Source organism: Oncorhynchus gorbuscha, linkage group LG12 (genome assembly GCF_021184085.1).
Source record: "Oncorhynchus gorbuscha isolate QuinsamMale2020 ecotype Even-year linkage group LG12, OgorEven_v1.0, whole genome shotgun sequence".
In the NCBI taxonomy this organism is placed as follows: Eukaryota; Metazoa; Chordata; class Actinopteri; order Salmoniformes; family Salmonidae; genus Oncorhynchus; species Oncorhynchus gorbuscha.
This window is the reverse complement of record NC_060184.1, coordinates 36,106,848-36,178,936: the sequence shown is the minus strand read 5'-3', so window position 1 is coordinate 36,178,936 and position 72,089 is coordinate 36,106,848. Positions and strand designations below refer to the sequence as shown.

Below are 72,089 nucleotides of genomic sequence, written 5' to 3'. Positions count from 1 at the left end.
AAGGTCACAAGGTCAATGAAGACCCATTTGAAGGATTTGATGAAAATACAAACGCATTGAATAACAAATTCACTATATGGAACAACAGATTCTGAAGTGTTTGTCCTATATCTGAGAGAAATAAGAAAGATCAGGAAACTTTTTTTTAACCTGTATTAAACCCCTTATTTTTGTCTTATTTTTGTCAATAAACAGCCTCGATATACTGTGGTTCCATTCATTTTTTTCTACTGGTCCCGGGGGACCTTCAGACGAGACTTGTGAGGCATCCTAGAGCAAAACAACTTTCAAGTATGAGTTTGTGAGAGTCTCACCTTTCCACAGAGGGTCATATTATTGTGTAGCCCAAATGTTTTGGCCGCTACAGGCAGAAGTTGGTACATCGACTGTACCAACTTTAGATGGGAGTCATAGAGCAAAACAGAGAACACCATTGTGTTTGTGAGAGTCTCATCTTTCCAAAGAGGGGCCATGTCATTTTTTCATTTGTTGAATCTTCAACATAGAAATGCTACCGAAAATTAATTGAAAGAAACCCAAATTATATTTCGAAAGACAGAGCTAAATATTTTAAGCATATGTTTTCTTATCAGTCTCCCCCATTTACACTGAATGATGTTAACTGTAAGTGTTTTCCTGTAATAATATTAATAATGTAATACTAACAAATTTCAGGAAACGAATTTCAGGAAACTAGACATATGTCAAATTTCACTTTATTACTTCACAGGAGAGCCACTTGAACGTAAATAAAAAAATGTTTTAAATCAAAACATTTTTTTTTTGCGGAAACGCTTTCTGGAACATGTGAACTGTCATGTGCCATAATAACACGTGTATGCCATCTGTAAATACAAATAATATTGTTAAAATTAATCAAATGGCCACCAGGGCAATTTAGATTGCCCCCCCCCCCCTCCTTTGTTTTTAGACTGCTGCTACTCACTGTTTACTATCTATGCATAGTCACTGTACCCCTACCTCGACTAACCTGTACCCCTGCACATTGACCCTGTATATTGCCTCGTTATTGTTATTTTATTGTGTTGTGTTTTATTTAATTTTTTACTTAAATATTTGCTTTGCTATATTTCTTGAACCTCATTGTTGGTTTAGGGCTTGTCAGTAAGCGTTTCACGGTATTCGACGCATGTAGCATGGCATGCAGCATGCTTCAGGCTATAACATGTGCCGGTCACTATGTGTATATAATCCTTTCTAACGCAGCTGTTTTGAAAGACATCACATCGTATAACTGCAAAGGTTTTGCTTTACACTTTCTGCAGGACCCAGTTTTGATACCAGTGGAATTAGAGTATGATAGCTCAGGAGATGGAGAAAATTCTGGCATTTGTTTACAAATATGCAAACGGAGTCAAAAATCTTCAAAACTAAGGCAACCATGGCATCTGTGACAGAGAGGGAGAACTGACCATCCATGTATATTGGGTATGACAGTCTAGCTAGCTACATTGTCAGCTATGACATGTTTCTAATTTTGTCAGAAAATCATTTTAATTTGAAGTTAAAGCTTACTGTTAGCTAGCTGGCTCACTAGCTAAAGTTACGTGTATGATCTGTGTAGCTAGCTAACATTGAACATGGTTGGTCAGCTATCTGCAGATTCATGGGTAGTAATGTTATGAATTGGGATTATGGTTAAAAAAATTGCCAGCTAGTTACTAAGAACAGATATAGCCCTTGGTTCACTCCAGACCTGACTGCCCTCGACCAGCACAAATACATCCTGTGGCGGACTGCAATAGCATCGAGTAGTCCCCGTGATATGCAACTGTTCAGGGAAGTCAGGAACCAATACACGCAGTCAGTCAGGAAAGCAAAGGCCAGCTTTTTCAAGCAGAAATTTGCATCCTGTAGAGCTAACTCCAAAAAGTTCTGGGACACTGTAAAGTTCATGGAGAACAAGAGCACCTCCTCCCAGCTGCCCACTGCACTGAGGCTAGGTAACACGGTGACCACCGATAAATCCATGATTATCGAAAACTTCATCAAGCATTTCTCAATGGCTGGCCATGTCTTCCTCCTGGCTACTCCAACCTCGGCCAACATCTCCACCCCCCCCTCCCGCAGCTACTCGCCCAAGCTTCCCCAGCTTCTCCTTTACCCAAATCCAGATAGCAGATGTTCTGAAAGAGCTGCAAAACCTGGACATGTACAAATCAGCTGGGCTTGACAATCTGGACCCTCTATTTCTGAAACTATCTGCCGCCATTGTCGCAACCCCTGTTACCAGCCTGTTCAACCTCTTTCATATCGTCTGAGTTCCCTAAGGATTGGAAAGCTGCCGCGGTCATCCCCCTCTTCAAAGGGGGAGACACCCTGGACCCAAACTGTTACAGACCTATATCCATCCTGCTCTGCCTATCTAAGATCTTTGAAAGCCAAGTCAACAAACAGGTCACTGACCATCTCGAATCCTACCGTACCTTCTCCGCTGTGCAATCTGGTTTCCGAGCCTGTCACGGGTGCACCTCAGCCACGCTCAAGGTACTAAACGATATCATAACCGCCATCGATAAAAGACAGTACTGTGCAGCCGTCTTCATCGACCTGGCCAAGGCTTTCGACTCTGTCAATCAAAATATTATTATCGGCAGACTCAGTAGCCTTGGTTTTTCTAATGACTGCCTTGCCTGGTTCACTTACTACTTTGCAGACAGAGTTCAGTGTGTCAAATCGGAGGGCATGTTGTCCGGTCTTCTGGCAGTCTCTATGGGGGTGCCGCAGGGTTCAATTCTCGGGCCGACTCTTTTCTCTGTATATATCAATGATGTTGCTCTTGCTGCGGGCGATTCCCTGATCCACCACTACGCAGACGACGCCATTCTGTATACTTCTGGCCCTTCCTTGGACACTGTGCTATCTAACCTCCAAACAAGCTTCAATGCCATACAACACTCCTTCCGTGGCCTCCAACTACTCTTAAACGCTAGTAAAACCAAATGCATGCTTTTCAACCGCTCGCTGCCTGCATCCGCACGCCCGACTAGCATCACCACCCTGGATGGTTCAGACCTAGAATATCTGGACATCTATAAGTACCTAGGTGTCTGGCTAGACTGTAACTCTCCTTCCAGACTCATATCAAATCTCCAATCTAAAATAAAATCTAGAGTCGGCTTTCTATTTCACAACAAAGCCTCCTTCACTCACGCCGTCAAACTTACCCTAGTAAAACTGACTATCCTACCGATCCTCGACTTCGGCGATGTCATCTACAAAATAGCTTCCAATACTCTACTCAGCAAACTAGATGCAGTTTATCACAGTGCCATCCGTTTTGTTACTAAAGCACCTTATACCCCCCACCACTGCGACCTGTATGCCCTAGTCGGCTGGCCCTCGCTACATATTCGTCGCCAGACCCACTGGCTCCAAGTCATCTACAAGTCCATGCTAGGAAAAGCTCCGCCTTATCTCAGTTCACTGGTCACGATGGCAACACCCACCAGTAGCACGCGCTCCAGCTGGTGTATCTCACTGATCATCCCTAAAGCCAACACCTCATTTGGCCACCTTTCCTTCCAGTTCTCTGCTGACTGTGACTGGAACGAATTGCAAAAATCGCTGAAGTTAGACTTTTATCTCCCTCACCAACTTTAAACATCTGCTTTCTTAGCAGCTAACCGATCGCTGCAGCTGTACATAGTCCATCGGTAAATAGCCCACCCAATTTACCTACCTCATTCCCATACTATTCTTATTTATTTACTTTTCTGCTCTTTTGCACACCAGTATCTCTACCTGCACATGACCATCTGATCATTTTTCACTCCAGTGTTAATCTGCTAAATTGTAATTATTTGCCTACCTCCTCATGCCTTTTGCACACAATGTATATAGACTCTTTGTTTTTTTCTACTGTGTTATTGACTTGTTTATTGTTTACTCCATGTGTAACTCTGTGTTGTTGTCTGTTCACACTGCTATGCTTTATCTTGGCCAGGTCGCAGTTGTAAATGAGAACTTGTTCTCAACTAGCCTACCTGGTTAAATAAAGGTGAGAAAAAAACATGTCGAAACAAACGGCTCCGCTATGCAAGTAACCATTTCAATAGAATATTCATGATGTCACTGCGACAACTGTTGATAGATGTATCTGGTAAATTCACTATCTGTTCAGATTTCAGAGCACTCGTCTGAGTGTGCCATAGCGCAGAATAACTGAAAAATGTACGTACACTCAACACCCATTGAATATGGCCGTTGTCAGTAGACGTTGGCAAAAAAGCATAATTAAATTATTGCCAGCAGCACACTTGCAGTCACCAATGCTCTGGATAACATAAAATCAGCCTAACCAGCTCTGCAAGGGTGAGTAAAATAGTCAATGAGCTGTTCCCTCATTTGTGTCTGCAAGTTGCTTGAAAAATTAGCCAGTTTGCTTGGGTGCTTGACTGGTATTGTTAGAACAGAACGCTCGAATCAACCCTACTCCTCAGCCAGAGCGTCCATTGTGCTCTCTGAATTTATGAATGGACAATGTGACAACGCTCTGAGTTTACCAACACCCAGAGCGCACTCTGTGCACACTCTGGCACTCCAGATTGAATTCACGACCACACCCCCAGTATAAACCAGCCTTTAGTCTTCAAATCCGTGGTTGTTTAGTACATGGGCTCATATCTGAATCCTTAAAGAGCTGGGTGGGGCTAAAGCTTAAGAGGGTGTGAATGATCCTGAATGGGTGTAGACAAAGAAGAGCTCTCCAGTAGGTGTACCAAAACATTCAAGGGACATTTTCTCAAAAGTGTGGTTATCAACTTTCAAACCAGAATTACTTTCCCATTGTTTCTCAACTGTAGTGTATGATATGCCATTTTCTAGCTCTGAGTCTCTACTTTTATCCAATGTAAAAAAAAAAACACTTTCAAATTTTGCTACAAAAGAATCAAGCAGGCTGGTCACAAATGCACAGCAAGATCTTAATAAGCAAAATTATTAAGGCAATTAAATCTGGAAAACCCCCATGGCTTGATGGCATACCAGTGGAGGTATATCTAACCTTTTTTGATGTACACAAAGATCCATTATTAGCAGGTTTGAACGACTATAAAAAATGGTAGACAATCAAGAAGGTCTCAATTCACTATTACTGAAACAGGACACAGGTGGTAAGAATAAAGATAAAACTGGAGGCATTTTACATGTCAATGTTGTGAAGCAAAAATCCTGGCAAAATGCACAGAATGAAAAATATTTGAACAGATATTGTTCATTTTGATCAGACGGGTTTTTTTTACATGGATGATACATTGGAGATAATACACAACAATGTGAAACATCATAGCAGATTTCGAAAACGCTTTTGATAAAGTATGACTCAAATTTAAATATACATGCCTGGACTGTTTTAATTCCGGTGAATGTCTTATACAGTGGGTTAAAGTTAATTATTGTGGGCATCCTACAGCCAAACAACCGACATGTACATGTTTGTGAGAGTCTCACCTTTCAGTAGAGGGGTCATATCAGTGTGTAGCCAAACTGTTCAGACGCTACAGACGAAGTAGAAGTAGGCAGATTGGCGGTACCGACTTCAGACGAGTCCTGTGGCGCTTGTGGGGGTCATTGAGAAAAACGGAGAACACTATCATGAGAGTTTCATCTTTCTATAGAGTAGGCCAAACCGTCCGTACACAACAGACATTTCTGTGAGAAGACCAATTTTTGGAATGTCTCATAGTCTGACAAACACTGCTGTAGCTCGGCCAGCATCCAAGGCAGATGCTGAAGGCAGCCCATACAAAAAAAAAATAATATCTCTAGCTTTAGGATTTTGATGGGGATTTGTATTATTATGCTTATTACATTTCTCTAGCCTCTCTGGACTAAACCCCAATTATGGTAAGTTTATTCTATTATGTATTGGATCATTAAAATACACAACTTTTGCATTACCCTGTAGCTTACAAATAAAATGGGGTGATGGTGAAATAAACATACTTGCTATTTATATACCTGAAGATATAAATGAACATAACAGATGAAATTTCAATAGAAATTTAAAAAATAGACTAGATCCTGCAACCATTAACCTGTCTTGGACTGAACCCCTCCGCAACCGCCAGTGAAAGTGCACGGCGCCAAATTCAAAACAACTAAAATTCCTCAAGCATACAAGTTTTTTACACCATTTTAAAGATAACATTCGCGTTAATCCGGCCACAGTATCTGATTTCCAAAAGGATTTACAGTGAAAGCACCACAAACGATTGTTAGGTTACCACCAAGCCACAGAAAAACAGCCATTTTTCCAGCCAAAGAGAGGAGTCACAAAAAGCAGAAATAGAGATAAAATGAATCACTAACCTTTGATGATCTTCATCAGATGACACTTATATGATTTCACGTTACACAATACATGTATGTTTTGTTTGATAAAGTTCATATTTATATTACAAAAATCAGAGTTTACATTGGCGTGTTACGTTCAGTAGTTCTTAAACATGCGTTGATATTGCAGAGAGCCACATCAATTTACAGAAATACTCATAATAAGCATTGATTAAGATACAACTATTATACATGGAACTTTAGATAAACTTCTCCTTAATGCAACCGCTCTGTCAGATTTCAAAAAACCTTTATGGAGAAAGCAAACCATGCAATAATCTGAGTACAGCCTTTAGACAACAAAGCAGCCAAAAAGATACCCGCAATATTGAGTAGTCAACATTACTCAGAAATAGCACTTTAAATATTCACTTACCTTTGATGATCTTCATCAGAATGCACTACCAGGAATCCCAGTTCCACCATAAATGTTTGATTTGTTCGCTAATGTCCATCAGTTATGTCCAAAAATCTTTTTTTGTTAGGGCGTTTGGTAAACAACTCCAAAAGTGCGTTCAGGTCGCGCCGAACATTGGACAAAAAGTTATGTTTACAGCCCGTAGAAACACGCCAATCTTTATGATGTTTTTAACATAAAACCTCATTCATGTTCCAACCGGACAATTCCTTTGTCTGTACAAATGAAGTGGATCGTAGCTACCTTTCACATGAGCGTGCCAGCCCGAGGCTGTGGCACTCTGCCAGACCACTCACTCAAAGAACCCTTATGAGCCACTTATTTAGAGTAGAATCATCAAACCAGGTTCTAAATACTGTTGACATCTAGTGGAAGCCTTGGGAAGTGAAACATAACTAATATCACCCTGTATCTTCAATGTGGGCTGAGTTGAAAAACTACAAACCTTAGGTCTTTACCTGCCATATGAGTTCTGTTATACTCACAGACATCATTCAAGCCGTTTTAGAAACTTCAGAGTGTATTATATGCATATTATTATTTTTTTTACGGCTGACTAACAGGCAGCTTCATTTGACCACATTTTTCATCCAAGCTACCCAATACTGCCCCCTACCCCAAAGAAGTTAAATGCCTGTCTATTTATGGAAACATCACACTCATTAACTCTTTAGTTATATCACAATTTACTTCTTTAATTATGAGGCTGCCTATTCTAGATGACTCGTTTTTAACATCATTTGAGCAATGATTTTAGTATTTCACTTTATTTGGAATGCTAAACTAGACAAAATTAAACATATCTATTTATATAATGAATATAATTTGTAGGGGCTGAAATTATGAAATATGAAATCATTAAACCTCTCAATAAAAGCTTTACTCATACGTAAATTATACTTAAATTCGAAATGGTTCCCCAGGGATTATAATGAAAGCCTCATTCATTGTTAAACAATTGCCTTTTGCCTTTATACAGATTACAATCTCCCATTTTCGGGTTCATTGAAAATTAAACCTTCTTCAAAGTATCACCCCAAGCTATTCAAAGCTGTTTACAACTTAAACGTTATCCTTCAGAGAAGACAGAACAAATAATCACAACAAATATTAATGTTGAACTCAAATATACTAATAGATTAAAACAACCTTCTTCATGGAATAAAAAAGTAATATTTATTAACGATATGATGAATAGGAATGGTGGAGTTCTTTCACACATGCAGCTATCGAAAATATATGGAAATGTTTCCTCAATCCAAAGTTACAACAGACTGATTGCAGCATTACTGCAAAACATGTAGAAGGCAAGTCTAAGCAGGAGAGGGTGGGGAACTTGTTTGTCTGCCATATTTTACAGAACAAAATTGGCTGAAAAAGATAAGCATAAATATACCAGTTTAATTTGAGGGCAAATATGTTGACAGCTGCGCCATACAGGTTGCAAAATAGCTGGGAAGATATTTTTAATGTACCGATTCCATGGCACAAGGTGTATGAACTGATACACAAAACAATGCTTAATTCAACACAATTTAAAATATTATAGAACATTTTTGCCACCAACAGAATGTTATATATGGGGTATACAACCATCTCAGCTCTGACGATTTTGCTGCAAAGAGACAGAATCATTAGAACATTTATTCTGGTTTTACCATCTTGTATTTTGTTTCTGGTAATTTTTTAAAAAACATTTCAATTGGACCTTTATTTATTTATTTAATCTTTTATTTTATCTTTATTTCTGGTCATAGGTTCAGGAATGGCAGAAAAATCTCAATGTTAATTTAAAATGAACCCTACAAATAGCAGTGTTGTGTGATTCTGAAAGCAATAGTCAATCAACAATACAATAATACTTTTCCTTATAATAATATTTGTCTTTAATTTGCAATCTCCGTATACTATGCAATTAGAAAGGTTCAAAATTCATGTAAGACGTCACAGCACAGTTGAAAAATATATGGCACATGAAAATCAAAAAAGGGTGGTCTAAGGATATAGGTGGCTTGGACGGAGAGTTGCTGAGGGTTGGCATTATAAAGCTCATGATCGGTAATATGTATTGCTGAAAACACTATAATGTATAGTGAACATGTCTGAGTACTATTTATCCAACATGTAATGTGTGTATGTAATGTTTTCATGTTTATATACAGTATATATATATATATATATATATATATATATATATATATATATATATATATATGGGGCAAAAAAAGTATTTAGTCAGCCACCAATTGTGCAAGTTCTCCTACTTAAAAAGATGAGAGGCCTGTAATTTTCATCATAGGTACACTTCAACTATGACAGACAAAATGAGAAAAAAATTCCAGAAAATCACATTGTAGGATGTTTAATGAATTTATTTGCAAATTATGGTGGAAAATACTTATATTCCCACTCTGCGGTCCAACTCATCCCAAACCATCTCAATCAAGTTGAGGTTAGGTGATTGTGGAGGCCAGTTCAACTGATGCAGGACCCCATCACTCTCCTTCTTGGTCAAATAGCCCATACACAGCCTGGAAGTGGGTTGGGTCATTGTCCTGTTGAAAAACAAATGATAGTCCCACTAAGCACAAACCAGATGGAATGGTGTATCACTGCAGAATGCTGTGGAACGCATGCTGGTTAAGTGTGCCTTGAATTCTAAATGAATCCCTGACAGTGTCCCCAGCAAAGCACCCCCACACCATCACACCACCACCTACATGCTTGACGGTGGAAACCACACATGCGGAAATCATCCATTCACATACTCTGCATATCACAAAGACAAGATGGTAGTAACAAAAATCTCAAATTTGGACTCATCAGACCAAAGGAGAGATTTCCACTGGTCTAATGTCCATTGCTCGTGTTTTTTGGACCAAGCAAGTCTCTTATTCTTATTGGTGTCCTTTTGTAGTGGTTTCTTCTAAGCAATTTGAACAAAAAGGCCTGATTCACGCAGTCTCCTGTGAACAGTTGATGTTGATGTGTCTGTAACTCTGTGAAGCATTTATTTGTGCTGAAATTTCTGAGGATGGTAACTCTATAATGAACTTATCCTCTGCAGCAGAGATAACTATGGGTGTTCCTTTCCTGTGGCAGTCCTCATGAGAGCCAGTTTCTTCATAGCACGTGGTGTTTTTTGCGACTGCACCTGAAGAAGCTTTCAAAGTTCTTGACATTTTTCACGTTTTCCAGGTGACTAGCTCATGGCGCTGGTTGAGAGAATGTCAAGAGTGTGCAAAGCTGTCATCAAGGCAAAGGGTGGCTACTTTGAAGAATGATCAAATATAAAAATCATTTTGATTTGTTTAACACTTGTTTGTTTACTACATCTTATTTAATAGTTTGATGTGTTCACTATTATTCTACAATGTATAAAATAGTACAATAAAGAATCCTTGAATGAGTAGGTGTGTCCAAAGGTTTGTGGACTGTCTAGTGGGGTAAGTGTGTGTGTGTCAGAGCTGTGTGTAAGTTGACAATGCAAACGATCTGGAATTTTCAACAAATTAAGGTTTCTTATACAAATTAAGGTTTCTTATACAAATAAGTGATGCAGTCAGTCTCTGCTCAACACTTAGCCAAGAGAAACTGGCATGCATAGTATTTATATTAGCCCTCTGTTTACGATGAAGAGCAAGACGTGCCACTTTGTTCTGGGCCAGCTGCAGCTTAATGACTAGGTCTTTCTTTGCAGCCCTTGAGAGTAATCAAGACTAGACAAAACTAGAACCTCTGGACTTTCTTTTTGGAGTGTGTTGTCAAGAAATCAGAGCATCTCTTTATTATGGATATACCTCTCCCAATCTTTGCAACCATTTAATCAGTTTACAATCTAAGGTAACACCAAGTCATTTAGTCTCCTCAACTTGTTTAACAACTCATTTATTACTGGCCACCTATCCCAAAACTGACTCCAACTCCTTGTTAAGGTTTTCAGTGACATCATTAGCTGTGGTTGCTGACACGTATATGGTTGAGTCATTAGCATACATGGACAGACAGGCTTTGTTTAATACCTGTCATTGGTAAAAATAGAAAAGATTTGAGGGCCGAGAGAGCTGCCCTGCGGTACACCACACCCTACATGTTCAACATTACAGAGGCTTCCATTAAAGAAAACCCTCTGAATTCATGTTAGATAGATAGCTCTGAATCCACGATATGGCAGAGGTTAAAAAGCCATAAAACATACATTTTCTCAACAGGTCATGGTCAATAATATCAAAGGCTGCACTGAAATCTACAGTACAGCTCCCACAATCTTCATATTATCAATGTATTTCATCCAATAATCAGTCATTTGTGTTGAGTGCCCTTCTCTATAAGCATGCTGAAAGTCTGTTGTCAATTTGTTTACAGAGAAATAGCATTGTATTTGGTCAAACACTTTTTTCCAACAGTTTGCTAAGAACTGACAGTAAGCTGATTGGTCAGCTGTTAGAACCAGTAAAGGACACTTTACCTCTCTTGGATAGCGGAATGGCTTTGATTTCCCTCCAGGCCTGAGGACAAACAACTTCCTCCAGAATAAGATGAACCATTCTTTATGACACATAGGAGTGGCCACATCCTCAGTATCTTTCCATCTAAGTTGTCAATACCAGGAGGATTGTCATTATTTATCGACAACAATACTTGTTCCACCTCACACACTAACTACTAAATTCACAATTACAATGTTTTTCTTTCATTATAATTTGGAATTATAATGACAATTATGTCTCACTGTTCATTGTTGGCATTTCCTGCCTACGTTTGTCCACTTTGCCAATGAAGTAATCATTAAAATATTTGGCAACATCAAATGGGTTAGTGATGAATAAGCCATCTGATTTGATGAAAGATGGAGTTGAATTTGTCTTTCTGCCCATAATTTCATTTAAAGTACTCCAAAGTAATTGTTTCCATCATTCTTGAAATCATTGATCTTGGTTCATTATACAGGTTTTTCCTCTTTTTGTTGAGTTTAGTCACATCATTTCTCAATTTGCAGTAAGCCAGCCAGTCAGATGTGCAGCCAGATTTATTAGCCACTCCTTTTGTCCCATCTCTTTCAACCATAGAGTTTTTACATTTCTCATCAATCCATGGAGCCTTAACAGTTCTAACAGACCGTTTCTTAGGAGGTACATATTTATAAATAGTTAGAAGAAACAATTTCATAAATTCATCAAGTGCAGTGAATGGATGCTCCTTATTAATCACATTAGACCAAGAAATATTTATAGCACAATCTTTATACACTATTTTATGCCCAGTGAGTGAGGGATAATTCCATCACTCTCTCTGTTCTTCCCCAGGTCAACGGCTCTCTCTTCAAGAGCAGTGTAAGCTAACTAACACACTGCCCTTTCCCACCTGGACAAAAGGAACACCTATGTGAGAATGCTATTCATTGACTACAGCTCATCGTTCAACACCACAGTGCCCTCAAAGCTCATCAATAAGCTAAGGACCCTGGGACTAAACACCTCCCTCCGCAACTGGATCCTGGACTTCCTGACGTGCCGCCCCCAGGTGGTAAGGGTAGGTAACAACACATCCGCCGCGCTGACCCTCAACACAGGGGCCCATCAGGAGTGCGTGCTCAGCCTCCTCTTATACTCCCTGTTCATGACTGCATGGCCAGGCATGACTGCATGGCCAGGCACAAATCCAACACCATCATTACATTTGCAGATGACACAACAGTGGTAGGCCTGATCACCGACAACAACAAGACAGCCTATAGGGAGGAGGTCAGAGACCTGGCCATGTTGTGCCAGAACAGCAACCTCTCCCTCAATGTGATCAAGACAAAACTGATGATTGTGGAAGAAGAAGACCGAGCATGCCCCCATTCTGCAGTGGAGTAGTTTGAAAGCTTCAAGTTCCTTGGTGTCCACATCACCAACAAACGAACATGGTCCAAGCACACCATGTCAGCCGTGAAGTGGGCACAACAAAGCCTATTCACGCTCTGGAGACTGAAAATATTTGGCATGGGTCCTCAGATCCTCGAAAGGTTCTACAGCTGCACCATCGAGAACATCCTGACTGGTTGCATCGCTGCCTGGTACGGCAATTGCTCGGCCTCCGACCGCAATGCACTACAGAGGGTCCAAGCTTCCTGCCATCCAGGACCTCTGTACCAGGTGGTGTCAGATGAAGGCCCTGAAAATTGTCAAAGACTCCAACCACACTAGTCATAGACTGTTCTCTCTGCTACCACACAGCAAGTGGTACCGGAGCGCCAAGCATAGGTTCAAGAGGCTTTTAAACAGCTTCTACCCCCAAGCCATAAGACTCCTGAACATCAAGTCAAATGGCTACCCAGACTACTCGCGTTGCCCCCCTCACCTTCCCCTCTCCACACCACCACCACACTCTGTTGTCATCTATGCATAGTCACTTTAATTAACTCTACCTACATGTCCATACAACATCAACTAACCGGTGTCCCCACAAATTGACTCTGTACCGGCACCCCCCTGTATATATTGCTATTTTTTACTACTGCTCTTTAATTACTTGTTACTTTTATCTCTTATTCCTATCCATATTTTTTTAACTGCACTGTCGGTTAGGGGCTCGTAAATAAGCATTTAACTGTATTCGGCGCATTGGAATTGATTTGATTTGAAATAGATGTACTCTTCAATTGTGTATCACTGCGGAGGAAGAAGCCATGCAATAGAAACTGTTGTTTTAGCACAAGGACTCCCAGAGGGAATGTCCCTCAACAGTATACAATGAGAGGTTCACACTATAGCTCGCATTTACCTCTTCATTTAGTGAGGGATGAGTTCATCTCTCTCGCTCTCTCTCTCTCTCTCTATCTGCATAGGCTCCTTGCTTTGTTATAGGACAGCATAGTGCTATATAGATTTTTTAAAGCTCTGCTAAATAGCCTTCACAGTTTATAAAACAGGTCATTGACCTAGCATGAGCTGAGCTTCAGGTGATATTCCTGAATGACATGCATTCAATGCTACAGTTCATTCGGAAAGTATTCAGACCTTTCACTTTTCCACATGTTGTTACGTTACAGCCTTATTCTAAAATGAATTAAATACAAAACAATCCTCATCAGACTTCACAAAATACCCCAAAATGAAAAAGTGGAAACATGTTTTTCGATATTTTTGCAAATGTTCAATAATGAAAACAGAAATACCTTATTTACATAAGTAATCGGACCCTTTCCTATGAGACTCGAAATTGAGCTCAGGTGCATCCTGTTTCGTTTGTACAACTTGAATGGAGTCCGCCTGTAGTAAATTCAATTGATTGGACATGATTTGGAAAAGCACACACCTGTCTATATAAGGTCCTACATATGACAGTGCATGTCAGAACTAAAACTCCTGAGTCCTGAGGCCGACGGAATTGTCCATAGAGCTCCGAGACAGGATTGTGTCGAGGCACAGATCTGGGGAAGGGTACCAAAGCATTTCTGCAGCATTGGAGGTCCCCAAGGACACAGTGGCCTCCATCATTCTTAAATGGAAGAAGTTTGGAACTACTAAGACTCTTCCTAGAGCTCGCCTCCTGGCCAAATTGAGCAATTGGGGGAGAAGGGCCTTGTTCAGTGAGGTGACCAAGAACCTGATGGTCACTCTGACAGAGCTCCAGAGGTACTCTGTGGAGCTGGGAGAACCTTCCAGAAGGACAGCCATCTCTGCAGCACTCCACCAATCAGGCCTTTATGGTAGAGTGGTCAGATGGAAGCCACTCCTCAGTAAAAGGCACATGACAGCGAGCTTGGAGTTTGCCAAAAGGCACCTAAAGGGCTATCAGACCATTATAAACAAGATTATCTGGTCTGATGAAACCAAGATTGAACTCTTTGGCCTGAACGTCAAGCCTCACATCTGGAGGAAACCTGGCAGCATCCCTACAGTGAAGGATGGTGGTGGCAGCATCATGTTGAGGGGATGTGTTTCAGAGGCAGGGACTGTGAGACTTGTCAGTATCAAGGGAAAGATGAACAGAGCAAATTACATAGAGATCATCGAGGAAAACCTGCTCCCAAGCAGCACTGGGATGAAGGTTCGTTCACCTTCCAACAGGACAATGACCCTAAGTACACAGCCCAGACATCGGAGGAGTAGCTTTGGGACAAATCTCTAAATGTCGTTGAGTGGCCCAGCCAACACCCAGACTTGAACCTGATCAAACATCTCTGGAGGGACCGGAAAATAGCTGGGCAGCAACGCTCCCCATCCAACCTGGCAGGCTTCAGAGGATCTGCAGAGAAAAATGGGAGAAACTCCCCAAATACAGGTCTGCCAAGCTTGTAGCGTAATACCCAAGACTCAAGGATGTAATTGCTGGGCGAAAGTACTTCAACAAAGTACTGAGTAAAGGGTCTGAATACTTGTGATATCTGTTTTTTATTTTTAATACATTTGGAAACATTTCTACAGAACTGTTTTTGCTTTGTAATTAAGGGGTATTGTGTGTAGATTGATGAGAAGAAAAAACAATTTAATCTATTTTAGTATAAGGCTGTAATGTAACAAAATGTGGAAAAGGTCAAAGTGTCTGAATACTTTCAGAATGCACTGTAAATACTCACTTCCATAGGGTTTAGTCTAGATAAAACCAAAATGTATCTGTACCATTTGTTTGAAGAGAATCATATGTGATATTATTCTTTAAATGTGCATCGTTGGCTCACATATCCTATATCTTCTGTGGCTTATCTCCTATGGCTTACACTTAAGATGTACTCATGTCGCTGTTAAACTCTACTTTCATAGGAAGCATATTATGCATGTAAGATAAATTCTGCAGAATCTCTCTCTCTCTCTCTCTCTCTCTCTCTCTCCATTTGAGCCGAAAAATAGTAGAAAACGTCATGAGATTTCAATTGATTTTATACTGAAAACAAACAATTCATGGGAGGACTGACTGGGTCTTTTGTGTGTGATAGTCAATGTTCCCACTCTAAATTTATCCTGAATTTTTTTTTTATATCAGGGCGAATATTTCATAGAGTATATAGGTATGTTGGCATCTCACATATTTTAGCCTGTTAGTTATGTCAAACCTGAGAGCATTTTAGTTCTCCTATTCTTTCTGTCACATGGCTTGCGGTATTTGCATGGTTCACATTCTAGGAAAAGTGCATAACATTTTCGACAGGTGGCTGGCTCTACGTGGTGATATAATGGCATAAAATCCAGCCCGAATCAATATGTTTTTAGAAAAATGTGTGTACTACAGAGGAAAGTAATTGGTTCTATTTGAGAAAGCGCCCACACCTCTCTCGCTTGCTCGCTCTCTCTCTCTCTCTCTCTCGCTCATTCTCTGTCTCTCTGCATGCAATTTTGTCTCAGTGTGGCAGATCAGTGCTTTCTAAATTGTTTGTCCAAGTGAAAGAGCACAAATATTTTATATAATTTGAGAAGATACATGATAAGCCAATGAAGCATGACTCATTTTACAGTGTGCAGAAATTAAAACCAAGATTAAAGTGTGGAGAAAGCAAACCCAAGCTTGACAAAACCAAAATAAGCAGCTTTGGGATCACTAATGTACCCCGTCGATCAACAAAATGATAGATCATTACCTAGGATTCATTTTACATTTCTGTAACCCCCAAACTAATTATCTTGATTAAGATGCACATAGTTTAGGATAATGTTTTGAATTAATATTTCATCAAATGTTTATAGAACAACATTTATAGCTAATGTAGTCCTTGGTGATACACAAAAGCAGAGATGTGTGTGTGTGTGTGTGTGTGTGTGTGTGTGTGTGTGTGTGTGTGTGTGTGTGTGTGTGTGTGTGTGTGTGTGTGTGTGTGTGTGTGTGTGTGTGTGTGTGTGTGTGTGTGTGTGTGTGTGCGTGCGTGCGTGCGTGCGTGCGTGCGAGTGTAGGAATGTGCAGACAGGAAAACCTGCAGGGCAGTTCTAATGCTCCCCAGACTAGTGTTGCTATGACTGAGGCAGGCAGGGGAGAAGGGGTATAGACTTGTCATACCTGAAATAGACCTGATATATTTGTCTCCTTCCTTAAATCCCAAGCTAACATCAAGACAAAGTATAATATAAACTGAAATACATGTTCAAATAAAAAGTACCCCCCTCTCTTTGCTCTCTAAATCGGGCAGAAAGATTTCACATACTGCTGACAACTTGCACACCTGAGCGATATACTTAATCTACTCACCTGAAAATCAATGAAAGTGTATCAAATCATCCCGAACGCAACATGAACTCTCAACCTATTCCCTCGATGGATGCTCTCCAATCAAGCTGAATAGCATGTGGTTTTCCCTGCAAACACACATTACATGTTATAGTCGCAAATCCTAATAAATGTACATCTTTAATTTGCACAGTACTTCCACAGATATTCATATCTAAGAAATCCCAACCTTTGGGATGTTAAACGGCCTATCTGTTAATTACAGTAGAGATGTGTTCACAAAGCTGCCTTTGTTGTACTTCAGGAGTTTACACAATCACTGACATGTCTGACTGTAAGTCGCTTTGGATAAAAGCGTCTGCTAAATGGCATATATTATTATTATTTTGTTCAAGAGGTTGACAGCTTTAACTCTCACTGCTATTAAAATGGCCGCTTTTTCCTAACAGCGAAACACAGTCAGCAGGCCCCAGTATGAAACACGGTACAATAGCCAATAAAGTTATCACTTAACCTTTGGACCTTATAAACAAAAACACACATACAGTATGTCGGATCTTATTTTGATCACCCTGTTGCAGGAACTGTACTTAAGGTTTAAAAAGGCTTCTGAAGCTTGCAATTTCCACAAAGATATCCATTACATTACCAAAGGAGCGTAAGGGAATCCAAATAAATAAATGAATGAATGGAACATGTGTGGTCTGTCTTTTCACATGGCTATTTAGGGTGTTTAACCATATTTTCACTGCCTTTTTATATTCATATCTTCTTTAGATTTCAATCTTTGAGATCAATGGCCAAATGATATCAGCTGGGAAACAAACCCAACATGTACAGAATATATCCATAGTTCTAAACACCATGGAGAATAGCGAGGGATCTTTTTGGATACATTGATAATTGGGATCAATCCTCTATCACTGGGTAACCGGAGACCCTTTATAGCTTATTGTCCTTCATATCCTCGGCTAAGAGAACAATGGACAAATTACATTAAATGACTTCATAGAATAGCCAAACTGACACCATTGATTGGCTTATTATATGGCAACTCCCTCTAACATGGGGTTGGTGGCACATAGCTGTTGATGAGACCAAAACAGATTCCTGTTGCCATAGGGCAGGCATATTTGTGTAAACTGAAATGGAAGACCTGGTTTCAAATACTATTTGAAATGATTTCAAATGCCTTAGCTATGCTTGATTAAGCTTGCCTGTTTCAATGGCACCAATCGATGGCACCATTACAAATGCTTCCATCTGGCACTCCAGGCAGGTAAAAGCAAACACTCAAATGATTTGTAAAGATTTCAAATAGTATTTACACCCAGGTCTGGTAGTATGCAGCCATGGTCCCCCAGCTGCCCATGCAGTCATCCTTGCCTTGCCTTTCCTCTGGCCGCCATCACAGCAGCTGAGGATCCATTTTAAGAGTGATGCATTCAACAGCTGGTGCTGCCGAGCCCAGGTCTGGTAGAGGTGGATGAGGAGGAGAGGGGGAGGAGGAGAGGGGGAACTGTCTTTGGAAACACAGGACATGGCACATGTCTGACTGTAGGCAAGCAGCCAAATGGGAAAACAATGTTGAGGAAGGAACATGGACTCTCAATCTTCCTCTCCCTCTCCCTCTCCCTCTCCCTCTCCCTCTCCCTCTCCCTCTCTCTCTCTCTTTTCACATACGGTACATGAATAGATACCTGCCATCATTCACCCTTCGTGTAGAATAGGCTCATGGAAGCCCTGTGAATAGTTGCGTGCTATACCCATGTGCTTAATGTTTTGGAAAACTGAGAAAGAATTTGGCCGGCGTTCACAGCATACTGTCATTGCTGGCCAGGTGTGGACATGCTGAGACAATGCACCACTTGTGGTTTTGATACATGAACTGCTCTAAAAACAAGAAATGTGAAAACCAGTGAATGGTGGACGCAAATCCTTTTTTTGTTTTGTTCCGGGCCAATTTTCCCAAAAGTGATGGAACAAAGTCTTACGAGTGTTTTATAGACGCATCGTTCTAACAACGGCCGAAAGATGGAACAACACCACACAGATAGTCGGATCAGCTACAGTATATATATATATTCAATTCTTACCTTAGCATTAGAATTATTTCACAATACTGACAAAGGATCAGCTCCTAGAGAGACACAGTTGAAGTCGGAAGTTTACATACACCTTAGCCAAATACATTTAAACTCAGTTTTTCATCATTCCTAACATTTAATCCAAGTAAAACTGCCCTGTTTTAGGTCAGTTAGGATCATCACTTTATTTTAAGAAATGTCAGAATTGTTTCAGCTATTATTTCTTTCATCACATTCCCAGTGGGGTCAGAAGTTTACATACACATCCTGTCACGCCCTGACCATAGTTTGCTTTGTATAGTTTGTTCAAGTGTTCTCTGTTCATTAAATTCACAATGAGCATTTTGGTCCTCCGATCCCTCCAACGACGACGATCGGACAGAATCACCCACCAACCAAGGACCAAGCGGCGTGGTAACGGGCAGCAGCGGAAGCGTCCAGCATCACAAGACTCCTGGCCATGGGAGGAGATTTTGGACGGCAAAGGACCCTGGGAGCTGCCAGGGGAATATTGCCACCCCAAAGCAGAGCTGGAGGCAGCGAAAGCAGTGAGGCGGCATTACGAGGAGCTAGCACGGCAGCGCGGCTGGAAGCCCGGGAGAGGGGGTGGCACAGGGAGGTGTGGCAGAGTCAGGAGGGGAACCAGAGCCGGTCAGGGCGGTGTTGGAGGTGAGCGAAGCAGAGACAGTGAAGGAGTTAATGGGGAAATTGGATGAGAAAGTTATGAGGGAGGTGCAGTGTTGGCCTGTCGGGGAGTTGATGTCACCTGGGTCAGCACTCCATACTCGTCCTGAGGTGTGTGCTAGTCGTCTGGTGAAGACTGTGCAAGCCTCACGCACCAGGCCTCCTGTGCACTTCCCTAGCCCTGCACGTCCTGTGCCAGCTCAGCTCTACAGCACTCCTAGCCGTGCTAACCGTGGCGGGCGTTGTACTGGTCAGGCACTGTGTTAATGCGGTGGAACGCACGGTGTCCCCAGCACGCATGCTTAGCCCGGTGCGCTACATCCCAGCTTCCCACATCTGCCGGGCTCAGGTGAAGATCCTGCCAGCCCTGCTCTCAAGATCTCTAGTGCGCCTTCACGGTCTATCCAGTGCCACCTCCACGCACCAGCCCTCCGGTGGCAGCCTCCCACACCAGGCTGTCTCTTCGTCTTTTGCCTACAGATGCTCCTGCCTGTCCAGCGCTGCTAGAGCCTTCCTCCTCTCTAGCGCCGCCAGAGTCTCCCGTCTCTCCAGAGCTGCCTGAGCCTCCCCTCAGTCCGGAGCCAGTCCTCCGTCCGGAGCTGCCCCTCAGTCCTCAGGGTCGCCTCTCAAAGGACGCTACTAAGGTGGACTAAGACTATGGTGGAGTGGGGGCCACGTCCAGCGCCAGAGCCGCCACCGCGGACAGATCCCCATCCGGACCCTCCCCTAGGTTCAGGTTGGGGTTCTGTCATGCCCTGACCATAGTTTGCTTTGTATGTTTTGTTTGGTCAGGGTGATCTCAGTGGGCATTCTATGCTAGATGTCTAGTTTGTCTGTTTCTGTGTTTGGCCTGATATGGTTCTCAATCAAAGGCAGGTGTTAGTCGTTGTCCCTGATTGGAAACCATATTTAGGTAGCCTGTTTTGTCATTGTGGGTTGTGGGTGATTGTCTATGTTAGTTGCTTGTGTCAGCACAGTTCTTATTATAGCTTCACGGTCGTTATTCGTTTATTGTTTGGTATAGTTTGTTCAAGTGTTCTCTGTTCATTAAATTCATGATGAGCACATACCACGATGCATTTTGGTCCTCCGATCCTTCCAACTACTCCTCCTCAGACGATGAGGACGACGATCGTGACACATACTCAATTAGTATTTGGTAGCAATGCCTTTAAATTGTTTCAAATGTTTTGGGTAGCATTCCACAACATTCCCACAATAAGTTGGGTGAATATTGGCCCATTCCTCCCGACCGAGCTGATGTAATTGAGTCAGGTTTGTAGGCCACCCTGCTCGCACACACATTTTCAGTTGTGCCCATAAATCTTCCATGGGATTGAGGTCAAGGCTTTGTGATGGCCACTCCAATACCTTGACTTTGTTGTCCTTAACCTGTTAAGCCTACCCCTGTTTACTGCCCCTTCTGGAGGAATTGGGTACCCATATAAAACAGGATAAATTTTTGTCAAAAGTTGCTAATATATGCATATAAAAAATATTATCGAATAGAAAACACTCTAAAGCTTCTAAAACCGTTTAAATTGTGTCTCTATGTAAAGTAGAAGTCTCAGGGCATGCATTCTCCCAAAGTCTCTCTTGTCATGGAAAAAGTTGGCCCAACTTTGACGTCATCGTATACGCACTTCCCAAACAACTACCGCTCTGGGAACAGTTTGTACGTGTTAAGCGCGAAGCCTGCTTTCAATGGGGCTTCTCATTGTGAGAATCGCGCGCTCACGAGACGTTGAGCGTGCCGAAAGGTCGCCTCTCAAAGTTTATGATGTGTATTCCTTGTTAGCTGACGTTATCTGCCGGAGCTATTTCATTTCTCCTGACATTTTAGTAGCATTTTTTGAACGATGCGTCATTGTAAACAGAGATTTATGGATATATATATTGCAGATTATTGACAAAAAATGAATGTACTGTGTAACATGTTATATTACTGTCATCTGATGAAGATTTCAAAAGGTTAGTGAAATGATTCTTTTTTTAATCCTGCGTTTGTTGATTGCATATTTTTTCCTACTTGGCTATGCTAATGAGCTATGTCTGCGGTGGTGGTTTGACGTAAATATGTGCTATGTTTTCGCCGTAAAACATTTTAGAAATCTGACTTATTGCCTGGATTCACAACGAGTGTAGCTTTAATTCAATACCCTGCATGTGTATTTTAATGAACGTTTGAGTTTTAACTAATACTATTAGCATTTAGCGTAGCGCATTTGCATTTCCAGAGCTCTAGATGGGACGCCTGCGTGCCAGGTAGAAGCAAGAGGTTAAGCCATTTTGCTACAACTTTGGAAGTATGCTTGGGGTCATTGTACATTTGGAAGACTAATTTGCAATCAAGCTTTAACTTCCTGACTGACGTCTTGAGATGTTTCTTCAATACATCCACATAAAAAAGTTCCTCCCTTGAGACTCCATCTAGTTTGTGAAGTGCACCAATCCCTCCTGCAGCAAAGCACCCCCACAACATGATGCTGCCACTCCTGTGCTTCAGGGTTGGGATGGTGTTCTTCGGCTTGCAAGTATCCCCCTTTTTCCTCCAAATATAACAATGGTCATTATGGCCAAACAGTTATATTTTTGTTTCATCAGATCAGAGAACATTTCTCCAAAAAGTATGATATTTGGGCCCATGTGCAGTTGCAAACCATAGTCTTGCTTTTTATGGCAGTTTAAGAGCAGTGGCTTCTTCCTTGCTGAGCAGCCTTTCAGGTTATGTCGATATAGGACTCGTTTTGCTGTGGATGTGGATACATTTGTACCTGTTTCCTCCAGCATCTTCACAAGGTCCTTTGCTGTTGTTCTGTGATTGATTTGCACTTTTTGCACCAAAGTACGTTCAACTCTAGGAGACAGAACGCATCTCCTTCCTGAGCGGTATGACTGCTGCATGGTCCAATGGTGTTTTTACTTGGGTACTATTGTTTGTACAGATAAAAGTGGTACTTTCAGGCATTTGGAAATTGCTCCCAGGAATGATCCAGATTCTGGAGGTCTACAAGGTCTTGGCTGATTAGATTTTCCCATAATGTCAAGCAAAATGGCACTGGGTTTGAAAGTAGGTCTTGAAATACATCCACAGGTATACCTCCAATAGAATAAAATTATGTCAATTAGCCTATCAGAAGCTTCCAAAGCCATGGCATAGTTTTCTGGAATTTTCCAAGCTGTTTAGGGCTGAGATCCCGCTAACGGGATCGATATGACAACAGCCAGTGAAAGTGCAGGACGCCAAATTTAAAAACAACAGAAATCCCATAATTAAAATTCCTCAAACATAAAAGTATTTCACACCATTTTAAAGACACACTTCTTGTTAATCCCACCACAGTGTCCGATTTCAAATAGGCTTTACGGCGAAAGCACTACAAACGATTATGTTAGGTCAGAGCCAAGTCACAGAAAAACACAGCCATTTTTCCAGCCAAAGAGAGGAGTCACAAGAATCAGAAATAAAGATTAAATTAATCACCTTCATCAGAAGACACTTATAGGACTTCATGTTACACAATGTTACACAATACATATGTTTTGTTCAATAAAGTTCATATTTACATCAAAACATGTCAGTATACATTGGCGCGTTATGTTCAGTAGTTCCAAAAACTTGCAGTGATTTTGCAGAGAGCCACATCAATTTTATGGAAATACTCTATTATTATACATATTATAAACGTTGATGAAAATACAAGTGTTTTGCATGGAACTTTAGATACACTTCTCCTTAATGCAACCGCTGTGTCAGATTTCAAAAAAGCTTTACGGAAAAAGCAAACCATGCTATAATCTGAGTACGGCGCTCGGAGACCAAAAAAGCCATAAAGATATCCGCCATATTGTGCAGTTAACATTAGCCTGAAAGAGCATTATACATATTCACTTAACTTTGATGATCTTCATCAAAATGCACTCCCAGGAATCCCAGTTCCACAATAAATGTTTGTTTTGTTCGATAATGTCCATCATTTATGTACAAATAGCTACTTTTGTTAGCGCGTTTTGTAAACAAATCCGAAGTCACGAAGCGCGTTCACTAGGAGCAGACGAAATGGTAAACAGTTCCGTTACAGTCCGTAGAAACATGTCAAACGATGTATATAATCAATTTTTAGGATGGTTTTAACATAAATAATGTTCCAACCGAATTCCTTTTTCTGTTGAAAAGCAATGGAACGTGTGCTACCTCTCACGTGAACGAGCGTCACGAGCTCAAAGCATTCTGCCAGACCTCTGACTCATTCCCCTCTCATTCGCCCCCACTTTACAGTAGAAGCATCAAACTAGGTTATAAAGACTGTTGACATCTAGTGGAAGCCTTAGGAACATGACCAATATCCCACTCTATCTTCAATAGGGAATGAGTTGAAAAACAACCAACCTCAGGTTTTTGCCTGCCATTTTTGTTCTGTTATACTCAAAGACATCATTCAAACTGTTTTAGATCTAAATATGCTAATAATATGCATATATTAGCAACTGGACTGAGTATCAGGCAGTTTACTCTTGGCACCTAATTTAACAAAGCTATTTAATACTGCCCCCAGCCATAAGAAGTTAAAGGCACAGTTAATTTAGGGTATGTAAACTTCTGACCCACTGGAGTTATAAGTGAAATAATCTGTCTGTATGTCACGACTACCACCAAAGGTGGCTCCGCTCCCTGTTCGGCGGTGCTCGTCGTCGCCAGTCTACTAGCTGCCACTGATCCTTTTCTTTTGGTTTTGTCTGTTTTGTGTTTCACCTGGTTTATTAGGGGGTGTATTTGAATATCGCCATTTCCTCTGGGTTTTGTGCGGTTGCATTTTCTTGGGTTTTGTTTAACTTCTTGACACTACCCATCCCTGTCGCTGGATCATTTGTCAGCAACCGCTGAATAGCATAGCGCCACAATCAAATAATATTACTAAAAAATATTAATATTCATGAAATCACAAGTGTAATATTGCAAAACACAGTTTAGCCTTTTGTTAATCCACCTGTCGTCTCAGATTTTTTCACTCACGAGACTCCCAGTTACACAACAAATGTTCCTTTTGTTCCATAAAGATGATTTTTATATCCAAAATACCTCCGTTTGTTTGTTGCGTTATGTTCAGAAATCCACAGGAAAGAGCGGTCACGACAACGCAGATGGAAATTCCAAATATTCTCCATAATGTCCACAGAAACATGTCAAACGTTTTTTTATAGTCATTCCTCAGGTTGTTTTTAAAATATATATTCGATAATATATCAACCGAGTGTGTAGGTTTTTTAATAACACCTGCTGCTGTACTCTGTAGCGCAAAACTCACTCTGAGAGCCCCCACCGATCCCACTTACGCAATGTGATCTTTCACGCTAATTTTTCAAAATAAAAGCCTGAAACTATGTCTAAAGACTGTTGACACGTTAGCCATAGAAAAGGGAATCTGGTTGATATCCCTTGATTTCAATATGATTGAAATAGAAATGCCTAGACTGTTTTATTATTATTTAATGCAGTCATCTCGATTTGAAGCATCGTTTTTTATTGCCAACTTTGCATCGGTAGTCAACTTCGTTCTTAAGTTATCAGAGGTTACAGGGAGACAGATAAACATATTTTTTCTACGTTTAGCAGATATCTTCTGTGTATAAAGTGACATGCAGGGCAAACAAAAAAAGCATCTAACTTCTCACTCAGCTGTTCTGCGAGTGTGAGGCAGTCTGTAAATAACGAGTGTTTTCAAGTGCTACTTTACTAATGATGGTTTTGGGAAAAAGCTCAGAGATTTAACAATGTTCCTACAAAGGGTCTAACAGTGAGCTTAGCCTTCAGATGCTTTTGGAAAACAGAACCCAGTTGTGTTTACATAGGATTAGCCAGGGTGGTGTCAGGTAGCTGAAAAATATGCCTGTCTCTGTCTGTTTCTAGTGTTTATGGACACAGAATTAAGGAAATGGGTGAAAGAGAAAGAGCGATGCAGAGCGAGAGAGAGATGTGAGAATTAGAGGGAGCATGCTTAAGTTCACACAGGACATGAGGTCGATAACATTTTCGGCCTTAAAACAATCGCAAAACTTTAACTTCTCCATTGCAACTCAATCACCTCTCTAGCAATGCTCTTCGGCAGCTGCATGCAAGGTGCCCAATTTCAACAAGTGAGGTTGTAGATACTATGTAGGTTATAAAGTGGGTGCATGCCTCATGAAGGTGTGGCTACGGAAAATATTTGTCAAATGGAAGTAAATCACCCAGGGTGCTTCTGAACAGGAACAGGAACAGTGGGGACAACGTCTGTATCACTGCCAGCTAGAATTCAACTCAGTGTGTGAGAGAGAGAGAGAGAGAGAGAGAGAGAGAGAGAGAGAGAGAGAGAGAGAGAGAGAGAGAGAGTGAGAATGAGAGAGATACTAGGTGGAGGGAGGGCGAGGGGGAAATAGAAACAGATTGGTGTGAGGGAGAGAGAGAGATGGGGTGAAGAGGGGAAAACAGAAAGAGAGAGGAATAGAGATAGACAGAGGGAGACAGAAGTGATGGTTATTTATATCTCAGGCCTCCATCTTTTCATATTTCTATTTTTTCCTTCTCTCACTTCGTCTCTCTCTGGTCTGCAGACTTGAGACAATCTCAAAAGCTTATGTATTAAATCTATTCCAGCCACTCGCATATCATTTAAGATTTCCCATAGTAATGACGTGTAGAGTAGCCCTCAGATTAAATTGCAAATACACGTTTATTGAACTGGTTACTGTCAGGGCAGGGCTGTTGTATAATGTCTATTATCAGGACCTTCCTGTAAGCTCATCTCCGTAGTATGCTTTGTTATTGTTTCAACTGCTGATTGCCACTTTAAAAGGGACACATTCAGTCATATCCTCCATATATATATTAGACTCCCTGCTGATTGGAAGAAAAGGGTAAAAGATTGAGCTCAGGGAACGAGAGCCAAGTCAGCATTTACTCACTCACTCACTCAATCATGGAACTCATTTAATCAAAGTGTAAGATCGAATTCTGGAATGAGCACGACTGCAACTCCTTTTAGGTTATTTTCTGTTGCATCCCAAAACAAGAAATTAATATGTTCCACTTTAATAATACCTTGCATTGATTATGTACATGCTCCTCCAGTAAGTTTCTTTTTTCAAATAGATGGATTGTTTTTCTGTTAAATGTCTGTTTTTTCTAGAGGGTGGGGGGTAAAAGAGCAGCGCTGTCACATCCCTTTTGTGAGACACGCACGCACACGCACACGCACACGCACACACATGAACACACATGAATACACACACTCCCACCCTGCCACAGACACGCACACACACCCACACACATAACCTCCGGCTGCCCCGGGTGCATCTATGAATATTTTAGTGAGTCAAATGGATATCATATCTGACTGAGTGGACCGGGTACAGGCAGTAACACCACAGGTGGGGCATAAGCAAGAACCAGTACACAATGGCCAGGCCTTGCTTCAGGGTTCAAACAGTATTTGAGTCCTTAAATACTATTTGAACCCAGGAATGCTGTCCATATTAACATAACACAATGGCTATGTATCAGATTATTCTCTGCCTCGCTCACACGGAGGAACACATCTAGAACAGGATTGGCCCTAAAGCTTTTACAGTACAGGCAGTTTCACACTTTTTGCAATAGAGAAATGCACAAGGAGGGAATGTGATACTTTATTTGATAATAGTTTCCTTAATTTTAGGCAAACGGGAAAACTACACTTTGTAAACTGTAGCCCAGACCTTAAACTCGAGGTCGTACAAAAGCGCAGCGCCAATTATTTGGATATGAGAGGTCCATTATTCTTGGCGGAGGACGCTGAATCTCTTCATGGTTCTTAACTACAGTGACACAACAGAGTTGACAATGCAGCACTACTCGTGCTTCTAAGACATCCTCATCTCCCTTCTCATGAAAATAGCGTCTTTTCTCAGAGAATTCACCACGTTTTATCACACTGGCTCGCTCACACACACACAAAGACACTGCAACGCGAAAACTAATGTGAGTGACATTCCAGACGCATACAGTATATGCCTTGCGGTCCTGCTGAATTTCCAGGGAGCATGTACTGTCTGTCTGCCGTTAGTGTAATAACTCATAAAAAGCTCTCACCACTGCTGGTAAAGACATTTCTAAAGTAAATGTGGCTCTGGTTGACACCGCAATGTGTGTGTAGTAGGACCGTTGTCAACATGGCACCGCCTGTCAAAGTACAGTAGTCATCCTCAGTGTCGCCACGGCACCGCGGTGTATTCTAATCTCTTCTGCAGCTTCGACACAGCAATGAAAACGGTGTGACGCGTCAGTGTGCTACTGTTGAACATGATGAGGCCTGATGAGGAAACGTCTGGACCCAGTTTTAGAATGCTAGTTTGTGTGTGTATACTATGTGCATAGCCACAGGAAGTAGGGGTGCTGAGGGTGCTGCAGCAACTCTTTAAAAAAAATCATAAAGTAGTACACTGGGCCTTTACAACTCCTGCTGCAGACCGACATAGCCTGGAAAACCATTTTCTATCACAAAAGTAGCACACTGTGCCTTTCCTACCCCTGTATTCAGGGCTGGTCCGGGCCATTCTGAGACAGACAATAACTAGAATAAAACTAGAATAGTGCCAGTAAGTAAACTTATGTTGAAAACATGTCTAAAATATGTATTTCCTAGACGTGTAAGTTGGGTTCAATTTAGGTTCTGTGTAAAAGACCAGGCCAAAAACCAACATCCGTGGGCATGGAAATGGAAATCGAGGCTGGTCTGGACAGCACCAAGAAAAGACGTCCAAAAGACATGCAGCGTCGGTCCTTGCATGTTTACTTGGGTGTAGCCTATAATGGAATTTTATCAATGCACATCTGTGTTAGGCCTACCGTTTGTTAAACAGGCTGTTGCTTTGGCTTTATTAACCCTAATTCCTGTAATCAATTTGGCTATTTAAGATTTAAATACCAGCTGACCAACTTTATCAGGAGTTATCCAGAGCCTATTTGAAATGTGTTTACACACTGGGAAATGCATGATCATTTTTTTGTTGTTTTTTTGGTATGATCAGCTCATCAAAAATATACAGATACAAACTTGAAACCACTGATCAGGACTGCAGTTGTGAGTAGCCTGATTTTGCTTTCCATATTGTCCATTTTTACATTGGCCTGTCCTGTTTTTAGAATATATTGTTTGTTAACAGGTCCGCACATTTTGCACTTGATTGTGCGGCATTTCTATTCGGCTTTTTGACCAGAGAAACCTGCGTGATGAAAAAGTGTCTGACCGTCTCATTGCATTGTCATCCATTTCTCCAGGCTGTAGGCTACAGAAAAAGAGACGTGCTCTTTCTTCCATATACTATATCTGCAACATGATTTATGATAGATCATTTTTTTGACGGAAGGCTGGTGGGGTGTGGCAGCGATTGCGTCTCTCCCACAGCTTGTCCGCTGGGGATGGACAAGCAAAAATATTTTGCGCCCTTGCCTTTTACAACGAGGGCACTGCTTATCACAGGGCGGCATCAGAGAAATTGTCATCGTTTTTCAGCAGAATTCTGGGAGATGGAAAATCTGTGGTTGGAGATGCTTCTTGATCAGTTTAGCTCCGAAAAATGGCACCATGATCAATCTACCACCGTAGGCGGTCGCCTAATCCTGCCTAACGAGTGATGCCTGTGTTAGCAGACCAATATATGCCTCTGCAGCACGGGAAATATTTATCTGCTTCACAAAAGTAGTTCACTGGGCCTTTACTACTCCTGTATTAGGGGACCGATACAGACGTCTGCAGTGCGGGAAGAAATCCCCACCCCCCCATTCCCATTACCCCCAACCCCAAAGATCTTCCCGCGGCTATGCATGTGTGTTGCGTGTGTGTATTCAGACTAAGGTGGGGGGTAGTGTTAAATTATTGAGGGATAGGGCTTAGGCATGGGTGTTGCGTGCTGACTAGAGAATCAGGAGGGTTTTCTTTTTCAGTAGCGTGCCACAAACAAGTTTATGACATATCCATTCCATATGGTTCGTCCAGGAAACAGCCTTTATTAATACGGTTAAGAGCACGTCAGAGAGTGACTTATGGGCCAATGGGAGCGAATGTGAAGGTACATTGTCCAGGCAGATCGCTCAAGGATTGCTTCGAAATTGGACGTCTGCCTATCTTCTGAGCCGCTAGGGGCAACAGTCGGCGCTATTACCATCAAGTAGCCTTGGGTTTTGCTGGGGATTTGTGGAGGGGTGTGGCGGATGAGCATAATTCCTTGAATTCACGCTTACCTTAAACATTCGGAAAGAGTGCCTAAACGTCATGTTTTAAACCCTTTACCCTTAACCTTCAAATTTGACATGTGGTCGTCTAATTCTGCAGTGAGACTGTGAGAGGTTGTTGACATTGTTGGTGACGTTTAACAAATAAAAGAGGGAGTAAAAAAAAGATAGAAAGAAAAACATTCTCAGGGGGCCCCGTTGGCTTTCGTACGAAGACCATATGCCTCCTCGGCCTGTCAGGAGAGAATCGAGATGGCGGTGGGCCCCTTTGGGGTTCGTACGAAGACCAAATGCCTCCTCAGCATAGCAGGGAGACGGTGGCCATGTTAGCGGCCATGTGTCCAGGTGTTGTCTTTTAATTGGCATTTCCGCAAGTAATAAAGATTTTAATTTGCTCTTGCTTTTAAAGTGCTTTCATGCTGTCTCCAAAATGATGTAATTTGCCAGGCGTCCCGGGAAGGGTAGCAGCGGCCTCAACCCTGCTTGCATTGGTGGAGAGGTGCGCACACACACGCATGCACATGCGCACACACACACTCTCTCTTCACTTAAAGGTTGTGAGCTCCCGGCGAGAGGCCACTGTCGGGGATTTCCAGGAATATGTTTTCACTTAAGACTCAAAACACCATAAAGAGAGGTAGTAGTTTGCACAATAAACGTACACTTTCATTTCATTTTGAGCCCTTCCACTGCGGTTTCAGCTGGTGGCTTATGTTTGTAATGTATAAGAGAGCTGGGGGGCAGTGTATAAAACAAACGTTTGATAATTTGAGGTTATGGAATTTCCTTTCATGTGTGCAGTGGGGTTTGTTTCTAGTTGTTGGACAGAGATAGGGAATGTGTTTGTTTACCCAACATCAAACCTTTGCTGCTTCCTATAAACCAAGACAAAACACTTTTATTTTCATCCCATTTTAATAATTATAATTTGAAACACCTTTAGTGTAAGCAATTTAAACGAGAATCAGGCCCACAACATGTTTACGACTTCTCACCATAGCAACCTGCCATGTCTAATCTTAGTTAGTTTGAAAGCTCCCTCTCTCTCACCCTTCTAATCAAGATTCAGGAAGGAGATAGGTCTCCAATTACTTATATGATAATGACCTGAGAGTAAATATACAGGGATGTTATTATTTAGGGGGGGGGGCATTTTAAAAGTTATTTTCCTGTTTATGTAGTGCGGATGCCTAGGGGACATGACCAGAGCCAAGTGTTAGTAAGCTGGGCGTGTCGGGACGTGTAACAGTGACCTGACTCATTTGGCTGAGACAGATCAGGTGATTCACCAGAGGATTAAACTCAACCTCAAGTTCAACCTGTCAGGCTGTGACAAGGAATTAACATACAAACTACATTAGATCAACACATAGCTAGGTACTGAAAACGGACTCAAGACTAAGTTGACACTCAAACAAAGGTTTTTAGCATCAAAACTATATTCTGAGAAACATACAGTTCAAATATGGCAGCAATTAGACAAAACATGGCTTGAAAAGTAAGAAGAAACTTTAAGTGAAAAAAATAAAAAGATTTTTATAACTTGTTTTAATCTTTTTTTTATGCCTGGCACTGTTTTTAAATGTTAGACCTCCCCTGTGCCTATCGGAATTCCAGGAGCAGCAGCATCGCCAAAGAACACAAAAACAAGCTGTTCGCTATCACCGCATTCCCATGGGATTGGACCCACCAGGGTGTGCCCATCCCGCACAAACATACACATACACACTGCACGCCACACACACACACACACACTTCCATCCCGTAATGAGGTGGGAGTTTACAGTCCCAAAAGGCCTCAGAAAGGAGGCTATCTGTGCGAGCGATTAGCCAGTCCCGCTCTTGAATCAGCCACAAGAGAAAAAGGGATCAAGATTCCTGAGATGTGGGATGTGGGGCCTGCAGTGTTCATTCACACACTTCCTGTGAAGTTCCCAGAGGCTCTGAAGCAACGCTGATCTGGCAGTTCGAAGCTGAAACAGCAACAGCAGGCAGGGAGAGTAAACAAAGCCCTGAAAAAGAAACAAATAAATGCTCCAACCCCCTGTTACCAGCCCAGTAAGTTATGATTGTTCATTTAAGTTTTATCAGAAACCAGTTTGTTCCTTTCCTAATTGGCAAGTTTTGTATGGATTTAGCCTGAAGAACATATGACTAACACCGACAATCTCACACCTCTGTCCTCTCTCCTCAGGTGGAACGGAGGAACATAAAAGAACCATAGAAATCATCTAGTTAGACAGGAGAGGCCCCAGTTCCAACAAGGCCGGCGCCTGTCATTTCCCCCCTCGAGCATTAGACAGTAAAACACACACCTCGGCCACTGTCTCTGTTCAAACGACAGAGCCTGTGCAGTTTCTGAGCGAGGGGTAAATCGACAGTGGGTTTGAGTGCTAAATGTGCTTGCTAAATGCGCTCTGTCCTCATGTTCATAGCCTACAGCTCTCAATCCACCTGGGCGCTCCTCGAGCCCTGCGGCATGTCTGACTCCTGACCCTTCTAAGAAACTGTACGTTATGGATGGATATTTTTACCCAACCCTCCCTGCACACGCACAAAAAAGCCAATAACATGTCTACCATTTACACTCTCTTCTTGTACAGACCAGAGCCTTAGGTATGCACTTTCAGAAGCTGTTCTTCTTCATGTCAGCATTACATGGCAACGTAGCCATTTTGATTGTGCACATGGCTGTGGGCTAGTAGGTTGTGGGTTTCGACGACCGCCTCAGACAAGAGCAGAGGGGAGAGATCTTCTTTGTAGGAGATAAAATATACGATTCATGTAATTTTACATGAGCAGGTTGACGACTATTGGGATGAATCTTGTCCCGGAGGCAGAACTGAGCGATTTCTGCATTGTAAAAATTATCTGAGCATGCACTTTGTATAGTATGACTATAGGCATTCTTTCATTTTATTGAGGCACAGGCACAGGGTGCACCTGATTTTTCACAGCCAGCAGAGAATCAGGGATGAGGGGCAGAATTGGGCAATTTAGAAATGTAATCGATTACAAATTACATGACCCTCTACTAGACTAGATCAAAAAAATACTAAACCCTTCCCCTGACTGAAATTGGAAAAACATGGCCCTCCCCCATTTGTCTCCAGGTCCCAGTTCCAGAAATGTCAAACAGTCCCTAACTCCTCTTTTTTTTCTCAGTGAATCTCTTGGAACTCCCCCCCATCATTCCCCTGATAACTCCCCCAGGTGCCCTCTGGTGCCCTCTGACCTCTCCATCGCCTCTGCCTCTCTGTGAGCCTGCTCTCACATTCCTTCAAGACACCCCAGCCCTGAAACACGAGACCACGGTGAGCTCATCGCCACTCTCAGGAGTTAAACAACATAACAAAAAAAGACAACCATTGTTGGACGGGTTCGAACTGGTTGCGTGTGTGAAGGTTCAAGCTGCTCAGGGGTTAAGTTACATACACTCCTCACACAAGAGGAGGAAGCGAAACGACTGCCGGCGTCCTGCTCTGTCTCTCTCTCTTTCAGCTCTTTCTCTCCTCTCTGACTGGTGCCCGTAGTTTCCTCCAGACACACGCCTGCCGCTTGCTACATGCTGCCCGACAGCCACTGCGCTCTTTTAAGATAACGAGCCCTCACTACCCTGCCGTCCGGGAGCTGTCCTGGGATGCGTGTGTAACTCCGGGAGGTCGCCGCTCTCTCTCTGACCCTGATTTGACCACCAGCTGCCTCCAAAACGGTAAGAGCCCCTCTTCTAATGAGTGTCTGACAACATGTGAGAGAAAGTGAGAGAGAGAGAGAGAGAGAGAGAGAGAGAGAGAGAGAGAGAGAGAGAGAGAGAGAGAGAGAGCGTGAGAGACTAACAACACCCCACAGCACTTAAAGCAAAGCTCCAAACTCAAACTCCCTGGATCTTTGTGATTCAGGCTGAGATAGCTGGGAGAGCAGAGAAGAAACACTTAATCGGTGCAATCATAATTAAACCAATCAGTGCGTCTGCATAAAGAGGGAGAGTTTGAGCGAAGGAAGAAAGTACTCCCGAAAGGGAGCCACTGGATCTGAATACAAGGAAGCTATTTCTAAAAATGTAAATGGTGCTATTAGATACAGTAGTCTATGCATTTTTAAAGCATTGGAGAGAAAAAAAATCCAGTTCATTGACTGTTGTACAATTTGAGCTATGTATTTTTGGCCAGTGACACTTGTTTGTGTAGTGTTTACTACGATCATTCCCTTGTGAAACGTTTCAGAAAGATTGTAATGCGTTCAGACAGAGCAAACCTAGAATGACTTATGGTATTTTTATAGCCTGATAAAGTAGGATATTATTCTGGGAAGCTGAGAAAGACAGGCTCTTAGGAGTAGCCTGGAAATTGTGAAGATAATGGTACATCGTAAAAGCTGGTACACACTTTTGATATCTTGTTTAAATATTTTTGAATCACTTTCCAAATTAATATTATAAAATATTTGGTGAGGCGTAGCAATAATTCGCTGCTACTTATCAGTGAGAGGGGTTGTTCATTTAATGGGCTTTTATCAGACGGCTGTATACTCTTACGTTAAAATCAAAATGTTCAAGAAAAACATTTAGACGCATTAGCCCAACCGTGGAAGAGTTCTGGTTGTGAATGAATTAAAAAAGGATAAAAAAGAGGATATGATTTGATTGTTGATACCTTCTTTTCACACTTTGTTTGCACTGGGGGTTCTCATACAGTTTTAATTTCAGTGAAAAAGCAGGAACTCATAAGGCCCTTGCCAAAACTGCAGTTTGATTATTGAACAATTTTTGATCAAACCCCACAATATTTTTGTAATACTACCATGTAAAATTGTATTATCCCTCCATTCAAATAACACATTTCTTCAGAAACCAGAACTCTATTCACATACTATTTAATCATGATGTAACTATGACATCAGAACAACATATTGCTACTTGCTACGTGATAGGAGCATCAGGTTTGGTAGCAGGTTTGCTACCACTACAAAGAACAGTTACAGGTCTCCACATAGAATACGTCATACCAACCCTCGCTTTAGGTGCCTCGGTAGTGCATGACCTAAATCTCCATCAGTGTCTTGAGTCATATGACTGTCGGGAAACTCAGTCATGAATCAAGCATTGTCTAGAGCAGCAACTTGGACTCAGGGCACAGCCCAGAAATGTGGGTAGGGAGGCCAGGGAGAGCAGAGCATACATGGCAAACTGAGAGCCTGGCATAAGGAACCGTACTGAGTTATAACCTACTGCCTTCAACACTCACCTTCTTCTGACCATCAGAAAAGGGGGAGAGAGAAATGGCCTCACGCAGACGGTAGACAAATAGAACCAATTACCAGTGGGTAATGTCATTAGTGCTAAAGGAATGGATCATGTGTAATTGACCTAAAAAGTCTATATGTGGAAAAATATACTGTACTAGAATTTGTGAGCTAACTTTTCCTTGGAACTTGATGACAGATTAATGTAAATAAAATACAAATGTTGTGTTTCTGAATAATTGAAAAAGTATTATCCTAAAATAGTGCATAAGCATAGTACGATATATCAAATAGATTGATTATTTACATTTTCACCACCACATTTAATTAGTTCCCACTGGGCACAGACATCAATTCAATAGCTAGTTTTGATTTACATTTGGTTGAGTTGTCAATTAATGTGAATTCAACGTGAAATAAACAAAAAATGTCACGTGTCATTGGATTTAGGTTCAAAGTTGGGTGAAAAAAAGACAACACCCATATGTTGATGACTTTGTTCAAATCCAATCAGTTATCCACATTGATTTAATATTATTACATTGCATTTTTTGTTTGGAATGACATAGACGCATTAGCATCTTTGATTCCACCAGTTTTTGCCCACTGGGTTGTTTCAAAATTGAGCCCAATACCAGATAAATAAAATATGAATTTTGTATATTTATACGTCAATTATTTTTTTTATTGATAGGATTATAAAAAAAATAAAGATAAATCTATAACACAAAAACATTATTTTATCTGATTCTAACCCACTTTCAGATTAATCACTTAAAATGATTTAGTCTTCACTTGATAACTGCGCTGTGCGCGTCCTCTCTTGGCTGGAGCATGGATATCCAGAGAGCAAAATAGTTTGTGACTGACTGAATTCTGAGAGTCATTTTATTGGCTGTGAGCAGCAAGTCTGGAAGGGCCATTGTTGTTTGTTTTGGAACGTTCAGAAGGCGGCCAAGAGAGCACTCCGGAGCTCCGAGCTGCCAGCAGCCAAGGGTTCCCGCGCAGTCTCTCTCGCTCTCGCTCGCTCTCTCTCTCTGTCTCTCGCTCTCGCTCGCTCTCTCTCTCTGTCTCTCTCTCTGTCGCTCGCTCTCTCTCTCGCGCTCGCGCTCTCTCTCTCTGTCTCTCTCTGCTTCTCGCTCGCTCTCTCTCTCTTTCGCTCGCTCGCTCTCTCTCTCTTTCGCTCGCTCGCTCTCGCTCTCTCTCTAACGCTCACTCTCTCTCTCTGTCTCTCGCTCACAGTCTCTCGATTTTCTCCTCTGTCCAGCCACCGTCACAGTGGACTCATTTAACAGGCATCACGTCTCTGACCACTGCCCACCGACTCCCCCTTCATGCCTTAGTGCCTCTTCCACTCTCAATCAGACACTAAACCATCAGTCATTATTCATGTTGCTGTTGCAACATCTATTCCATTCCATATCATTCATCGCGGATATAGTCTGAATTCATTGAGGTTTAGTCAACAAATACATTAGCACATATCCAAGATAAACTTTGTGGACCTTGTGCAAGCCTGGCAGACGGATCTCTTATCCATGTGGCCCGTGATGTGTGTGTGTGTGTGTGTGTGTGTGTGTGTGTGTGTGTGTGTGTGTGTGTGTGTGTGTGTGTGTGTGTGTGTGTGTGTGTGTGTGTGTGTGTGTGTGTGTGTGTGTGTGTGTGTGTGTGTGTGTGTGTGTGTGTGTGTGTGTGTGTGTGTGTTGCTTTGGCAGTAGCCCAACAGAGGGCTGTAGGCCTGGGTAGAAGTGTGATCACCTCTCAGCCTTTTATCAGTCAGAGGGAGAAAGTACTCTCCCCTCTCCCTGCCTATCTTCCAGCAGCCAGTAATACCAGCCAAGCCACTCACATTTTCACATGACCCACAGACCTGGCCTGGAGCAAAGCAAGGCTAAACTATCATATCCCACGACACACCTTATTTTTGATTGTCAAAAAAATTGACAGTCCTCCAGCTAAACATCTGAGAGAAAGCTTTTGACAAGCCAACTTATCTCAGGCTTAAAAATCAGGTCCACAAAACTGGTTGACTGGCTGGCCTCATTCATATTCTGTCAGAGCTGTTCAAACTTAATGAGTCAGATGTGTTTTTGCTCCGAGAACGGAGAGAAAGTGCATGTGTTTCAATAATCCACATCAAACGAGGCGCTATGTCAGGGGAGAGTTACGCATATATTTTCCTAGTTATTCCCATCCAACACCAGTAAGCAGGACAGGAGCAGCGATGACAGGAAGAGGTATTGTTTTGATCAGGCAGTAGGAGAGGCAGCCAGGACCAGGATGTTGTTTTCCTGCATGGGGCAGCTAGGACATATGGAGGATATTAGGCTCTGTTATTTTTCTCTCTCAGCCTGACACTGCAGCCCTAGTGAAACACGACTCAGGATGAATGGGTCTTTTAGACCAGTGTCTGTCTTCCCACACATTGTACTGGGATTTTTTTTGTTTAAGAAACACACGCATGAACGCACTCAGAAACGCACGCTCACACGCACACAGAGAGCTATCAGATACCTCACGCTGACCCAGCTCTGCCTCTCTCCCCTCCCCAATCCTTTTTTTGGTGGTTTCTATTCCCATAATGTTATCCCTGATAGAAGAGAAGAAGAAATAACCTCCTTCTGTCTGAATACAGATAAACAAGACATTGACTGACTGTGGTTGTCTATATTCCTAAAGTAGGCTACCATCCCGAATCGGCTAGTTGGACTCAATGAAACAAAAATCTCTGGTGCATCAGCAGTTTTCCATTTGTTATGTCAGCAGTGCTCTGCTATATGCAGAGGGGGTCCAGATTTAGAGGGAGGGGCCAATACGCAGAGGGGGCCTACACGCAGAAGGGGCCTATTCGCAGAAGGTGCTCCCAATCCAAATCGCTCTTAGGGCCCCACACTGGTTTAGGCCCAGAAGGGCCCAATTGACCCTTAGGGCCCATATTCAGAGCCCCTTTGTTTTGATTCTGTCTGAATCGCTGTGGACCTCCTTATTAGATTCTGTCTGTGTTTCCACTTGCGGTGCAGACAAGCCTCTGACAGCCTTTATCCAGTTACATCTGAGCCCAACATCGCTGGGGCTCACTTTTATTCTGCCATTATGAGGGCAGAGGGCTCCTAATGCATATCGCTAATGCCACCTGGAGTTAGAGCAAACAGGGCTGACTGCCACACAGCGGGGGCTCCAACGCCACGGCAACAACCCACCGTTTAAACTCAAACAAACTGCAGCCAACCAATCAGAGGGAGTGTCTCAGCCTTGGGCTGACCAGGGTGATTTTAGCCAGTGAGAGTTATAAAGACATATTTAATGGGCTTACTCGCATCTCTCTTGGAGGGTAGAGCAGATCAGGGCTGTCATTTGCTGGAATGTTCTTGTTCCTGGGAGTTGTTTTTTGCTGCATCGCGTGATGAAGTAGTTAGACTACACATGTCAAGGTTCATCTATCCCTGTATGTGTGTGTGTCTCTGTGTGTGTGTGTGTGTGTGTGTGTGTGTGTGTGTGTGTGTGTGTGTGTGTGTGTGTGTGTGTGTGTGTGTGTGTGTGTGTGTGTGTGTGTGTGTGTGTGTGTGTGTGTGTGTGCGTGCGTGCGTGCGTGCGTGCGTGCGTGTGTGTGTGTGTATGTTTGTCTACGTCTGTGTGTATGTTCAGATAGACAGTACAGAGACCTGTAGTTCTGAAATCTGTATCGTGTCCATTAATTCAGCTCATTCGAGGTGGGATCGGATGGCCTTCCCAGAATCCCCCAGGGACCCCGGCGTTTCTCTCTGAGGGTGCCTCGTCGTCCCCACATGATACAGGATTCAATTTCAAACCCCTCAGCATATCGCCCAGCAATTGCCTTCTACTGCAATTTATTATGGCACATTATTAAAAGATTCCAAGAAGTGAGTGAGTTTGTGTTGGCACTAAAACAATGGGCGGTCAGTTACATCTCCTTCACACTCAGCGTAGCTAGAAGAGTCACCCTTTTTTGTTTCTGCTGAGCTCTAGCTGTTGCAACATCAAGCCCCTACAAAAATGTGTCTGTTGCCACTTTTCCATAACAATATCAAAGAAGAGGAGATGGCTGTGGGCCCATTGGTTGACCTGGTCTCCTGGGGCATATAGGCTTACCGGCTCAGAATATGCACTGAGCAGCATCAAAGCCCAAAGCGCTAAGGCTGATAGCTTGTGGTGACATTGCACTGTGGGACTGAGGCAGTCGCGGCCACCATTACACGTATGCCCTGGATCAGCCAGTTAGAATCAATTTTCCACCCAAGATGTCTCCCTGCCTCCCACATGTTGTTGAAGCATATGGCCCATTGAAGCGAGAGGAAAGACAGACAGAGGGAAAAATAAGTCCAGTGGCACTGCTGAAAAAATACAGACCGACACTAGCCTACAGGAAAAGTGCACTAAACTGAAGAAAAAAAAACTATACAAAAAGGTAAGAAACAGAAGCTGTTTTTACTAAGAACATTTCGAGCAAAACCAGTGAATTCCTACTGGATTAAAACTTAAAGTTGTCCTCTTACTGTGTAAAGCCACATCATGATCTACTAAACCCTTCTCTCATCTCCATACAACCACATAGGCTGTGAATTTCAACACTACTTCTGCTGTAGCTATTTTCAGAACATAGGACTGTATCAATTCAAGATTTCTCACCGGTAGGTCTTTGCAAGTCGACATGACATTCCTGGGCGAGTCTGTTTTGTGCCGCGCTATTTCAAATGCACTCATGAGTGGAATTTGTTTTGCTTCACTTGAATGTTGCAAGTCAAATGCCATGGAAAAGACTGCCTTTAAAACACGCTCATCCTGGGTGTGGTACGTCAATGAAAATAAATGTGACTGTGTGTGTGTGTGTGTGTGTGTGTGTGTGTGTGTGTGTGTGTGTGTGTGTGTGTGTGTGTGTGTGTGTGTGTGTGTGTGTGTGTGTGTGTGTGTGTGTGTGTGTGTGTGTGTGTGTGTGTGTGTGTGTGTGTGTGTGTGTGTGTGTGTGTGCGCATCTCTGTAAAATGGCTTGGATTTGTGGATGCACTCCCGCGTATGTGCATGCTGATGTGCCTACGTGTGTGTGTGTGTGTGCAGGCATGCCAGTGTGTGTGTGTCTTGACATCTATATGTGAAAGCCCATTACGCAGGGGAATATGTCTATACATGGAGACAATAGGGGTCAAGTGTTCTCCTTTTACACAGAGCAAACGCTCACTCAGGGAGAGGAGACGAAGTGTTGGCCCTGAGAAAATAGTCCCCCAGTGTCTACTGTCTATATAGGCTACAATACCAAACCTGTCACTGGAACCAGATTAGAAAATGATGAAGCTTGAAACGCCCGTTGAATAAATGTATCAGGCATTTTTAGTCGATATTCCTCAAGAATCAATGGGTATATATCATTAAATTATCAAAACATTTGCCTTTGACCATCCCCCTTTGTCATTTATTAAATTCCCTTATTATTATTATTATATTATAAAAAAAAACAGTATCTCTAGAGTTGTAAAAGTATTAGGACGATTGGAACATTTTACTGTAGATATACAGTAGCTGCCTGTACATTGATGTACTTGATTAATAAACAATAAAAGGAGTTAAGCAAAATCTAGTAGACCCACTACACAGAGAGACGTCTGAATCCAAATTAGACCTAAACGCCACGTACTATATAAAACAAATATAGCTGACATTTCCCTTACAACTAAGGAAATACAACAACAAAAAAAGCCTTTACAAAACTGTCTCGCCCTTAACGAAGGACAAAGGTGTTATTTTTTAAATCCTTGAACGAGAAACATATTATGAGCTTTGGACGTTAATTCAACAAACACACCGCTAATTACTCCATCGATTCAAATCATTAGCGTTTTTTGACACTACACATTTAAGTGCTCATTACTCGTGCTTTAGGTTAGCGTGAAAAAATGTACCAGTACACTGGAGTATGCATGGGAGTGTGTTTTTCTTCTCCGATGCATCCAACACCACCACAGTTTTTCTCTGCAGATGTTCACGGCCAAAAAAGAAGAAGAAGCCATATCAACAACCTGAACATTCTCCTGCTGTCACAACAGAAATCTCCATAATGAGATATAATAAGCTTTAGGGTTTTGGCCGAGTACGCCACGTATTGTTCTGTTACAGACTCGCATTAACTCTCTCCATCTGCTAACACTCGTAGAGTACAGCGAGCAGCTCGGTTTGCCTTCCATTCTCCGGCATTCTACTATGGCCTGGTGGAGAGTAGGAAGAGTTATGTGGCTGTTGATGAGTTGTGCTGAGTTAGAGCTCCGGAGTGAGCGGCCTTAGACCGTGTTCTGTTGGAAGACTATCAGAGTGCACAGTCATTAGAAATACCTCATTTTCACTCCACAGTGTAAAAGCCAGTGTGGCATCCGCCTCAATAAGCCCAGCAAAAAGAATCGCCCCCATTGGAGGAAATTGGCTGTGGGTAAAGAGGGAGAGTTTGAGGGTGAAGTTATTCTTTGGTATTTATCAGCTCTGTCTGGCTCGGTAAACAACGCTAGGGAAGAATCAAGTCAGGCTTTTTTCCCCAGTAAGTACTGTGAGTATTAAGGAGGTGACAAGTAGCTTTTATAAAATCCTTTAATGACCACAGAAAGGATCCCTGTTGAAGCCATACTTTACTATGCAATTTACTGTAAACGGCTGAATGACAGCTATATCAAACTAATTGTTGTGTTGTTTTAAAAGCTGATTGTCTTGTGACAGGAAATGCTTTTATTAATCTAGGCTTTATAGTTTTTTTTTTACAACTTCTTTATCTGGTAAGAAAGCAGGTGTTGTTTGCATTCAGAATGTATCTTCTCTGAAACCAGAGAAAACACTGCTGATTGATCTCAGTTAAATTAATTCCCGTTCACCTGATACTAATCCAGTAGATGATTTCATGGTCTTCCCGAGGGCGTTTTTCGCAAAAGAGCGTATTCTCAATCAACATGCCTTGAGACACTGATCAGCTCGTGACACAGAAGGTCAATTATGTGCTTTAAACCTTAATAGACCAATGAACTACTTGTGAAAGGGAACCTGATCCTAGATCTATCAACTTCTCAGTGTAGAATTACTGTATTATGTTAGCTTCAACAGAGCCAATACTATAGGCTCTCATTGTTGAGTTAAACTGAACAAGTGAGTAATGGAGCAGTTGGCCTTTGTTCTACTTGGGGGGGGGGGGGGGTGACAGAGGAGGGAGGGAGGGTAGGGGTAGATGTTTGGCTACGCAGAGCAGGAAAAGAAAACGCTGCTGAATTGACAAGAGCGAAAGGGTGTAATTGCTGCCTGGGAAGGGGAAGTGTGAGAGAGGGAGAGCAAGGAATTACCTGACACTCGGTGTGTGTGTGCCTGGCACTAGGCTGTTTGTAATTAAATGCTGTCAGTGAGCCGGATAGGTCGGAGTGCGTTGTGAGATTAGTAGGCTCAACTGGGCACGCTCAGTGGCGGTTCTGTTTGCTCTACCTCACCCTGTCTTGTATCCAGTGTAGAAGCCAAGAAAAACTCCAGCAAGAGAAGTGACAGGTCTCTCCTCCTCCCTATCACCATTGTGATCTCTCTCTCTCCCCCCCACCTCTCCCTATTCTTGGCATAGTTCAGCTTGGAATCCTCTCTGTAAAGGTAATAACAATGACTTTCTGACTGTGTTACTGAAGTGCTCTGATGAATGCTGGGAAGTTGAAAGCACTACTTTCTCTGACACCTGTAGGCAGTGGTGTGTGTGTGTGTGTGTGTGTGTGTGTGTGTGTGTGTGTGTGTGTGTGTGTGTGTGTGTGTGTGTGTGTGTGTGTGTGTGTGTGTGTGTGTGTGTGTGTGTGTGTGTGTGTGTGTGTGTGTGTGTGTGTGTGTGTGTGTGTGTGTGTGTGTGTGTGTGTGTGTGTGTGTGTCTTAGCACTCATCTGTGTGTCTGTACACGTGCATGTGAATGAGTGATTACCTGTGTGCATGCATGCGTGCCTGCATTTGTGAGCTTATGACCCATACCCAAACTGACACAATTCAGTTGGCCATACTTCCTTTTCACGTAATCTCGTTCCTCTACTGGTCGGATGAGCATAGGGTTTCATAACGCAAGATGGAAGAGAGCCTGTCTCTTGTCAGAGAGAGCACTCACCTGAAACATTGTTTCAGGTGATAATAAAACAGGTTTAATTGAGTTACTTTTCCCTCAACTTCTTTCTCTTAGTTTCTAGCAAGTCAAGCTAGTTCACACAGAGCAGCTAATGATAGCTAACTAATGAAAAGGTAGGCTAGGTTGAAAATGGTGTAGCCACACCTCATAAACAAATGTCATGACCATCACAAGAAACTTTTCAGAATTAAAACGTGAGGCTACAGTCATATAATATAATTGGCTTAACATCCCAATGTTGTACGCAAACGGACTGAAAATTTGGGATGTGAATGGGGCGTTACATTCTTGCATGCATGTATATGTGAAGACAGCATAAAGGGCTCCATTTATAAGCTATTCTTGTTAGCCAATCAGTTGAACTGGACCGAAGCCAACGCTCAAGTCCTGAGGTGGGTTTTCTAACACAACCCCTGTGCCACACGACAGTTACCGTTCCCCCAACAAAGTCCAGACATGCACAGATAGCTAGAGAGGAATGTGCTAAGACTCTCCTTCCAAAAGATACATTTAAGAGGACTTGTTTGATCCTACATCTCTCTGGCAAACTGCCTCCCCCACAAAATATCTCTAAAACACTTCCATGTGCACATCTAGAGCATTCCCCTGTTCTGACTACCAATCCCAGGCTTTTCACCTCAAAGTCACTGGACGCCCAGGAGAAAACAGATACTCATGAGAAATACCTGCTCACTCTAATTGGGGAACGGGGGATATATTCAACTGACATGTGTCTTCAGTGGGTTAACTGCCTCGCTCAGGGCAGAACGACAGATTTGTACCTTGTCAACTCAGGGATTGATTCGATCCAGCAACCTTTCGGTTCCTGGCCCAACACTCCTACCTGCCATAACAGTTTCGAATAACGCCGGGGGAATTTTTGACATGCCTCACACGTCTTGACTATTGTTTTCGATTTCTCAGGGAAACAGAGCCAAGGTTGTTTTATTACAGTCATAATCTCACACTGCAGACATATCCGTGTGTTAAGGGGACTTTAGATGCTTTAACAACAGTTGTTGGGCAGGACAAACCTCGATGTCAAATAAAAGTGTCGGATCTAAGGTCGTGGGGAGAACAAAGGGGTCCACTGTTTGAGGGAATACCACTTTACCGTTTCGCGGATGCAAACCTACCGACCTGCGGTTTGTCTTTGCCCTTTTTTTCAGTTTGTTTTCCTCGTGCCTGCTGTTAACGTGAATGTGGTTCAGCAAAACTGCGGCATGCACAGTGGAATTACACACACTGCTTTGACGGCGCAGTGATCACGCTAAAGCCACCCTAAACCACCACATTAATCACAACAACAGTCTCAACAAGTAGTTCGGCATGACAAATGTGTGTGTGGGCAGTGTGTGCACACGCACAGCAGGGAGGACATGGCGCTTAGTATATGCACTACACACATCAAGATTGTGTTTAATCAGAACCAGGCTTGCTTGCTGTATGTGGCGAAAGATTGCATAGAACACGTGGGCAGAATGGCACGTCCATACAACAAAATCTGATTCTGTTCTCAGGGTTCTAAGAACGTTTTGTTTCTTTCTGACAGATCACAATAGTACACAGTACTAGCAGTAAATACACCACGCAGAACAAGGATGCTGCTGCATCTAAATATAACACAACATAGTCTCCGCTCCTTTTGGTGTACAAGAACATGGAATTGATGCATGAATTAGATATAGGATTCAATAGGGAAAGCATTTCAAGGCACAAACTAGAAACATCGGTTTAGAAAGTAAAAAATTCCTTGACAAATGTCAATATGCAGAAATTGCTCCACAATTTCCTGTTTGCTAAAATTCGAATAGTTCGCCTAATTTCAGTTTGTGACAAAACAAGGAGATGTGTAGAGAATCATTGTATAATCTAAAACACTTGGAAATATCAAAAATATTGTATTTCCAGCTGTTTGAAGCTGGTGTACAAAACGGAAGAACGGGAAGCATAGAAATAGCGAAAACATAGAACAAATCTCTAGAAAACATAGAACAAATCTTGCTTTCAATGAGAAGGACCGATATAGAACTCAAAGTTCTATGTGAATTTGGTCTGGTTGTCCAAAAAGTTACAAATTGCAGCTTTAAGTTCGCAAAGAAAATGAAATGTGACAAAGCTAAAGAGTTCTGTCTTGCTTCAGACAAATGGAAAATCTAACTAATGGAACTGCCCCCATGGGCAAAACCACATAACATTCATATCAAAGCCAATACATCTACCACATGAATTTCTAACCATGCAATCAGGGCCTTTGGCAAGTCAATGAATACTGTTGATCAGCCAGACGATAAGGGGAACCAACAGTGCACTGGAACTTTGTATGAAAGCAATGTTCTTATGAGTTATAAGACTGTTGATATCAGACCTTAGTTATAGGAATATTGTCCTATCGCAAATCTCTGCAATTTAATCTAGGAGCAACAAATCAAACCCATGACTGGAAGAAAAAAAGGGAGAGAGTTTAAACCTCCAAAGAGTTGACAGTCTGTATCATTGACAAGATTACATTGAGTATCTGAGAGGAAAATCAGTACATTGTTGCTTTGTGTTTACCTTAACCCTACACAACTGTAACAACATACTAATGGTATTATCATTGCTGCCACTGCATTGCAACGATCCTTGTGTTGCTTAGTCTTCGATCATCTCTTATTGCACTTTCATGAACATATTTCACTTTCCATTAACCCTTAATGATGACCAGTTGTCCAGCCGTCTTCCACTTCCTCAGTAAAGTGTTGTTTTGGGCAGTGGCCCTTAAAAATAAATCATGAAACTAAAACTATGATCACTCAATTTATCTTAATGCAATCGGACAGGTTTCCCCACTGTTTTTTACTTACCTGGAACAAGGAAATTAATCTGGAGCTTTGCATTATGAACGGCGAGAGAGAGAATGGACCGGAGGTCCCGAGTAATACAAAATGAAGTCCTGAATTATATAGCGGGACTCCAGCTACTGAACTTTGCTACAATACCATTTTTTATTTATTTTGTCATTTTTTTGGAGTGGCCTGAGAGTCACCGCTGACTGACTCCCGGACGAATAGAGCGAGGTGATTCTGGCCCGCTCCCTGCAAAGCTGAGAGGAGAGATATTAGCCATATGTGATTAATTTACAGCGCTATGCTTCAATTAATCTGCGCAGGGTGGCAGGCGCCAGGGTTGGGCTCTGTTCCACCTGCGAGAGAGGGATGAGAGAAAGAGAGTGAGAGATGAGAAATGGGAGATGAGAGAAAGAGAGAGGTGGGTGTAGAGAGAAAGAGAGTGAAAAGAGTTATCTTTTGGGGCACGGCAGCCCTGTGAAGGATGAGGGACGAAAGGGGATCCTTTTAATCGATAGATCTTACATAATCACTCACACAAACCTCATTCCCTCCTTCTCTCCCTACCCCTCTTCAGTTACTCTCCATCTCTCACTCTGCCCTCTTCCTCTCCCTCTTTCCCTCTGGAAAGAGTACACTAATACAGAAATATAATAACAGAGGGTCACACTTTATTTGGATAGTCCGGATTCACACTCTCTGCTGATAAGCAGCTGAGGTTATGTTTAGAATACGTTTTAGGGAATGGGTTCATTTTAGGGTTAGGGTAAAGGGTTAGGGCTAGTGCTAAGGTTAGTAGATAGTTAGTTGAAATGTTACTGATTGTCTGTAGCTAGTCTGTAGGATATCGACTATCCCAAAATCTACTATCCCCCAAAAAAGTGTTACCTAATATAAACCTGGAAGAGGGCAGAACATGTTCTGAAGGCGCTGTGTGATTCACCAGCCTCGTCCCAACAGCAACTGGGTAGTGTAGTGCTTCTAATCTTCTGATGTTAGAGATCCATAGGAGATCGCCTGAGGATGTTTGCGAGACTATTTTCAAATGGGAAGACTCTCACTGTGGCAGTAAGTGAAAGCTAAGGGGTAGAAAATGGTAAATGTGAAAACCACAGTGACCAGATGGTACAGATTGGTATGTGAGGGCTATTGCCTTAGCGAAAGCTATATGGGGTAAATATTTTATTTGCACATCTCGGTAATCTTGTTCAGTAGGGAGTTGGGAGAAGGCGGTAAAGGTCTCGCGAACAAAGAATTAGATATTACATATCATTAACTCATCTAGGAAATACCAGCTACTAAACGAGTTCTAGGGAGGTAAACGTATAGAATATAACTATCATAATTTCACCGATACTAGTGATTACGTTTGTGTTGTATCAAAATCCCGCACTATGAGATTTAAAAAATATATTCTCATCCAATGCCCCACATTTTTAGCAAAAAATAATAAATAAATAAACAATAAATAAATGTTGTGGAGGCTTGCCTGTTTTACTTGTTATGTTGTTATGTCACGTGTTAAATATCAATTTGCAAACAATGTAAAAAAAAAATAATATGTATCATTGAGTTAATAAAGCCGCATACAAACATGATCTCTTTTATGTTTTCTCGAGTAAGCCAGCTCAGTGCTTTCTGTGGTGGTGCAGCAAGCCAGCAGAAAATACAGAGCGTTGGCCGTGAATGGCTCAGTGTTCTGTCACTCATGGGGAAACTACGTCACTGCGAAGTCTAAGGGGAGACTTCAAAAAATTCAAGCTCTTTGGGTGCTGACATAGCGATTCATTAGGAGTGCCCATCCAAGAAGGCTCAAGGTCATTGGCCACAGATAAAATGATGTCAAATCACGTTATATATACAGTAGCTTTGATTGGACTGATCATGTCAACATCATACTTTCAAAATCTTAGCTAGCACTCATCATTGTGAATCAAGTCACTAGCAAATCCTTGTCATATGAAGAGAAATTATTGATAAATTGTATTGGTGCTCATCGGCCATTAGACATAAACATTACACAACAATTTGAAAATTGCAAATTCAACAATGAGTGGTTTGGAAGGAAGTGAGCACAGCACAAGGTGAGTTCAAAAATGTATTGAATGCTGCTGCATAAATGATGTAATATGCCAAGGAGATATGTGTACTGCAGCTAAGAAAGTAATACGAAGTGTATGTTGGGTAGTAAGATGTTAGTAGACCACATGCCTCACACTAATAATTTGGTCCATCTTACCGCTCTTAATTTTTTCTTCTCTTCTGACTTGGTGGTGCACATGCACATGTAGCCTATAGCCTGTTTTAGAGACATGTAATCATCGAATATTGTAAGAGCTTTCATTGTCTGCTCATATGACCCTGTTATTTATCCTACGGTTCTGACTTGGTGTACAGGGAGAATACTGTCACTGTACATTTCAAAACTGCTGAACAAATAGTTATATTGACAACGTCCATCCTAGCTCGCTCATTAATGTCTTAATCAAAATTACGGATTGCCTCTTATCCGCTCGTCGTCCCCTTATGTCAATTGTCAGTAGAAATCACATTTGTTTCAACAAGTCAGCCATATCAGCTATATTATTTTTTAAAAGGTAGTAAATGAGGCGGAATGAACTGTTTCGCTGCCAGACAAGACTCTGCTGATAGCCAGGTGTAGCAGTGGTAAAGTGTTGGGACAGCTTTATGTAGGCCCTAACAGTTTGTGGTCACCATTTGTCACCGTTACAGTGCAATTAATGTATTGATAAGTGTTGTGTAGTGGCTTTGCTGGAATGCATACTTTTTAAAATTATTATTATTATACATTATTTTCACCACGAAAATGTAAATACTGAAATCACCACTGTTCTAATCAAAAGAAAATATGTAATCTGCAAAAAAGAATTTGCATCCCAATATTACACTTTATATACATAACGAAACACTGGACTTTCAGCGTCTTTATTTAAATTGTTAATTCATTATGAAATTATGACAAATATTAATAATATTCCACCCATGAGGGCAATAGGTCATTTGACTGCAGGAGAGGGCGAAGTCCTGTATTGGAGGGAAGATTTAGATTGCGAAGAACAATAAGAAGCCCCACAATGCAGCCCCCATACTGTATCCTGAGAAATGTACTTTATCTTTTCAATCAGTCTTAGAACATTTACAACCCTACACAAGCGAATTAGCACATTAAAAAATCGGGCAACTAATCCACTGTTACTGGGTCATGCTGAGTAGAAAACCCAAGACACAGAAGACGAGAACTATAATTAGGATGTGCACACAGACACACGTGCACACGCATGCACACACACGCACACACTCCATGCTAGAGACATCCTCTGGGGATACTCTCGGGAGATAAGCAAGCAGTGATTTTGGCCATACAAATTAAATCACTAGTTTAATTGATGTCACGGGGTCTTTCTCCACCCTCCCCTAATTAGGAGTCGATGCAATAATGAATCGACTCATCACGAGAATGCAAACACATTGAAATCTAAATATGGAGAACAGACCTGGGTTCAAATACATGAGTATTTAAGTATTTGTCTATTCAATATTTTCAAATGATGTGGTGCCGAATCAATAATTTTTATTTTAAGTATTTGAATGCATTTCCAAATAATTTCCCATAAATAGCCTACTTTTTGACTTGTACTTGTTTCTAAATGCATGGGAGTGTTTAAATATTTGAATATTTGGACATTAAAATATACCTGTCTGCATATTTTCAAATACCTTTAAATACTTTCATAGGGTATTTTCAAATACTTTACAATATTGAAGTCATGTCATTTCTTTTCTATATATCCAAATACTTACTTTGAAATCTATGTGAAGTGAAAGTAAATAAAATCATTGAAATAGTTTGAACACAGGTCTGATGGGGAAATGTATTAATATAGAGCTAAACTCTGGGTTGGGAATTAGTGAATACATCTTTGGACAGGTAAGGCAATCCAAAAATAAACACTATTTGTCAAAGATGCGTTCTATTTCCAGACTATAGCCTATCTTATTTGACCATGCCAGGGCAACTGGCATTTTGGGTCCAGAGTTTTTTTTTTATGGTCAGATCACAAAGCAGGGAGATTGTTCAAGGTTGATGTCGAAATTATACTAGGGGAAACAGTGAGTGCGATTCCTATCAAGTAGGCTTGGGTTTTGTTAGGGGATGCAGGATAGTTGGAATCCCATGGCTGAGGATCAGAAGGTTGCGTGTTCAATCCCAGTCGTGGACACATTTCATTTAACCCTATCCCAAACCGTAACCCTTACCTTAACCATTCGGAAGGAGTGGCTAAACTTAACCTTTATCTTACAAAGTTGACCTTTGTAGAAATGGAATGATTCAAAGCAGCAGAAGTCAACTCAGGGTGTCAAAAACACTTCAAAATTTGACATTTGGAGAATGTGACTGAACGTCGAATTCTGCAGTGAGACTGAGAGAGCTTGTTGCACAAAGACAGGAACAACTCCTGGCCCTATGAGAGCTGAGCCATATGATGTCAGCAGATCTTTCAGGCAGTAGTAGCCAGCCATGTGTCCATCATGCAGACATACTGAGAGGTGAGGTCTGGACAACAGCAGGCAGGCAGAGACTCAGAGAGAGAGCTATAGCCTGGGAGGTAGGCGCTAGCTTAAATCCACATCCAGGCTATGAACAGCTAGACTAAGACTTCCTCTCCATTCAGCTCAGGAGGGGAAATTCACCCCAGATGTGACTTCAAACAGAAAGAAATCCGGAGGGATTGGAGGTGGGATAAGGCCCATCCTTTGCGTGACCCAAAGACCTGTTCCTGGCATCGCTCTTTCTCTCTCTCCATCTTTCTTTCTATGTCATTCTCTCTGTCAATCTGTTTATTCTCTATCTCTAGAGAATATATATTTCTCTCCCTGTCGTTCCGTTTCACTCACTCTCTCTCTCTTTCTCTCTCTCCCTCTGTCTGTCTGTCTGTCTACCCCCCACTCTCCCTCCCTTTCTGCCCTCTCTCTTTCCCCTCTCTCTGCAGTAGGCTCCTACAGGGACCAGCTTGTTATCAGTCAGTCTGTTTCTCCGGTGTGACATTATCACAGGGAAGCCTTCAATAAGGGTCTACGGCTACCATTTATACTCCCCCATAATTCACATCATGTCCATGTGAGAGCTGAGCTCCTGATGAATTGACTACCAGGTTGTTTGAGCCCTGCCTCCTCCTTCCTCCCGCCCAACAGTTTGACAAGCAGCTTTATTCTCTTAAAAGGAACTGTAAGCTTTACAGGTTTCTCTTTATTTCATTTAATGGAGCGCCTATATATCACCTGCAGTACATCGACGAAAACACAGTCAACAACTGATATGGCGGTTGACTGTTGAAAATGGGGCTTTTTCTTTGGTGGGAGTTGTGCCGTAAAAATGTAACAATGGTAGATTTATAATTGACATGCATAAAAATGATTCCGAATTGTTTTTTTATTCATCAACTGTAAGCTTAGAAACAGTGTTCGGCGTTTCTCCCAGTGTTGAGATTGTAACGTGTGGTCAACATGACCCACAACCCAGTTAGGCTCTATGCTATTCTGTCACTGAGAGATGCACAGTGGTATTGACGACAATTCCAGAGAGGAGTGTGTAAAGATGAAGGAGGAGACCTGAGGGGGATGAAGTTTTGTCACAAAGTTAGTTTTTCTGCCTATTATGGTAAATATTCTCCATCTGCTGCATTGTTTTGTCTTAAATCGTCTGCATTTCAAATGGAACAGAAACCTTCAGTCGAATATCAGGAAGTTTGCTGTTAGGTTCTGTGGACGCGCAACTTGATATTAGTACCTGTGTAAGGGAACCAGTCTGGTACACAGAGTGACGGGAATTGAAAGTATCAAAGTTAAACAGAGGTTAAACACAATATCAGCAGGTTAAGCAGGTTCAGGTAGTCAATGATGATTATCCTATAAAGAACAATAAAAGGATGTGTGGGGGGTCACTGGACCTCCTCCATCTGTCTTCAAGAACTAAAAGCTGCCAAGAGGAATGGAAATACTTTAGGTTTAGGAGATTTCCCCAGATTAGAGATGTTTTCTCCCTGTGAGGGGTACTGTGTTGCATTGGAAATTGAAATTACGATCTGTCAAAAAATTCAACTTTGAAAGTAATAATGATTGGACCACCACACTTCACCAATAAATCCTACTCATCAAACCCACACAAATTAAACAGGCCTATTTATATGAATTCAGAGGGAAGAAATTCTTAACTATTAAGAGGTTAATGCATTAGAACTCCCAGTAAAGGCTTCAGTCATACAAAAGCTATAGTCAAATCCAAACGGGTTTTCTAGCAGATTAGCAAGAATGGCCAATAATCTCCGAAACATCTCTATTTTTAGAAAGTTGCTTGCAATTTCAGTTTATTTCTCCAGAAAAGACAGAACAAACATTACTTCAAATATTATGGTTAAAGTCAAATATAAGATTACGGGATAATCTTTTGTAAACTATATCATAAATACGACTGGAGGAGTTATGTTGCATATGCAGCTAACAAAAATATACTGAAATGTCTGCTCTATCCAAAATAACAAAAAAAACGAATTGCAGCAAAAATGGAAGAGGTAAGTGTAAGGGGGAGAAAGTAAGAAACTAATCTGTCTGTAACAGTGGGTGAGGGATGGGTGTGGAGTCAGATGCAGAGAGCAAAAGTAAACGGGGAAAAATGCTTTAATGTCCTCTACAAAGTAGGTCCAAACATGGGTGAAGCCCTAAACACAGGTGCAAAACAAACCCAAAACCTTAGTTACAAAACCCAGACAGCAAAAACCCAAAAAACAACGATAACCACAAACGTAACTATAACAACAAGCCCGCACAAACACCAGCGGGCTAAACGAACTTAAATAACACCTATCCCAAAACCCCAACAAGGAACAGGTGAAAACAATTTGACAAAAACAAACGAAAAGGAAAAAGGGATCAGTGGCAGCTAGCAGACCGGCGACGACGACCGCCGAGCGCCACCCGAACAGGAAGGGGAGCCACCTTCGGTGGTATTCGTGACACTGTCAGCTCTGCAAAAAATACCAAAATTGGTTGAAGAAAATTGTGATCAATAAAAAAGTTTGCCAGTTTAATTAAGGACCGAAAATGGACAGCTGTGCCATACAGATTGCAAAATAGTTGGGAAGAGATTTACGATGCACCTATTCCATGGCACATGGCTTATGAACTGACACACAAAATGACTCCGGATTCAAAACTTCAAGTTTTTCAATTTAAGTGATCATACAAAACTCTTGCAACCAATAACAAAAAAATAAATATATATGGGGGATATAACCATCCCAACTCTGCAGATGTTGCTTAAAAGAGACAGAATCATGAGATCATTTGTTTTGCTACTGTCCATGTGTAGCTTGTTTTTGGTCGCAGGTTCAGGAATGGCTGAAGAATTGCAACATTCAAATGGAGTTAACTCTGCAAATAGCACCGCTGGGTGATCTAAAAAGTCAATCAATCAATAATATACTGTAATAATACTCTTAGCAAAAATGTTTATCTTTCATTTATAATCTGTAAAACCTATGAGAATAGAAAGATTCAAAACTTTTGTGAAACATCACAGCACAGTGAAAAATATATGGCAAATAGAAATCACAACTGGATGGTCTTCAGAGATAGATGGGAGGGGTTGAGGATAGCTGAAGGACCGGACTAAAAACAAACATAAGTTAACTAATGTAAAATATACTGTGTCCATAAAATGTATATAGTATGTATAAGATTGAAGTAGAAACCTACTGTAAGTGCTTTTGTCCATTAGTTTACTCCAATTAGGGTAGGGATGGTAGGGTCAGAGGAAAAAATATACATACATACACTACTATTCAAACGTTTGGGGGCCACTTAGAAATGACCTTGTTTTTGAAAGAAATTCTATATTTTGTCCCTGAACATAACATCAAATTCATCGGACATTGTTAATTTTGTAAATGACTGTTGTAGCTGGAAACGGCTGATTTTTCATGAAATATCTACAGAGGCCCATTATCAGCAACCATCACTCCTGTGTTCAAATGGCACGTTGTGTTAGCTAATCCATGTTTATCAATTTTAAAGGCAAACTGATCATTATGAAACCATTTTGCAATTATGTTAGCACAGCTGAAAACATTTGGGCTGATTAAAGAAGCAATAAAACTGGCCTTCTTTTGATTAGTTGAGTATCTGGAGCATCAGCATTTGTGGGTTCGATTACAGAATCAAAATGGCCAGAAACAAATAACTTTCTTGAGAAATGAAGGCTATTCCATGCGAGAAATTGCCAAGAAACTGAAGATCTCGTACAACGCTGTGTACTACTCCCTTCACAGAAAGGCGCAAACTGGCTCTATCCAGAATAGAGAGAGGAGTGGGAGGCCATGGTGCACAACTGAGCAAGAAGACAAGTACATTAGAGTGTCTAGTTTGAGAAACAGACGCCTCACAAGTCCTCAACTGGCAGCTTCATTAAAAAGTACCCGCAAACCACCAGTCTCAACGTCAACAGGGAAGAGGCGACTCCTGGCCTTCTAGACAGACTTGCAAAGAAAAAACCTTCTCAGACTGGCCAAGAAAAAGAAAAGATTAAGATGGGCAAAAGAACACAGACACTGGACAGAGGAACTCTGCCTAGAAGGCCAGCCTCCCGGAGTCGCCTATTCACTGTTGATGTTGAGACTGGTGTTTTGCGGGTACTATTTAATGAAGCTGCCAGTTGAGGACTTGTGTGGCATCTGTTTCTCAAACTAGTCACTCTAATGTACTTGTCCTCTTGCTCAGCTGTGCACCATGGTCTCCCACTCCTCTTTCTATTCTGGTTAGGCCAGTTTGCGCTGTTCTATTAAGGGAGCAGTACACGGTAGTGTGTATATATATATATATTATTTTAAATATATATGGGGGATTGGAAATGATGCAGACAATGACATTGATAGAGGCCAAAATCTATTTGCAATATTAAAGCTGATCCACGCCTTAATACACACAGATGGGCATGGTAGCTCAAAAGTAGCTAAAAGTAAACTGGTATTAACACTGGCATACACAAACATACATTAAACATTATATTAAACAACTGTAAAAACTTTTCTTGACTTTAGAGAAATATTTTACAACTCCATCATGCCAAATTCCATCCACTGGAATTATGCTGCAAAACATGCAAATTAAAATGGTCTATTTTCCCCTGCATTCTTCATGTCTAATATATAATTCATGCTGTGTACAGTTGTGTGATTTATGGATAAATAACATTTTGTGGACAGGACATGGCAAAACAGTCCATCTTTGGGATGTTGCTGACAAAATGAAACATGAAAGGCAGAATGAATCTCACAGAATTGTCTGATGGAGAGTCGTTAATACAGAAAACCAATGGAATCGCCATCTGCTGGCTTCGAGTTGACTCTTCTTGCTTGGGCGGAGCTCCAAAGGTGCACATCGCATTAGTGCCGTAGGCGCAACATTTCGTTAGGACTTAAAATGTCAGCAAGCACTGGTGACAAAACACAGCAGCATTCTGGTTTTCATTGCATTTCTCTGCTATATCGAGACTAGCTAAATCTGCTGCAAGGGCATAGAAATGGTATACATGAATGGCCATATCAATATTTTTTATTTTTTATTTTTTACATTTCAGAAGTGATATTTGGCTGTAAGGCTAGCATGAGGGACAAGAAGTAGCTAGCCTCAAAGAGGTTTGTTTTGAGAAATGTCTGCTAACTTTGTATGCTGCTAGGTATAATCAGCTAGCTACTAGCTAGTTCAATTTCTCTCACAATTCTAAAGCCAACAATTTTTTAAATAAAAACAGCATATTATTGACCTGAAAGGTTAGTTGTGCTAGCTTATCCAAGGTCAGTGACACATAGATAAATTATATACTGTCTACCTATGGGAACAACTGCAACCTTTTTGCAAGCAACATTGCAAATATTATTGAAATAAAATCAAATTAACCTCATTTTTTATTTTCAAACTAAATTACAAGGTTGGATTTTCACTAAACGATTGTATATGTCAGCACTTTAAAAGCATGTACAAAATCTGGTGTAAGGTTTGCCTTACATACATTGTCTACTGGTATCATTTTACATTAAGAACATGTCAATTCTCTACATGTAAATGTGTGAGTTTAGCTATTCTCTGCCTCAGCTGACAGGTGCCCATAGGCCAGTAACAACATAGCATGGCAGCAACACAACAGCATAAAACATGGCACAAATATTATTGGGCACAGACAACAGCACAAAGTGCAAGAAGGTAGAGACAACAATACATCAAGTAAAGCAGCCACAACTGTCAGTAAGAGTTTAGATTTTAAAATATATATACTGAGAGAGCGTAAAAATCAAATAAAATGATTGGACATCTTACAGCTAGACAAAAATAAAATGTTAATTTGAGAAAACAACACGGCGACAGAACCCCTTTTATTGCAGGGTTGTGATTAGTGATGAATCAACACTGACACTAGTTCATTTTGAATAATAGCTTAAGAAATAAAACAAGTTTAAACACTTCATATTTAAAGAATCAACACTTCAAAATGTACAAAAAAAAGATAACTCATATGTAAAGATTAGATATCTTAGTCTAAACAACAATAGATAATTGAGTAGTAACAAGTAAGCAATTATTACTGAAGCATCTTTTCAGGTGGAAAAATAAAACTCCACAACAGCGGAGGCCAAACGATCCGTGATCTACTGGGTGAGCAGACTTCTATTCCAGCCGAGCATCAACTCATTAAATTTGATAAGTTGAATCAGGTGTGTTATCGCTGGGTTGAAACAGAACCCTGCACACCCAGCAGATCTACAGTAGGCCTGCTCCAATTGTAATAGATTTATACATTTTGTGTGATGTTTAACCATATGTTTGTATGCCATTTTTGCTAACAAGGCTAAACCTACACATATAACCCATGGCATATCGGATCCAACCGTAAGGTGCTATATAATAGGCTGTGTCAGAGGAAGGCCCAAAACATTGTCGTAGTCATAAACTGTTCTCTTTGTTACTGCACAGAAAGTGGTACCAGGGCGCCAAGTCTAGGACCAAAAGGCTCCTACTCCCAAGCCATAAGACTGCTGAACAATTAATCAAATGGACACCCGGTCCATTTACATTTTTTTCATAATGTCCTCTCACAAAATGACTTGCCCAATCCAGTAGCCTACAATTTCCCTTCACTTACAGTCAGAGCTGCAATTTTTGTTTTTAATTTACAATCTTTCATCAAAAACTCTAGCTAAACAGGTGTAAAGTCAGCTACCTAGTTAGCTAAATAGCTGCTCAGTTGAGTTAGCCTACAAAGTGGCCCACTGTAGCCAGAAATCTAGTTGGCTAGTGAGCAAATAATACATAGTTTTTTAACATTTAAAAATGCATTTATTGACTTGAATAGGTTTTTGGGCATCCAACAGCCACGTGGATGAATGGAGATGAGGCAAAAAGTGTTTGTCACCAGAGCGGTTTAGAATGTGTTTACCAGCATAATTCACTTTCAATAAACAAATATATATAAAATATATGAATCGCAAACTGTAGGCCACACTTGATAACTTTAAAATGAGCATGAAAGGGTGTGCAAAGCTGTCATCAAGGGAAAGGGTGGCTACTTTGAATAAACTAAAATCTCAAATGTATGTTGATTTAATTAACACTATTTTGGTTACTACATGATTCCATATTTGTTATTTCATAGTTTTGATGTCTTCACTATTAATGTACAATGTAGAACATAGGCAAAATAAAGAAAAACCCAAAAGTTGTGTCTAAACTTTTGACTGTAAATGTCGACAGAATTAAGCATAGAGGTCTGCCGTCCTGAAAACCGAAAAGAAATGTGAAGTGAGCATGGAAATGTAGGATACTTTATCCAGGTCAGTCTAGTCGTTGCGTTTTGGACCATTGCTAATAAACTATTGTGTATAGGAAAAATATATAGTGACAAATGCGTAGGCTGAATATAAAGTTCTCCAGAAAAACAAGAAAGTTGAAATTCCCTGATAACAGAGGAAGTATGGGGGCAGCAGTGTTGGGAGGAGCAGTACGTGGCTCCTAGCCATCTCTCTCCGAGCTGCACCGGGAGACGCATTCTTTATTCAGGGAAGGGTAGGGTAGGAGGGACCTGAGCGACGATGGGAGAGGGAGAGAAGAGAGCGAGAGAGAGAGAGCGCAAGACAGAGGTGAGCGGTGCTCTGCACACACATCACTTTCAACGGAATTCATTTTAGCAAACATCTTCCGAGCATAGAAGGCAAGTTTATCGTCCCCAAAACAACCCGGATACCTTGGCAAGTGCGTGTTCACTGTTTCGAGAGAAGTCGGTGCTGCCTCTGGTCCATATAGTCCCACTCTCCCGCTCGAATGCATTGCCCAAAGGTTTTGAGGCGGGCTGAGCTGAGTGTAGTCATAGGTTGAGCTGCATGCCCCGGAATTGCAGAAAAGTGCGGACAGAGCAGAAGATTGTTCCCCGACTCAGGCAGCATGCTGTCCGGTAGACCCACGGGTGGCATGGCGCTTGGAAGCGATTCACACAAACAATACCGAATGGCGCTGGATCATTGCGCACGGTCATATTCTAGGATTGCATGAAGGATAAAGAAAAGAGTTGAACATGGTAAAGGGGCAGACAATGAATATGGATAAAGCCTCGTCTAAGGTAGGCTACAGTAGCCCAAATGTTTAATAGCAGCATAAAGGCTATATAAACAACTATACTACAACTTATTTAAATAGTTTATATAGAGTTCTAGGCTGTATGAGTAGATTGAACTAGATGTGATTTATTATGGATATATATAGATAGATGCACTGCCATTGTTAAGAGCTATGGTGCTAATTTTATTCCCACCCAAACTGCTGCCTAATATATTCTAATTTCCTCACAACCCTCTGCTATCTCTAAAGGAAATATGGTCAATTTGTAAATTCTCAGTTCGTTTTCTATCGTTTATTTATCAATCCATTATTAGATGTCAAAGATCAATGCTTAGCTACAAAGCGCATTGCTTTAGATTTTTGTTTTTCTTCAGAGAAAAGCAAAGCCTCCGTTTGCATTTGCAATCTCAATGCTCAGCACGGCTCTCAATCCCTTTTGTAATAATGCATTCAATTGAACACCACTCGCTGGGCTGCCTTTGAAGTAGCCTACACCTGATCCGCTTCTTATCGCCTTTTAAATAGCCTATCCTTTTAAACACTTTTAATTGCGTTTCTGTCGTTTAATCCAGTCCTAATCGGATTGAACCTGGCCTCAACCGAAAAACGTTATTTTATCTGTTCACACATACACCTTGCTCTCTGTCCATGTCGTTTTTCGATTTGGATCCATGCAAGGCCAACTTTATTGTGTCCATAGGATAATTTTGTTTAGCCTTGCTGAGATGTATTTTTACTCCACAATTCATTCCAATGTCCACAGTCTTTATTTATGCAGCTATAATCATTTGAGATGTTTTTGCTGTGGCAGCACATTTATTGCAGCTTGTGGTATCTCCTTATTTCCCCTGAAGCTTATTTGATTAAATGTAGCTCTTTTCAATTTAGAAAAGTAGATCACAGATGTATTTCATATTGTTTTGCTTCATCCTTATAAGTAGCAGTGGTGCCACATCTCACCACTCATCAGGCTACAGAGCAACCTATAATTGCAGATAACCTTAATCTCCCCCTATGCCCATACCTCCTATCCTATATGACCTACGCCCTCTATATAAAATTCAGACCATCAAACCCATTATTTATTAAATGTATGGGCCTCTTGAGCATTGACATGTGCAGTGTTCCTGTTAAGTTAAAAGCACTGGTGACAAGCAGTATCTTTCAATCTTCTGGATAGAACATGTGTGATGGGCAACTCGAATACTGGGATGTGGGGAGCTGAGGCCTTACTGTAACTGGGTGGCCTTGTGCCCACGCTAAACCTCTAAACCATTTTGAGAAATAGTCCAGTATTGATCATTTATCGCAGGTGGAGGAGCTAAATTATTTTCCAATCCCATTCCATTTGACAGGCTGTGTTTGTCACTCTGGGATTGGTATAAAGTCCCACTATACATCCCCCACCCCACACACTCCCCTTTCATTTCATTTTTGCGGTGCCTTATATCATGTATATGTGCTGGAGATGGTTGGTGGTTTGTCTGGCCTACTTGTGTAATGTGCATGGTGCACCTTAAGAGGCAAAATAACACCTCTCTCTGTCTACTGTAAGCACAATGTGTTTATCAGCTCTAACTTCAAAGCACTGTCTGCTCTAACAAAGGCAGAGAAAAAGAAGAGACTATTTTCACACAAGTCAAAGGGCTGCCCAATAAGTCTTTCAGGCAGTATTTTTTGCTTTCGGGCAGTATTTTTATCCCCTTTCTGTTGCTTTTCCTCATTTTATGTCTCCGTTATGTCTAATTTATGTTTCAGGCAGTTCAAAATAATTGCAATGTGTGTATTAGCGTGTAGTTCAGCACTGAGGCATTGACTTGTTGTTGTAGAAAGCGCAGAATGTCCATGCTGTTCTAGCAGCTATTATATTCTCTCCTCTATGACTGAGAGGAAGGAATGAAAGCCCCTTTATGTCTGCTAAACCGGATGTGCTAGAGCGCTCCTGCATTTTTATCAGATGGTTTGACATTTTGAAAGAAATAGCCTGTGCATAAATTTCAAAGGTGTCAGTGTGTGTGGATCTGTGTGCGGGTTAAGTATGATTGTGTGTGTGAGAGTGTGTGTCTACAATCTATGTGTTTATGGGTCTGAATATGTATGTGAAACAGTCATTTTTTCAGCCTTTGTGTGCACGTGAGTTATAGACAGCTCTTTTTTTCTCACGCAGAGAAACAGACCACCCCTGACCCGAACCCCCCCCCCCATTTATCTCACCTTTCTTTTGTCTTGTGGAACAGGTCTCTGGATCCAAATGTCACACCACCTGGACGCTGCCCCGGGCGGGGACCAGCAGTGTGTGACGTTGACGGGTGTGTGGCGAGGAGAGGAGAGAAGGAGGCCCCGGACACGGTAGCTCTCAGCTGCGACTTGGCATTAAATTGGCCCAGGCTTGGCCCTGTGCTTTGAGGAGGAGCTGAGATTGTGGAGCCCTGCCATGGTCTAATATATCAGCATGGATGGAGTCAGAGTCAGCTTCAGTCAGAGGACCTGCTCTTCCTAATGCGACACTCTTTCCTCTTAAAGCTGAGGACTAACCAATTACAGGGGGATTAAGCCTAACCCTATGGCTTCCTGTTCTACCACCCCGCGAAGAAGTGAACTGAGCATTATAAAACTATTTTAGAGGACTTTCGTTTTTGTCTACTATTTTGGGGGATTTACTTCATCGCCTTCAATCCTTTTCCCTTTTTAATACATTTTATTGTGTTGCTTTTTGAGGCCGTTCCCCTCCTTCTGTTTTCCACTATGGAGTTTCAGGTCAGGCTGTGGAATAAAAATTGGGGTTCATTTCTGCGTTTCTGGTTGACAGTCCTCCTGAGCCTCAACTTGCATTTCAGCCGCCCCGCAGCCTCGTGCCCGGAGGAGTGCCGCTGCGACAAAACATTTGTTTACTGCAACGAGCGGAGCCTGACATCGGTACCTCTGGGGGTGACAGAGGGCTACAAGATCCTCTACCTCCACAACAACCAGATCAACAACGCTGGGTTCCCATGGGAACTACACAATGTGGCCTCCGTGGAGACGGTGTTTCTCTACGGCAACCAGCTGGATGAGTTTCCTCTCAACCTGCCCAAGAACATCCGGGTGCTACACCTGCAGGAGAACAACATCCAGACCATCTCCAGGGCTGCCTTGGCCCAGCTTCCCCGCCTAGAGGAACTCCACCTGGATGATAACTCCATCTCTACCGTGGGGGTGGAGGAGGGGGCGTTCCGGGAGGCCGTCAGCCTCAAGCTGCTCTTCCTCACCAAGAACCACCTGAGCAGTGTCCCCATTGGTCTTCCGGAGGACCTCAAGGAGCTGCGATTGGATGAGAACCGCATCGCCATCATCGCTGAGGAAGCGTTTCAGAACGTGACGCGGCTCCAACGCCTATTGCTGGATGGGAACTTGTTGACGGACGAGGGCGTGGCCCCGGGGACGTTCCAGGAGCTGTCCACCCTCCGGGAGCTGGCGCTGGCTCGTAACTCTCTGACGTTCCCCCCACCCCTCCTCCCGACCCAGTCCCTGATCAAGCTCAGCCTGCAGGATAATCAGATGGACCATATTCCAGTGATGGCTTTCTCCGACCTTCAGAGGCTCGAGAGACTGGATATATCCAACAACCAGTTGCAGACACTGACACAGGGAGTCTTTGATGGCCTCATCAGCCTCAGACAGCTCACCGTTCGGAACAACCCGTGGCGCTGTGACTGCACTGTGAAATGGGTGGTGGTGTGGCTCAAGTCACTGCCAGGCGCCATCAACGTGCGCGGGTTCATGTGCCAGAGCCCCGAGAGGGTGCGCGGCATGGCAATCAGAGAACTCACCCTGGATGCTATCCAGTGCTCAGGCGGGACAGACCTCCAGCCTGACCTCTGGCCCACCCTGCGCTCTACGCCCCCACACCCCCAACTCCCCACCACCGCCTCCACCACCTTCCTTACCACTGCCATGACCACTTCCATCCCCATCTCCACATCCTCCTCTTACCTCACATCGCCCTCCCTTCCCCCTGCCCTGCCTCCCCACCCCGCTGGACCCCTGCCCCCTTACGAGGATCCCCTACAGATATCCTTCCACGTGGTCAACGCCTCCTGCATTGATGTGAGCTGGGCTTCCTACTTCACCGTTACGGCCTACAAGGTGACCTGGGTCAAGATGGGCAAGAGCCTAATGAGCGACGTCAGCCGCGAGAGGACGCTGAGTGGGGACAGGCGGAAGCTAAGCTTGACCAACCTGGAGCCCAAGTCAGTGTACCGGATCTGTGTGTATGTACTGGACACCCTCAACTCCTACCGCCCAGGTGAGGATACAATATGCTCAGAGGCCAGGACCAAGTCGGCCTCATCCAACTCCAATAACAACAAGGCCACAGGGTCAGAGCAAGCCCAACAGGACGCCCACTCCACCCTCCTTTTGGCCGGGGTGATCGGTGGGGCCGTCCTGGTCGTCCTGGTAATACTGCTGAGCCTGTTTTGTTGGCACATGCACAAGAAGAGCCGCTCGGAGTCGTCCAAGTGGAAATACAACCGGGGCAGGAGAAAAGACGACTACTGCGAGGCAGGTACCAAAAAGGATAACTCTATACTGGAAATGACTGAGACCAGCTTTCAGATAGTCTCGCTGAACAATGAGCAACTTTTGAAAGGGGATTTCAGGATTCAGCCCATCTACACACCCAACGGAGGCATCGGCTTCAGAGACTGCCACCTCAGTGACAATAGCTTAGCCTACTGCAAGAGCAGCAACGTTCCCAGCACCGAGTTCTGCCACACGTGATGCTTCTCACAGGATATTCCCACACTGGTTGTCTGACAGAAAGAAACAACAAAGTAGTTAAATATACTGTACCATATATATTTCCAAGTTCTGTCTACGATGTAATTTATACTGTGGACAATAATGTGGAATTCTATCTGCAATCTTTTTTATTCTTAGTAAAAAAAGGAATACATATGTTTTTTTTAATCAGCGGGATTTAAATACAGTAAGTGGTTTTTGCTCAAGTATTGTCTGTACATAGAAATTTGTACAATATGGCACGCTGGGTTGGTTCTGATGAACGGTGTCCTGTCTGTCAGGTTTTTGGGTTGTTGGGCGCTATGAGGGCTGGGATTCTTTGCTAACCACAGAAGCAAAAATATGGCCTTTGTGCAGAGCCACCCCCTCACAGAAACACTAGGTAAGATAACACAGTGGTCTGGGAAAACTAACACTGCTGATTAGACTGCAGTGGAAAATAAGCACTGGTGGTATTTTTTTAAAGAATCAAAGTGCACTTCCTAATGCAACAGCGAGTGTAAGCAGCCATTCAAATGAGCTTTTTGTGGAAATCCCATCAGAGGAATGGGCACACTTTTCAACACCCCCTTTTGCCCTCACAAGACTAAGTGAACACGTTTGAATGTGGAAGGGATGGGAGGAAGACTACCTTAACAGGACTAAGTGAACACTTTTCAATGTGGTAGGGATGAGAGGGATAATGCCGTCGCTGTTGGATATAGATTTGCCTCCAATGATACAGGAGTTTTTTTTCTCCAGTTGTGGCCACTAGGGGGCATGTTTTCTCAGTCAGTGTAGAGTAGAGCGAGGTATAGGTAGTCTAAGAGATCCCTTACCTCCAGCATCCCATGAGTCCATTACTTCAGATGCATTACATTACTCATTCTCAAATGGCATTGTTTAGAGTATTAATGGTCGCGGAGCTGCTTATGGAATCATTTAAAATGAACAGTGCTCAGCTCTGTTCTTCAGCGGCTAAATGATACAGATATTATCATGGCGGATATCCATGAGGTTGCGTTGCGTGTCTTGTCTTTGCCGGGTGGTGTCTGCCGTGATGATGAATGTGGAGGAGATACACTCGCAGTTATACATTCCTCTGCCTTTCTTAAGTCCTTTATTGTTAAGTACTCAAATGAAAATTGAGTGAATCAGAATAAACAATCAAGGCGTTTATCTGTTTATCTGCTTTACAATGTGTTGATAGAAGGACTTTCCTACTGTAGCATGTGATGTGTTTTATTGTCTACATGGGATTGACTATTCTATTGATTAATTGATTGATTGGTTCGAGCTACACATTCATCATCAATTCCAAACAATGTTGGCTCCCAGTTAGGAATGCCTGGTGCCACTGAGGAGTCTTTGTTATGCACTTCTTACTCAGACTTTATTTGCTTTGACAAGATTTTATTTTGCAGACCGAGTTCAAAGAATCCACCCCCCCTCTGCCCCGCTCATAATCCTCAACCGAAAAAGGGAGAAAATATGCAGACGTTATTTTTCACTTGGCCGTTCGAATCACAAGCTGGGAGAGGGAGAAGAGTGCGAGAGAGAGAGAGAGAGAGAGGGGGAAGGTCAAGTGACAAGAGTTAACCATTCACAGGGCACCAAGTCACTGGATTAAATACAGCGTAAAACCACGACATTGCATTGGTTTGGCTAGAATTTGAAAGTATCAATAGGAAACACCATTTTACGGGTGGAACTCTCGTTTTGTGCTCGGGTGTTAATGGACGTTGTCTCTCTTTGAAGAATTGCCATGCCAGTGCACATCTGTCGTTAGTAATAACTCCTTTAGTAGATCCAGAAATAGTAGGTAGGGAACTTATGACGCAATAGACACTATAATGCCATTATTCACGTTGATGCTTAAGCTTTCATGTGTGCTTTCATAGGGTTTTCAGTCAAATTTATATTCATACATCAGAAATACATTTGTGTCATTTAGAAATAACAGTTGCTCTTCTGTGGTTATCAAAGTGTCTCCACTTTGTCTACGAACGTACACATATCTGTTTATCAGCCTGTGTTAAAGCCCCACCAGCGGAAGCTGACCTGAAGTCAGTTTGATACACATTAGAAGTTACGTCCAATAAACCCCACTGGCGTAAACTAACCTAAGGTCAGTTTGACACTGCTACATGGCAAGTTATGTAGAATATCCCACCAACATTTACTGACCTAAGGTCACACTGCTACATGGCCGTAGTGCTTTAACAGGTTGTGTATCCACTGAACACTTCATCCTACCTGCCTGTGGAAAAGTCGGCCCGTCTGACAATAATCCCATACAGCAAAGTATCTTTATTTTCATTAGTGATTAGGATTTAAATGTAATGTTAGTCTTTCAGGCCAACCTGTTGCAACACTTTTCCCCAAATTAAAGAATGTTCCAAGAAGTGATAGAGGTCCATTTATTGCCTTACTTTTATGCAGTACTGTACCGGCTAACTGCACTTAGTTTGTTCAAGGACTCTTTCAGAGAAGAAGCAATTTATAAACTGTGAAAGAGACAATGACAGTAATTGAATAGTTACTGTATGGAAAGCACATATTTTCATATTGGTGAAAAAACTACGAGTGACAGACAGCAATAGACCCAACACATAATTAATGAAAGCCTGTTCATTCGTAACGACGCCCTCGAGTGGAGCTGGGTAATGATACAAAGTGACTGAGAAGCCTTGTTGTTTGTTTGTGGCAGTACATTACTCTAAATTCCCTCCCTCATTTGAAGAAAGTACACAAGCCCAATGGCGTGACCAATGGAATTAGACCGAACACATTAGAGAAAGAGGGAGAAAGAGTGAAAAAGAAAAGAGAGACTGCAACCTCTTGTTTGTTACTGTTTCAGGCTTTGATAGTAACTTCCTTTAAGCTCATTCATTCTCATTGGAATAATTATGTTAAATCACTGAGAGGTCAAATCAAAATAAGCACCCAAAGTGAATAAAATTGAATACATTTTAAGTCGTCTTTACACCTTGTAGACCAACATTAAAAGTCTTCAGAAAACTAGAAGTCTTCAGCAAACAATTCATGGGTGTTTGAAGTAATTACATTTTCTCTTACAGCTGCTGCGTCGAATTAATGGAAATGATATGAACAACGACAGGCTATTTGTTCATGTATCATTTGACAGAAGAAAGTATGCTGAAAATGAACAATGCATGTCATTTGGCTTGGGGTTCTCGGCTATTATGGCTTTTCATTTCGACTTTGAGTTGTTTTGACTTTAACAACATAAACTAATATGCTACTTAGGAACCAAAGTTACATTTCTTTTCTCATGATAAAATATTGTTGTTGTCCCATGTATGTGCCTTGAGGTTAACTTACGATGTAAAGTCCTTGGAACCTTTAAATGTTTTTGCACAAAAATGTAAATATAGAAGTTAAGCTTTTTGCAAATAAAAGAGCCATTATGTGATATGTGATTTGATATCATTCATTGTCATTTCCGTCAGAAGATTATAGGCCCATTGAAACATATCATTAACACTCCCCTCCATATTTATTTGGACAGTGAAGTATTTTTATTTGTTTGACTCTGTACTTAATGTGACAGTATTACCTTTTTGTTTGAGGGTATTTTCATAAATATCAGTTTTACCATTTAGAAAAGAACACACTTTATGTATTTGGACAAATTGACTTACGGTGTATTAAAGTAGTCAACAGTTTAGTATTTTAGTCGCATATTCCGAGTACACAATGGCTACATCGAGCTTGTGACTACAAACGTGTTGGGTCGCAAAGATCATACCCCCCCAAAAAAACGCTAACATCCCATGTTATTGGTAATGGTGAGAGGTTAGCGTGTTTTCTTAGAATGTATGCACACATGACTGTAAGTCGCTTTGGATAAAAGCGTCTGCTAAATGGCATATATTATTATTATTATTATTATTATTCTTGTAACCTCTAACTTTCTCACTCATCATTATTCACAATTTTTCTTAGTCATGGCATTGTTAGGACTAATTTAGAGTTCAGAAAAATCCAATTTACAGTACTCATCAATCACCAATCAGTTCCTATTGAGCAAAATATAATCAGAATCAACCAAAACAAGATATAAATGTATCCAACAAGTTTGTAGAGTCACAAGCGTGATGTAGTCATTGCCTGCTATAAATATGGGATCAAATACTACACTTTTTACTACTTTAATACACTATAAGTGAATTTGTCCAAATAGTTATGATTTCTTCAAATGGGGGTTTTAGATATGGGCTGGCAAGTAGCCTAGGGGTTAGAGCGTTGTGCCCGTAACCGAAAGGTTGCTGGATTGAATCCCCTGGCTGACAAGGTAAAAATCTGTCGTTCTGCTCCTGAACAAGGCTGTTAACCCACTGTTCCGTAGTAGGCTGCCGTTGAAAATGAGAATTTATTCTTAACTGACTTGCCTAGTTAACATATGTTTATGAAAATACCCTCAAATTAAAAGGTGACATCATTACATTTACATTTACATTTAAGTAATTTAGCAGACGCTCTTATCCAGAGCGACTTACAAATTGGTGCATTCACCTTATGACATCCAGTGGAACAGTCACTTTACAATAGTGCATCTAAATCTTAAAGGGGGGGGGGATACTTATCCTATCCATCTACTGTCACCATCCTATGAAACATTTGATTTCAAATCCAAAATGCTGGAGTATAAAGCAAAAAAATAACAAATCTTCAAAAGTCGAAGTAAATAGGGAGAAGAGTGTATTTTAGATGTCAATCGATGTACTGAAGAGGTACTTTTCCTGGACTTGTACCACTGACCTTGTTATCCTGCATGGGGCTGTGTGTGTGTGTGTGTGTTCTGGGTCAAACACTGGGCCTTTTTACCTATCTACAGAGATATATACTTATTGTTATTTGACCTTTCCATCCACTTATTCCTACAGTGTGTTACCAATAGTTATCCATCACACGTCACAGTATACTGCTTAGCTTTCAGTTGAACACAGTACTGTTAAACACAAGTGCATCCCTATTTAAATGCTATATTCCTATCCACAATGTAATGGTTTTTTTTCTCAACAGAAATCTAACATTCCTGCCCACTTCTCCACAATTGCCTTTACAACACATTAGCCTCATCTTAATTCACTCTGACAATTAACCACACACACCAAACGTTATTGCTAATGACTCGGATATCCGTAACATCACTGAATTAGCAGACAATGTGCTGGCAATGGACACCACGTTTGATAGGCCTAGATCTCATGAAATATACATCCGGTATTCTGAATCATGAAGGGAACATATGTATTCTCATATTCTTCCATCAGAAAAATTACATTTTGTTCTGGTCTGTATCACTCCTCATGATTGGTGGTAACATGGTCTCATTAGAATCATGTAAAAAATTACATTTAACCATTGTAGTTACAGTACATGTCACCTCAGATTACATTACATATTACATTACATATTACATATTAATCAGTATACAAACACGTTTAAACTCAGTTTTTCCACAATTCCTGACATTTAATCCTCATAATAATTCCCTGTTTAAGGTCAATTACGATCACAATTATATTTTAAGGATGTGAAATGTCAGAGTAATAGTAGAGAGTGATTTATTTCAGCTTTTATTTCTTTCATCACATTCCCAGTGGGTCAGAAGTTCACATGGAAGTTCACACACTCAATTAGTATATGGTAGCATTGCCTTTAAATTGTTTAACTTGGGTCAAACTTTTCGGGTAGCCTTCCACAAACTTCCCACAATAAGTTGGGTGAATTATATCCCATTCCTCCTGACAGAGCTGGTTAGTAGGCCTCCTTGCACGCACACGCTTTTTCAGTTCTGCACACACATTTTCTATAGGATTGAGGTCAGGGCTTTGTGATGGCCACTCCAATACCTTGACTTTGTTGTCACAACATGATGCTGCCACCCCCGTGATTCACGGTTGGGATGGTGTTCTTTCCTTGCAAGCCTCTCCCTTTTTCCTCCAAACACAACGATGGTCATTAGGGCCAAGCAGTTCTACTTTTGTTTCATCAGACCAGAGGACTATCGTGTCCCCATGTGCAGTTGCAAACCGTAGTCTGTTTTTTTTAATGGGGGTTTTGGAGCAGTGGTTTCTTCCTTGCTTAGCGGCCTTTCAGGCTATGCCGATATAGGACTCTTTTTACTGTGGATGAAGATACTTTTGTACTGGTTTCCTCCATCATCTTCACAAGGTCCTTTGTTGTTGTTCTGGGATGGATTTGCACTTTTCGCACTAAAGTACATTCATCTCTAGGAGACAGAACGTACCTCCTTCCGGAGCGGTATAACGGCTGCGTGGTCCCATGGTGTTTATACTTACGTGGTACCTTCAGGCGTTTGGGAATTTCTCCCAAGGATGAACCAGACTTGTGGAGGTCTACAATGTTTTTTTTCTGAGGTCTTGGCTGATTTCTTTTGAATTTCCCATGATGTCAAACAAAGAGGCACTGAGTTTGAAGGTAGGCCTTGAAATACATCCACAGGTACACCTCCAATTGCCTCAAATTATGTAAATTAGCCAATCAGAAGCTTCTAAAGCCATGACATCATTTTCTGGAATTTTCCAAGCTGTTTAAAGGCACAGTCAACTCAGTGTAACTTCAGACCCACAGGATTTGTGAAACAGTGAATTATAAGTGAAATAATCTGCCTGTAAACAATTGTTGGCAATATTACTTGTGTCATGCACAAAGTAGATGTCCTAACCAACTTGCCAAAACTATAGTTTGTTAACAAGAAATTTGTGGAGTGGGTGAAAAATAAGTTTTAATGACTCCAACCTAAGTGTATGTAAACTTCCGACTTCAACTGTATATCTCCCAAGCCCTTAAAATGACTCGTAACAGCAAACTGGAAATAGTTGAACCAGTCAATGGACTCATTAAATGTAACATTGATGTCCAGTAAGTGTAGTCAACTGGGATTCCACTTGAGCAGTTTGCCTGCCAAAAGCACTCATTCTGACTCAATTCCCCTGATTCCATCCCCTTCAATAGGCTTTAATTACGGCCTGCGTGGAGGTGAGGCCTTGCCCTCCGTTCCTGTTCTGTAGGGTTAATTTGAGTCACAATGGGTCACTGAATTTCTGCCCGTCTGCTTCCACTGAAGAGGGTCATCATCATTAGGTACAGGGAGAGAGCAAATCCACCGAAGATCATTGCCTTGGCATCCCGTTCTGGGTGAAATCATATGAAAACATAAATGAGTGGAGACATTTTTAAGTAGGCTACCGCTTAGTGAGTAAAATGTTTTGGCCCAGGGGTTTATAGGAACATGGAGTTTTACTTTATTTTGTACAACTTTTCCTACCTCTCTGCACTGGTTTTCCTAAAAGCTTGCTCTGCACAAAATACGATGCTGGTAGCAGTAACCACAAACTTTACCTTCATGGCCAAAACATTGGATTCCATTGAAATCCCAAGGCTACCTATTTCTGAAGTGTACACATCTTTATGCAACCTTATGCTCGGAGATGTGAGGTACTAGTAACCAAATGTATACAGACCGTTCCTTCCAAGGTTTCTACAACTGGATTGAAAATATGAGCAATGTAACCCGATGGAGATTACCGACTAATATACCCTATTTACCAGAAAGGAACACTCGTGTGAAAACATGACAGGTTTACAGCCACCAAAGAGACTTGCTTTCAGAACCCAGTACAAATCTCTTCCCTACTTTTCCAAACATACCGTCCTCAAAATACATCCTGTTTTGCCTCTCAGAACTTCCACAAGCAGACGCATCCCAGCTACTCCCGGACCTAATTGGCGACAAAATGTTTTTCTGAATAAAATAACCGTCGAAAATCTGCTCCAAGCAGTAGTTCCCCAGAGACCCAGCTATGGCAGTGCTGAGGCTGTCAACATCTCATGGATGTCTCTCCAGTCCCTACACTCCCAATAACAACCACGGGCTGCCTTGCTCCATCCATACTCCCCATCTCATGAACGGCTGTCTTTACCCCACTAAAATCAACAATTTTACTATGATGTTTTTGGTTGCGGTAGAAAATGTAGAATTGTCCCTTTTGGAATCCAGAAGTGGATTATAAGAGAACATTAAAAAGCACTGGCCTAAATTCATGTTATGCCTGTCTTGAACTAGATCAAACCTCACTATTATGTATGTCTCTAGATCAATCGTCAGAATATTGTATGTCTCAGAGTCCCTGAGTTACATATTTTTCCAGTGCTGCTAAAATAGGTCTCAAGTATGTTAATTTACCTCTGTGCTAAATAATTGAATAACACAGTTGGTAAACAAGAACAGCCCTTAGTCGTTGTATATTGGCCATATACCACAAACCCCCCGAGGTGCCTTTACTGCTATTATAAACTGGTTGCCAATGTAATTAGAGCAGTAAAAAATACATGTTTTGTCATACCCATGGTATACGGTCTGATATACCACGGCTTTCAGCCAATCAGTATTCAAGGCTCGAACCACCCAGTGTAAGGATGTGCACTGAGAGTCGGGAAGCAAGTTCAGGGAGTGAAT

General features: G+C 41.8%; 1 protein-coding gene across 3 annotated transcripts; it reads left to right on the top strand.

The window, feature by feature from the left end:
• Positions 1-33,411: 33,411 nt before the first annotated feature.
• Positions 33,412-67,013, top strand: LOC123990949 (leucine-rich repeat transmembrane protein FLRT2-like). 3 transcript variants are annotated; one of them, XM_046291998.1, is made up of 2 exons: positions 33,412-33,650; positions 61,054-67,013. In XM_046291998.1, the coding sequence occupies exon 2, from the start codon at positions 61,562-61,564 to the stop codon at positions 63,575-63,577; it is 2,016 nt and encodes a 671-aa protein (XP_046147954.1). In that variant the 5' UTR covers positions 33,412-33,650; positions 61,054-61,561; the 3' UTR covers positions 63,578-67,013. The 3 variants fall into 3 exon arrangements, with proteins under 3 accessions (XP_046147954.1, XP_046147955.1, XP_046147953.1); XM_046291999.1 differs by lacking the exon at positions 33,412-33,650 and adding an exon at positions 58,251-58,341; XM_046291997.1 differs by lacking the exon at positions 33,412-33,650 and adding an exon at positions 58,349-58,817.
• Positions 67,014-72,089: the final 5,076 nt, after the last annotated feature.

What these genes read in the sequence shown, in the direction of transcription:
- LOC123990949 (XM_046291998.1), top strand. Translation starts at nt 61,562, where the DNA reads ATGGAGTTTCAGGTCAGGCTGTGGAATAAAAATTGGGGTTCATTTCTG.